The sequence below is a fragment of the Mauremys reevesii genome, linkage group 9 (genome assembly GCF_016161935.1).
Source record: "Mauremys reevesii isolate NIE-2019 linkage group 9, ASM1616193v1, whole genome shotgun sequence".
In the NCBI taxonomy this organism is placed as follows: domain Eukaryota; kingdom Metazoa; phylum Chordata; order Testudines; family Geoemydidae; genus Mauremys; species Mauremys reevesii.
Window position 1 is genome coordinate 69849031 of NC_052631.1, and position 72089 is coordinate 69921119.

Genomic DNA, 72089 nt, shown 5'->3' on the forward strand with positions numbered 1-72089 from the left:
GAGCTAGATGTAGAATAGACTGTATGAATGCTGACTCTTTGACAAATTCTATAGAATATAGTCTTGAAACCGTTGGAGTTTTTTTTACATATCATTTCTCTCAATAGCCAAATAGTTACAATGTTCTTTTGCACTTCACGGTGGCTTTTAATAGGTTCCATTTGCTGATGTTTCCCAATCTAGTTTCTTATGCTACCAGAGTTTAGGGCAGTGACTAAAAACCTTATTTCATTGTTTTGAAACTTAGTCAAAGAAATAGTCAAAGAAATGTCCATCACATTAACTTTTGCAGAGAAAAACCAAAGTTACTTCATTCCTCACCAGTAAAGCAGTTCAGACCCCTTTATTTTGTCTTTTTAGTAAATATATATATATATTTTCTGATATTTTAAATACCCAGTCATTTTTTCTGATTAAACCCTATATCTCATTCCAATTCCATTGAACTGTATCCTTCGTTAAAGACACATGACTCTCATCTTACACATATGTGCTTCTATAATTTGTGGAAGAATAATTAATTTCCTTTTCTCTCAACTCTTCTTTTTCATTTCCTTAGTAACCCCTCGCCCGCACGCTATTAATTTACAAGTACAGAATGTTCATTCTCTGTTTGGGTTTTTCTCACAGTCTGCCTTCAGGAAGGAGGGAAACAAATAATTCTGAATCAATTCAGCTGTGTTATGAGATCTGCTCACGGATTGATGGAGAAGTCTAAATGCATCACTTGCCACTGGAAGAACCGTGCATGCTGCAAGGGTTCAAGCCAACTCCTGTTCAAGTAAAGGAAACATCCTCATTGACTTGAATGGTAATCTGAATCAGACCTTTCATATGTAATTATGCATCTGTATTGATAGACTGTCCACCTATATTCGTACCCCTGAGTTGGGACACCAATCTACATAGAAATTAGTAGCTGTTTCCCACTACCTCAGACAGAGGTGAAGAATGTGAAAGTAAACTGAGTGGCAAAAAAACAAAAGTCAAAGTAAAGGGCTTGTTTAAAAAAAGTAGTAAGAAAGAAGTAAGATGAAAATTAAATGGGACAAGGAGATTAAATTTCCTATTTTAGCTATAGTCATTGATTTTGATTTTTATAGGAAAATACACCATCATTTTTCTGTGTCTAAGACTATCCTTGCCTTACCTGAGATTGTATGTTTCTTCGTACCAGTAACAAAATTATTTCAATTTTCCATTTAGAAATTGATAAAAATGCCTTCAGAAGACATAAGCTTGTCTAAAGATGTCATACAAAAACTACCTGCTGCTATAATGTACCTACACCGCATTTACACAAAGAACAATGAGCAGTGGAAAAAAAATAATGACCATATTTGGATAATTAACAAACCTTTAAAAACAAAACTGTTTATATCTTCTGCCTGAATCTCAGCTGGGGTAAATCAGTGTTAGCTCATTGTTTCATTTATTTATTCCATCTGAGGATTTATTCCATCTGAGGATCTAGCATCCTTGTTTGTTTGTTTTTTTAAAAAAAAGCAGTTTAACTATTTTTTAAAATATCATTTAAAATCACATAGTCCCTTAAAACTGTTTAGCCTTGGGAGACGCCTAAGAGTAAATCAAATGATATTTAACTTCATTGAAAAAGTGACCTCTGTAGTCATATACTTTAGCAATGCAGAAGTGAACCAAATCCACGGTGCCAAGCAGATGGTGGGAATATGGCTTTGTGTGGTGGTTTCCATCCCCCTACAAAAACATCCTCACTCCAGGAGCTATTCAGATAAAAAAAACCCAGCACTCAGGGGCATGGGTCCTTTCATAGTCTGACAAACTACAGGACAAGTCATGGGAAATTCTTACTTCTGCTTGATTTCTCAATATCTTTCATCAGCTAGTCTAAAAATTGACCCATCCAAAATATTTCAACCAGCTCTCCTGGTTCCATAATGCTTGTTGCATGGTCTGAGGATCTGAACGGACTTTAGACATTGAATCCTTCAGAAGTAAGTATTTATTAATCCCTTTTCAAAGGAGGAGTCATGGAAATGTTAAGTGAGTTGTCCAGAGCCACACAGGAAGTTTGCATCAGAGCTAGGGATCAATCTTAGGCTTCCTAGCTCCCAACTGTGTATGTCACTAGAAAGAATCATGATTTCTTGACTTTGCTGGCTCTCCTTAGAAGTAGCTCAGTTCAATCTGGAATAGGAAAATAATCAGCTCTCAAAAAATTTCCACCCAGTGACTTTGAAACACAAGCAGAGTTGAAATTTTGGTGTGAAAAGCAAGCTATCAACACACAAAATCCAGCCTGCCTTAAAACTTTACTAAAAGAATCTGAGCTAATCATTTTTACTACTCACCTACTGAACCTTACAAGAATTTTCCTACACTGTCGCTGGGCCCTGGATTTTCACTTCAGTCAGTGTCAGTACTTCTAAAGGCATATTTGTATGAGCATACCATTTCTTACCTGTAGAATCACAATTCTTTAATGTTTATGATAAGAGCGCAACTACACAATAAAGTAAAATAAACACAGATGTGTGTATATGTATCTCTAAAGTCAGCTATCCTCATATGGGAACTAAATGTAAGTATTATATGAAGACTGAACCCTCTGGTTTTGTAGCATGTCTTCTCTAGTGATGTTCCCTCCAAGGCAGAGATTGCATGAAGAGGGTATTACAGCTGGTCTTTCTGTGCTTGGTGCATGGATAGGCAATTTTCTCCTAGCACCATTTCAGTGGATGGCAATCTTTCCATTTCCATTCACTTCAATGGGTTTTAGATCAAGCCCCCTTTGCTGCTGCTGTTGTGGTTTTTTTTTAAACAGTAAGTTTTAAGGGACATTTGTATATTTTTATTTACATTTCTTCATACCATCACAGGTATTTTAAGCAAATAAAAAACTATTATTTTGGAAATACAGAGAACAAGATAAAAAATCAGCCTGAAGTCTCCCATTGGATTCACTTGGTTTTTGGATCAGTCCCCATGCAAATGCAGTAACATGTGAATTTTAAAAATATTTTTGGGGTTTTTTTTTGCTCATTCTAATTTATTTTGATAAGTCCTGTGCTTGTAACTCAGTCTGGAGCTAAAGAATGAAATCTCCATGGAGCTCATTATGCCTAATTCAACCTGAAAATTAAATCTGGCAATTTAACTTTTCAGAAGCAATGTTTCCTGTAGTGGAAAACAATAGATTCCTACAGTGATTCTCCTATTATAAAGCTGTATCATGAAATTTTAATAGGTCATTCAATATGTTGTGGCCTTGGGCTATTGATAAACTAAGAATTGTATCCATGTCTGTGGAAAACGTGTAATTCAGAAACCCTTTTTCTTTTCACATGTAACAATTTAAACCTTATTTAGTTTTCTTGTAATAAACTGGAGCTTTGTCAGACTTTTGTCTTCCTACAACAAAGCTTCTCAAAGGCAGGTCTCTGTTTGTCTGTGTAATATCTCTTTCCTACCACTGAAACATTGCACATTTATTCCAGCAGTAGTGAAAAGAGACCTGCATCCTATTAAAGAGCAGAACTTTCAGTGGATAGAGTTGCATATATTTTCACTCTCCTTCGGGGCCTCTGGTTTAGTTAGTTATTATTTAATATGATTTTCAGGAGTCCAAGCACTGGATAGGCTCCTGCCCATGAACCTTCAAGCTATATATTAAGTATTTATTAGACGGAAACCAAAGCAGGAAAACAGCATTCCTTTTCCAGAGGTCTATTTTAGTCCAAACACAAATCAGTGCATAACCATGCATAGTATTCTCCCAGCAAACACTATATTTTTAACATACACTTTTCTCCATAAGTAGAAAAATATTAACTACTTATATTTTTGAATGTGTAAAACAAAGTTGAAGCAGCAAAGAATCCTGTGGCACCTTATACACTAACAGATGTTTTGCAGCATGAGCTTTCGTGAGTGAATACCCACTTCTTCGGATGCAAGTAGTGGCTTGCAAAACTCATGCTGCAAAACATCTGTTAGTCTATAAGGTGCCACAGGATTCTTTGCTGCTTCTACAGAACCAGACTAACATGGCTACCCCTCTGATACTTAAAACAAAGTTGTGCATTTCTGATCAGTAAAAATAGAAAAAAGAAAACTAACCATATTGGGTGTTGGTGGAGAGTCTGAATTTCCCAGTCTTTAGATCTGTTCTGGGGTGAAAGTGACACAGTTTTCCCTGCAAAGCTCTACAGTAATCATTGGGTGAAGATTTGCCAGTGGCTCTGCAATCACATCCGCCAACTCCTTTAGCACTCTCAGATGCAGCGCATCCGGCCCCATGGACTTGTGCTCGTCCAGTTTTTCTAAATAGTCCCGAACCACTTCTTTCTCCACAGAGGGCTGGTCACCTTCTCCCCATACTGTGCTGCCCAGTGCAGCAGTCTGGGAGCTGACCTTGTTTATGAGGACAGAGGCAAAAAAATCATTGCGTACATTAGCTTTTTCCACATCCTCTGTCACTAGGTTGCCTCCCTCATTCAGTAAGGGGCCCACACTTTCCTTGACTTTCTTCTTGTTGCTAACATACCTGAAGAAACCCTCTTGTTACTCTTAACATCTCTTGCTAGTTGCAACTCCAGGTGTGATTTGGCCTCCCTGATTTCACTCCTGCATGCCTGAGCAATATTTTTATACTCCTCCCTGGTCATTTGTCCAATCTTCCACTTCTTGTAAGCTTCTTTTTTGCATTTAAGATCAGCAAGGATTTCACTGTTAATCCAAGCTGGTCGCCTGCCATATTTACTATTCTTTCTACACATCAGGATGTTTTTTTCCTGCAACCTCAATAAGGATTCTTTAAAATACAGCCAGCTCTCCTGGACTCCTTTCCCCCTCATGTATTTCTCCCAGGGGATCCTGCCCATCAGTTCCCTGAGGGAGTTGAAGTCTGCTTTTCTGAAGTCCAGGGTCTGTATTCTGCTGCTCTCCTTTCTTCCTTGTGTCAGGATCCTGAACTCAACCATCTCATGGTCACTGCCTCCCAGGTTCCCATCCACTTTTGCTTCCCCCACTAACTCTTCTCTGTTTGTGAGCAGCAGGTCAAGAAGAGCTCTGCCCCTAGTTGGTTCCTCCAGCACGCACCAGGAAATTGTCCCCTACACTTTCCAAAAACGTCCTGGATTGTCTGTGTACCGCTGTATTGCTTTCCCAGGAGATATCAGGATGATTAAAGTCTCCCATGAGAACCAGGGCCTGCGATCTAGTAACTTCTGCTAGTTGCCAGAAGAAAGCCTCGTCCACCTCATCCCCCGGTCTGGTGGTCTATAGCAGACTCCCACTACGACATCACCCTTGTTGCTCACACTTCTAAACTTAATCCAGAGACTCTCAGGTTTTTCCGCAGTTTCATACCGGAGCTCTGAGCAGTCATACTGCTCTCTTACATACAATGCAACTCCCCCACCTTTTCTGCCCTGCCTGTCTTTCCTGAACAGTTTATATCCATCCATGACAGTACTCCAGTCATGTGACTTATCCCACCAAGTCTCTGTTATTCCAATCACATCATAGTTCCTTGACTGTGCCAGGACTTCCAGTTCTCCCTGCTTCTTTCTAATGCTTCTTGCATTTGTGTATAGGCACTTAAGATAACTCGCTGATTGTCCTGCTTTCTCAGTCTGAGACAGGAGTCCTCCCCTCTTGCACTCTCCTTCTCGTGCTTCCTCCCGGTATCCCATTTCCCCACTTACCTCAGGGCTTTGGTCTCCTTCCCCGCAGTGAACCTAGTTTAAAGCCCTCCTCACTAGGTTAGACTATATACCCCTGACTAAAACTTGAGGGGAGCAGCCCTGTGGTGTTCGGGGGGGGTGCAGCCCAGGTGCTTGGGGGGTGCAGTTCAGGGGGGTGCTGCGACTGCTCACAGTGTGCGGGGGGCTGGGGGTTGGTGGGGCTATGGCAGGTTCCTGGGAAGCAGCAATCTCCAGCTTCTAGCTCCATGTGCTGCCTCTGCTCTGCCCCAATCCCTGGTTCTGCAGCTCCCATTGGCTGGGAACCATGGCCAATGGGAGCTGAAGGGGTGCTGCCTGTGGGCTGAGGCAGAATATGGAGCTAGGAGTTGAGGGAGGGGAGTTCCTGTTGCCCTTCCAGGGAGCCCTCCCCCAGGTAAGTACCGCTCTGCACCCCCAGCCCTGAGCCCCCCCACAACTCCTGCTGCTGGGGGCGGGGGAGGGCAAGACTGCCCCAGCAGCAGCTGGAGCAATTGGCCCAGGGGCTGCCTGAGCTGCTCAGGCGGCTCCTGGGCCAGCCACACTGACTGCTGCAGGAGTCACAGAGGTCACAGAAAGTCACAGAATCCATGACCTCCGTGACAAACATGAGCCTTAATTATAAAGTCTTCAGGACAAGGACTGTCTGTAAATATGTAGGTATATAATGGCCAGCATAATTGTGCTCCAGTCTCATTCGGGGCTTTAGGTGTTGTTTTAATAAACTGTTGTCAGCTGGTATGATTCATTGCCAGAGACATCATGTATTTAAAAAGAATATCACTAAAATTCCTTATGTAACTTGGTTAACCTAAGTTGACCCAGGGAGTGCAGGTTAGTTTGGAGGCCTTTTGATTTTCCTGCTTTGACAAGTTTACAAAGAAACTATTCTAATAGGCTTATGAGAAAAGATTAATTGCAATATTTCTGAAAATATTTGTATTTATTCCATAGTTTCCATCACCCCCATGATAATTTTACACACTTTCCATGACCTTTTGGGGTGTAGTTTCAAGGTAAAAAGAGGGAAAAGGAGGATACTGGTTGTCTCTAAGGCTCTTAAAGCTTCAGCTTTCAGTAGTGCATTGAGGAAGATGGCTGTGAGCAACAATGCCTCTCTCAAAGCTACAGCTAAACCACATTTTTATTTAGGTGCTTTAGAACTTGTGGGTGTAGGGGGAAGGTGAACCTTATAATCCAATTAGTTGGAGGCAACAGCAGATTTTTCCCCCCTCCAGCACATGAAAAGCATTTAAAACTCTACCCTATATAGGAGACAAAGTTTACTAGGTAAAGCACAGAAAGGATCAATACGCTCTCTATTACTGAAGAGTAGGCATTTGTGCATTTGGAGGCAGTTGTTAGACTTTTTAGCTCAGAAAAGATGGCATCTTCTGAATGATTTGCCCAATGCTGACGCCTATTCCATTCCTGAAGGCAGTACCCTACCCCAATCCTGAGTGCTAGATCAAATTACAGGTCTCAGGTATTATTTTTGTTTGTTTGTTTTTCCTTTGTGCTTCAAGCTGCTTCTCTTCCTTCTCTGGCATAAGTAGTGATAGGAAAAGAAAATAAACTGAAGTTAGCTGCTCAGCTTCTCCCATGCTATTGGCTTTCAATGTCTCAGCAGCCCTGGGGGCACCGGCTTTAAGATTCATGAGAGGGACATTCTTTCTCTCGGGACATGGAGCTAGGATCACCAACTGTAGTTCGGGGGAAGACACAATCAGGAAGCTGGATCCATCCATGGTACAATCACCAAGGACTTACACCAGAGATGGTTTATGACCATGAGAGGATGTAGCTGTGGTTACTGTTGCTCAGGAAATAATCTCAATGAAAAGATAGCATGAGAAGTAATGGTATGCTTTTTTCTAAGGTGTCATTTTGGGTGTTATATATATGTATCCCGAATACTCTCATACCCTTGGGGTGTTATTTCCAGGCCATTTTTCTCTTAAACTTTTTGACTTTCTATTTGTTTTTTCCTTCAAAAAAATCACGATTACTACATTTCTCAAGCTATTTTTGAGTTAGTAACCTCTCACGTGGCATGGGAGAATTATGGAAGGAACGCCATTTTGTGGTTCAAATTCTGTGTTTTGTTTTAGTTTTGGGGTTGCTTTTAACAAAAAGATGTACATAATTTTAATACCTTGCTCAATACAAATAACCGTCCATAGAAAGAATAGCATCAGGGTTTAAGCGTGTTATGCCACTAAGGGGAAAAATAAAAGCCTAATACATTCCTCATCCTGTCATCCAACATTATCCACCAAATATAAACCACTTATCAGTTATGATTTCTTTTGCCTGATATCCAACTAATTCCATTGTTTTTTCTCTTAAAGAATTTCCATCAGTGACACTGATATTGATCATCAGTGGCATCCAAGACTTTGTTTACTTAATCCTTTTCTACCTTTTTATTCCATTCCAAATCTTCAATTGTTTTCTTACCCTTGCATACTCCAGCTAGCTTTACAGAATTCTTCTTTTAAAATTAGACATACTTCAGGAACACAACATGTGAAAACATGACTACTTCTGAACTCGTGGGTAAGAAGATACCATCTCCTTTTCCCATCTGTATGCATGTTTCCCTGGTGTGTGTGTGGTGGGTTTGTTTGGTTTTTTTACTGTGATCACTTCCTAAATCTCTGCCTTTGCAGCTGGTACTTTCAGGAGGGATGGTCTAGTCCTGAAATCCCTGATTCAATGAAACTCGGAGGTGCCAGTTCCAGTAATTGGGTCAAAACAACTGTCCCATCTAAGAAATGCATCAAAGTGCATAATTCTGATGCATTATCAAAAAGTCAACTGGTTGTGGTTTGAAACCTGACTTGAACAAAGGTAAAAATCATCAGCCCACTAAAGCTGAAGGAGAAACTCCATTAAATAGTTGAATATGCTCTTCCCAGAACTGCAGCCACCGGACGCTGAGAATACTACAAGTTTATGGTTTTCTGCTTCGCTGAAATGCTAGAAACCTTGAACCATAAATGTTGATCTCTAGTTACATTTTTTGGTTCATATTGTGTTCAAGTTCCACCACTACAGGACCTTCCATTTAATCACTGATTCCTGTCAATAACTTAATTTGATTCAATGCTTCCTTCTCCAGAATGCTCCTCAAATGAAATTTTGTAAAGCCTAATTTAAGAGGAATAGCAGACAAATCTAAATTACTATAATTACCTTTATTATGATTAAACTTCATTGTATGAAAAGCTGCATTACAGGAAAGGCTGCATCAACTATTTACCAGAAGACACATGATGTTGATGATGAAAGAGTTCAAATGAAATAAATAGTACACACACAGACAGACAGACAATGTGGTGATGTTAATCAATAAATTCTCTTCGGATAGAGGTAATTAACAAATTCAATCTGAATAAGAAAAATCCCAAGTGATCTGAGAATCTTTAGGAAGAGAAATCTTAAAAGCTTTGTCAACAGTAAGAGATCACATTTGTAAAATTAGTGTCGTCAGAGTTTAAAACAGTAAAATATATACACAAGAAATGAAGTTCTACTGCACATGTAGTGGAATAGAATGCAAACAAAATGGCCCACGTGATCAAGCACACACAGAAGATGAACGAAGAGCAATTTGAAAAATATTGGTTTATCGTCTCTCTTTCCATGGAAAATACCGGATGATTTTTTAAAATATTCACAAATATTTTGCATGGTTCAGTTTCATAAAAAGTGAACTGCATATCTGTTGGCAGGTGGCCTTGGATTTAAAGCAGTAATGTTGGGGCAAGGACTATGTCTACTAAACGTAGAGCAGTAAAGGATCCATGAGAACAGATGATCCTGGCACTGCAGATCTTTAGTCATTTGTGTGTAGCGGGCTTCCTCTACTTATATATCTCAATCATTCTCCCTATAGATCTTACCACATAATTGGCTATTCTGCCATGCTCCCATTGACTCCTGCATCACAGTTTTCCACACTGTTCCCTGACAAGAGAGGCTGAGGCCCTGGAGTAGAAACGTATGCAGCAATTCACCATGTAAGCTAGGACATGTTTTGATGGCAGCATGATGCATAAAGCAGCTATACCTGCCTGATAACCATGCCCATCCAATGCACAGCTTTAAGTATTGTGACAGACCCAGGCCAGTCGGGTATAGGAGTCTGGTAGAGGGCAAATATACTGGTCATTGGATGAGTAGTTTTCTGTTCCCTGAGTGACCAGAGCAGGGGCTGCACTAGAGTAATCAGGAAGCTGCTAGAACCAATTAAGGCAGACATGCTGATTAATCTTGCATCTGAAGAAGTGGGTATTCACCCACGAAAGCTCATGCTGCAGAACATCTGTTAGTCTATAAGGTGCCACAGGATTCTTTGTTGCTTTTACAGATCCAGACTAACACGGCTACCCCTCTGATACCAGGCTGATTAGAACATCTGCAGCCAATCAAGGCAGGCTAATCAGGGCACCTGGGTTTAAAAAGGAGCTCACTTCATTTTGTGGTGTGTGTGAGGAGCTGGGAGCAAGAAGCTGAGAGGATGTTCTGATGGATGTCTAAGGAGTGCAAGCGTTATCAGATGGTCCTGTGGTGAGAATAAAGAAGGTGTTGGGAGGAGGCCATGGGGAATTAGCCCAGGGAGTTGTAGCTGTCATGCAGCTATTACAGGAGGCAATATAGACAGCTGCAATCCACAGGGCCCTGGGCTGGAACCCAGAGTAGAGGGCGGGCCTGGGTTCCCCCCAAGCCTCCCAACTCCTGATCAGATACAGGAGGAGTTGACTCAGACTGTGGGTTCTACCAGAGGGGAAGATCACTGAGGTGCGCAAATCTGCTGATAAGCGCAGGACCCATCAAGGTAGAGGAGGAACTTTGTCACTGTATGTATTGTTGATGTAGAGCGAGGGGCCAGTGGTAGCTATGTGGTGAAGAGGACAGTGCTGCTTAACCATCTTGTCCTCTGCCTAATCAATGAGTGTTTCCTTCTCTCTGTGCCATACAGCCAATATCTAAGGGTCCTTGTCCTTTTATATACTGGAAACACTGGCCACCAATTTTTAATGTCTTCTTTTTATATTTAAACTGAGACTGAAATTAAGCTTTGTGATAGGCCAATTAACTATGACCATGGCCTCTAGTATTCTCTGATGGGAGAATTTTCTTCATAATTTTCCTTTTGTTGCGTAATTCACTCTTCTATGATGATTTCTTTGTGTGATTGTAAGAAGTCTCTGTCTACCATTCCTTTTTGCCTGGATTTGCTATGCCCTTTCCCTGGGATGACAGGGATTTATTTGAATTAATTTTAATTGGCAAATACATTATTCACAGAGAGAGAACATTGGGTTGAAGCCCCTTGTCACAAATCAATTGTCACAGGAGTGGCTGAAAGCATACCATTGCTCAGTAAAGCATGGAGCCTGCATCCCTTGCATACTACTCTTAGAAAGAAACAGTGTTTATATAAACTAATACATAAAGGCATATGCCTAGAGTAAATCAAACAAACAATGAATTGTTACTACAAAAGGCATGTAATTCCAAGAATGACACTCATTATCACATTCGTCTTCTCACTACTTATACGTACAATATATCCCAAACATCTGAGACTATCTCAAATTTTTGAAAATATTCATAAGAACTAGGCTGAGTGATCTATGGGAATGACAGGGTTGTTGAACAATAGTTTGCATTTAACTGTATTGTGTTGTCACACATGATAAAGCTCCAGTAGCATGACAAAAGGTTTCCAATCCTACCCTAATTGAAGAGGGCACTACAAAGGGTATGATAGTGTAGACCTATAATGTTTCCACTGGATATATACTCAGCCTCCTTCCCAAGCACTATTCAGCATATTTGTATCAAACTTCAAGACATTTGAAATGAGATTTCAGTTTGCATTTTGATGTATTCCTGAACCTCAAGCCATGCCCACAGATATTTAGCACATGTGGGTGGGAATCTTCCTCTTGCTCATCTCTAAACAGCAATATCCTTTCGAAAAAGCCCAAGCACCAGCTGCTTTGGACCTCAGAGGTTTTTGTGGGATTGTTGAGGCTGGGGCATGTTTAGGGAGTAATGAGTGGCCTTTGAGATACCTGTTTTTTCATTGAACCTCCAGTGCAACCAGAAGGGGTAATTTCATTCCCAGCCCATGAGAGCCAAACAGTAAGGTTCAGTTTGTTAAGCCAGTAACAAAGCAAACCTTGCTAGCATGCAGAGCCTTCCACACATTATGTACCTTTCTGTACAAAGATGTATTTAAGGCAATAACTTGAAGTGCACATAACAGTTAAACTTTAAGTGTACCTGTAAAACACTTCATTAGGGTCAAGGTGATTTGAACCACCCCTCTAAATGTATTCCTCACTAGGAATAAGAAAGAAAATTGTACAGTTCGGATCTGGATAGAGATTGAGGAAAATTAAGGATCCCAATGCTATCTACTGAGATAGATGTGCATACCTCAATGTGTTTATAATATCCAGAAGATATACAATTGTTTTGATAAGTTTTAAATTGTCAGTGTTTCAACTATATTTCAGTTGCATTAACTGCATAGAACTCTTTGCACTGAGACTTACAAATTTGACCCTAAGTCTTTGCTCAGTTTATGAGAATATGATTTACCAGCAGTGAGCAAAGATTTGTATACAACTCTAGTAGGGACTGCATTTTCTAGCAGGTACAAGAAGGATCTGAGAATTAAGAGATTAGGCAGCTTTTTTTTATAGTTTTGATCTCCATCGATGAGCTTTAGGGCAAGGACTGTTGGTGACTGTATGGTTACATGGTGCATGGAACAATGGGGTCCTGATGTGCTTTGCTTCTAGGCATCAGTGCAATATAAATGTTAAATGTAAAAAGCAACAAACAAACAAAGTTCTAAGAGAGAGATCCGAAAAACAAAAATGGAAGTTAGGCACCCTACTTTCATTGACTTTCAGTGAAAGTTTGGCAATTAACTCTCTTCTTGTGCCTTTTGAGAATCGTCTCCTTAGGACTTCATTAAAAATTAATATTTCTATTGCAGTAGCATCTAGAAGCCAATCTGGTTGGAGCCCCTAGATTGCTTTCAGCCGTTAATATTTCTTAGTAACTACTACCACAGTCATCACTAAATCATTCTATGTTATTGTAGAGGTTTTGATTGGCAGGACCTTTTTTCTTACTAGTGAGAGTTTTGTGGTGCAAGTTTCTAGTCAGAATGATGCATAGTTATTAGTTGTACGAAAGCCTCTATAGCCTTCCACAGACAGCAGGGCCCCATTCTGCTGGTTGCTGTACATATGCATAGTAAGAGCTTTTACCAAGGAGTACTGTGGTCCATTGCCTGAAGAAAAGGTTGTTAATTGATAGTCCACTTTGAGTTTATTAAGACTGTCCCATTAACTTCTGCCATAATGTGCTCCAAAGGCAACTCCATTCCATGTCAGGTTACAGAATGTTGCTATTAATGTAAGGGAATGCCTTTATTAATCAATAAACCAATTCCCCTTCTACAAGCAAAATGTTCTTCTGAAGAAATAGTTCTATAGAGCTTTATAAATATTCAACTCCCCCATTAGCCTAGTTATGTATACAACAGTAGGTTTCTAAATGCATGCATTTTGTAACCAAAAATCACTTTTTAAATTAAAAGCAAATGCTGTCTCAGACACCAACCTGCTGGTTTCAGGTAGACATAATTCAGAAATGTAGTAGTTACAACTTGCATAGTTCTTTTTTAACTGCAGGCAAAACAGGAGAGGGCAACAATTCACCCTCACAGGATTGTCTTCGTCACGGACATTAGAGGGATGACCGTATCTAACACATCTGCATTAAAAATACATCTGTTTCACAAACTGCAGGAGAGAAGCAGATAAAGGGTATTGAAGTATTTACGTTACTCTCTTTGATGGTACCAATCTAAAATTCATATTGTCTCCAATTAAAAACATCTGATTACACAGCACTGTATGTTCCTAAATATCTTTAAGGAATAAACACTAGTGTACATAAGCACTTTTAATTAAACTGAGAGAGGGAAGTTTAAGTTTGTGTCTTTTCCCTCCATTTTTTAAGTGTAGTTAGCGCTTACCAAAGGTATCAGATGCTAGTGAAAACAAAGTAGGTACAGAATTGGAGAGATAGGGGACAGAGGCCTCAGCATTGGTGTGATTCATATGTGTTGTGGGGAAGGACTATACCCAAAGGCTAGCTATTACTAAAGCATCATAACTTTTCGTGGTGCTTTACATCAGGTAAATATACCCTAATAAGGGATATACTACAGTCTCTTTCCCTTGATGCAGATAGGTAATTCTTATTATTAATGACAATTATGTGTGTATATATAACTAAGAAATCATCCCTTTATTATGGCTTATTCCCACTATTATAAAAGTGGCATGTTTAATACTGTTTGTTTGTTGCAAATGCCACCTCACTGAAACCTGACATTTCCTGATTAGTCTCTTGCCCAGCTTGAATTACTTCATTATTCACAAAAGGAACAGCTGAAAGTTTTTTGTCTTATAGAAAATTGTTCATTAGCAACAGCAAATAACTAACATTAGCCAACTTGGAAAGCACAGTTTAGAGCATTTGATTGTTCAGTGATGAAGTATATGCACAGCAGATTATTTTCCCTCAACAGAATTAGTGATTGGACTATTTGTGTGGATTGGGGGATGGAAAGGGCTGACAGGGAGGTACAGGCCAGGGAACTGTGTAAGGAAAACACAAAAGATAAACATAAGAATTTAATGTTAATGTCTTTATTCTTTCCCTGATGTGTATCCTTCTAATGTTGGAAGTTACATGTGCACATGAAAGCCCTTAAATTAAATTTGCATTTTTTCTTTAAAAAAACATGCCTGATGCTCCACTGTTTTACACCAGTTTTATGCAGGTGTAACTCCAGTATGGCTCTTAAGACCAGAAAGCCCTGCATCCTGTGGCTATCAGAAGCATCATATACTCCCCACATGAAATCATAGTCCCATTGACATCAGTGGCACCATTCCCAGTGACTTCAATGGGGTCAGTATTTTACCCCCATTTCTATTCCCTTTTCTACTGCAGCCTGTTTGCTTTTGCCAGATGGGTCTATTCTCCCAAAGAGGTCTCCTAAATCTATGAGGAATGGTAATTTCAATTTGCCCATATAGGCAGATGAGATCCTTCTGAGAGAAATTCTTTGATTTCTCTTTACCACAATACTGACTTCCGTCATTGGAAGCATGAGGGCACCATATTCAGTAGGTTCTGCTCTATCATCTACCTATGTGCTCTATATAGCAAGCACTCTGCATCTTTTCATTCACAATTTTAGCACATACTGGCTTTCAGAAGCTGTAGCTGCCAAGCTTGAGTTTACTGTACAGTGTTGTACACTACTTGGCTGCATGACACTACATTCTTCACTCTGGATAATAAATGTTTGTCCCTCCCCCCCACCCCACACACACACATATGCACATAGAGTAAACTACTGTGTGCTTCCAAATTTCAGAGGTGTCCCTGCCTCCATCTGGGTTCTAATTGAGTGACTTGTTGTTCTCTTTAAACCTCACTGAGAAATAAGCTAATTTTATTTGTTTGGTTTTTACTCCCACCTCTTGGCCATGCACTTCTGGCTTTCCATTCTTTTCTAATTCACATGTCTAATTCCACTTTAATTCCCTTTGTATATGGATGCTGTATATGTTCTCTTTCTAGCTCTTGCTTTCCCTACAGCTAGAGGGGTTTATTTATGGTATATTTAATGGTTTATTTGAAGGTTATTCCATGTCATCAACTACTGAAATGCATTTGTCTTTTTAAGGATTGGCCATTTCCTAATAAATTGCTTACTGCATATACCTAAGGCATTTAGAATGAAATGGGGACCTTTATGATATAGAAACTCCATTTGCACTGGGTGCTGAGGAGTTACAATTTTTCTGTCATGTAAATAAATTGTAAGCTATTTGTAAGCTATTTATACACCTTGGTACATTATGCAGCATGCTTGTGATTATAATATTAATTTGTAATATCTCATTGAGAGACCAAGCATAAACCAAACCATTACCAAGAGCACTGGGTGTTTGTATTACTACTGTGCACAAGAAACCTTTCTAATGCTTTTGTCCTGGTCACCCAAGGAAGGTCTGAATGTTTTCCTTTTAATGCTGAGATAATTTTGCATTAGCACAGCACATCAAGAAATCCTAGCACTCACTAAAAGGCTAGAGAAATATGTGAATAGCTCCACTGAGAAGGAAGAATTTGAAAGAAAGTTGTGGAAGATTGACAAGTACTTTAATGAAAGAAGGAGTTGAACCATGTTATCTACATAGGCTGTACACCATAGTTGGCCGTGATTCACGTAGTTCACTTTGCTGCTGATAGACACAAACCTATCTGTTTAATACGTTGTACCTCTGCTGACTCCCCATGTGTTATGAAAAATACTCTTATAATGTATCTCGAATAGTAAAGGTCCTATTTTTGATATACTGTCCCAGGTTTTTAGCTTTTTCTCATGACTTTGTCTCTGTATTTTGGAGTCATCCCACTAATTAACACTTATTCACTATAGTCTAAGTAATTGCAGTTTGAATCTGAATAAGACAATGTGAGTTACCACTACAATGTTTTTAATATCAAGTACCTTAACTGTGAACAACTACTTCTCAGTCCCCCGCACCACTAACCACCCAACATAAACATATGTTACGACATTCATTATGGTATTGTAATGGCTGATAAATTATTTCTATTCATATTATGTGGATTTGAGATCTTGTTACATATTCTAACACAATTTAACTCAAGAAATGCAGCTGACATTGTTAGGATTCATACCAAAACACATAGCTGATGTTGGCAATTTTTCCAACAATACTATATAAGCACCCTTGTCTTACAAGTCAGGAAGGTGTCCTGGCGATTCTGCCTTTGGTGTCGCTCAGAGGTGCAGAGTTTCAGTCTCTAGAGTTCAGAAGCATGTTCTGGTAACATCATACAGAGAATTTATAACTTTATATGTGAAGTTAACACACATGTGAAATGATCTAGAGTGGCTCAGGAGTATGAGTACCAATCTCAGGACAGACTGTTAAGAAGCTCAGCACAAACCCCGGACTGGTTGAGTTGTATACTTGGATTTCATCAATGAAGTATCAAGTGTGAACTCCTCAAGCACTATAACAGCCTTAATAAGGAATCATTGACAGTCTCCTTGAGTACAATACTCCACTCTATCTTGCCAACCAAGCAAGCTTGCTTTTGTGATAGATGGTCCCTTACACCAAAAATCACAATAATGTTCAGGTTATTCCCAATCCCAAAGGAAGGTCTGGCCCGCCAGCAGCTTTCCCTACACAAGCAGTGTCCCAAGTTTGGGAAACACTGTTATAATATACTAACTAAAGGTTTAGTAACTAGGAAAAAAATTGAAGAGTTAATTACAAGGTTAAAGCGGGTAAACATACACACACAAATGAGTTAGTCTTAGGTTCCAAAAGGTAATAGAAACAGCTATAATGTGCAAGTTCTATATGTCCTTTAGTGCTAGTCTAGGCCAAACAATGTGGAACTCTTGCTTATGCTTTGAAATCTTTGCCCCTCAGAGTTCAAGCAGCATAGAGATATTGTTCCTTCTTGTCAGGGATTTTTATTCCCTTCCACGCTGAGTTCAAGCTGATGGGATGAGTCCACCTGCACATCTCCTTTTCTTGGGTGTTGGGGAGGAGCAATCAACAAAGTCTTTGTTCTTTGACGTTTCACAGTGGCTTATTTGTTTTCAATGGGCCTTCTTAGTGGCAGGACCCAACACCTTCTGTAGGAAGCCAGTATTTTGACATTAATTAATGCTCCTTTCCTGTTTGATTTACACAATTACAGAGGATTACAATGCAAGCATTTAATACCACCTTATAACATGAGTAAGATCAATACATGAAGCATCCTACAAGTAGTTCAGAAAGGCTACACACATTCTTATAAATCTAATATCTATTTTAACAATATTAACACACAGGAGAGCCAAAGTGGTTTCTAGCTAAGCATTTGTCTATGTTCTGTGAGGCCTAGGGGCCTTGGCATGAGCTGGCACCTGGCCTGCTGGCATCACAACAATCATTTTACAATTATATTAATAATGAGCATGTTATTTACTTTCATATGACACTTCACAAAGCATTTTTGTGCCAGTATTATTGTGGTATGGTAGAGTGTGAATACCCAGCCCAAGTAATCAAGTGTTGGTGTGCCACCAGTTAGACAGGCCCAGGTCAGAGCATTAGTCATCCTAAAATTGGAAAGAGAGATTCAACTGCAAGTATAAGAGAAATTGAGAACATATATATGGTGTGGAGTTCTCTCATTCACTCAAACCAGAACTTCAGGGAAGTTATGTATGTTTGGCTGGGCAGATGTGTGTGGGGACTGGGGGGCAGGAAGCATATGAACTAAGACCACTTAAATTACTTTCTTCTTCATCAGGGTTGAAAGAGATTTGCTGGGTTTGATATGGTTCTCCCAACTGATATGTGAAAAGGTCCTTATTGGTCATTCTGTCTGTTATTGATTTTGATGGCCAACACGATGATTTCCTAATGCTAGTCATAGCTTTCTGTGCCAGAAGAAACCACAGAACAAATACTCCATCACCAGTGATAGCATGAGCTTTGGCCCAGGATTGGAAAAACAACAACACTGAAGGTCAGGAAAGACAGAGATGAATCAGAAAGATATTCTGGAGGAAACTACCTATTCTAGGTTTGGCTATCACAGGCAATACTATTACTTTGAAGAAAATGTAAGTTTGCCAAATAGTGTTATACAAATCATTCGTGTGTCCTCACCTCAAAACAAGAAAGAGAAGTGATCACAAGAATGGAAGAAGGTTATTAGTTTAGAGAGAGCCCATATGTATTACAAAGTTGTCACTCCGTATAGTAGATAATGACAACTAAAGCTGTGTCTGACAATTCTAACTTTCATTTTTCTTTTTTACTTTCATAATTCTCTTACGTGAAAAATGATACTCACAAGATCTAGAGAACTTGAAAATACTGATAAATGATAAAAATTCTGCCTATTCCTTCAGCAAGCAGAGTTTTCTTTCTGTGAGTTTTGTTTTAGATGTATGACTTTCAGGAAAGGGACTGTGCTTTTCTCTGTGTTTGGAAAGCAATGAGCACGTCTTGAGTGCCACTGCAATATAAATAATTAGTAATAGTAAGTGTGCAAATATTGACATTTACCATTAACTGAAAGAACAATTCCTAAGTTTGCTCACATTCTGAAATTGTGTGAAAACTACCTTTTGGAGGAGCAAAAATCTGTATAGGTTTTGCCTGAGATGACCCCTTTTTGCAGAGAATAGCTAAAACCCAAAGTGCCAAGTGTTTCACTTTTTGCAGAAATGAAGGGGGTGTGTGTGTGGGTGTGTATCTATGTTTCCAGCAATCTGAATGTTTTCACCCATCTTTGCTGTTTATTAATGACCAGATCCTCCCTTCTGTCCATGTGCAGAACTCCTGTTGTGTGTGACTCAGGCCTGGTCTACACTTGGACTTTAAGTCGAATTTAGCAGCGTTATTTCGAACTAACCGCTCAACCGTCCACACCAGGAAGCCATTTAATTCGAACTAGAGGGCTCTTTAGTTCGAATTTGGTACTCCACCCCGACAGGTGGAGTAACACTAAATTCGACATGGCTAGCTCGAATTAGGCTTGGTGTGGATGCTAATCGAACTTAGTAGCTCCGGGAGCTATCCCACACTGCACCACTCTGTTGACGCTCTGGACAGCAGTCCGAGCTTGGATTCTCTGGCCAGCCACACAGGAAATGACCTGGGAAAATTTGAATTCATTTTCCTGTCTGGGCACTTTGAATCTGACGTCCTGGTTGGACATCGGGGTGAGCTCCGCAGCACCTGCAATGATGCAGAGCTCTCCAGCAGAGGAGTCCGGGCAATCCCAGAATAGAAAGAGGTCCCCAGCATGGACTGACCGGGAAGTCATGGATCTGATCGCTGTGTGGGGCGAGGAGTCTGTGCTCTCGGAGCTGCGCTCCAGCAAGCGGAATGCAAAGACCTTCGAGAAGGTCTCGAAAGCCATGAAAGACAAAGGATACATCCGGGATGCGATGCAGTGCCGCGTGAAAGTCAAGGACCTAAGACAAGGGTATCAAAAAGTCAGAGCGGCAAACGGACGTTCCGGAGCCAAGCCCCAGACATGCCGCTTCTACGAAGCACTGCATGCCATTCTAGGTGGGTCTGCCACCACTGCCCCACCAGTGACGGTGGACTCTGAGGACGGAATAGTGTACCGGGACAGTTCCTCCTCGATGTTCGCCGATGGGGAAGATGAGGAATGGTCTTTGGAGGACGGCGCAGGCGACAGCGAACCCACTCCCGCTTTCCCTGACAGCCAGGATCTCTTCATCACCCTCACAGAGATCCCCTACCAACCGTCCCCGCCCGTTAACCCGGACTCAGAATCAGGGGAAGGATCAGGCGGTAAGTGCTACAAACAGGGAAACATTTATTTTTTAAGAAACAGGTATAGAAAAAATAGAAATACTATATAAAAATTTTTAAATCTCAAACTATACAAAAAGTAGGTCCACACATATAGGAATAGAGCAATAATCCTCTTGGGACAGTTCAAAAAAGCTCTCAGAGAGCAGCTTGAAAAGCCTCAGCAGGAGGTTCCTGGGGAGAGGTGCCTTATTGGGTGCTCCGTGGAAGCACACTCTTCCATGCCAGGCCATCCTAATGTAAAGGGGGATCATCGCCTCCACAAGCATGGCAGCATATGGTCCTGGTCTGTGCAGGGCTTCTCTTAGCATCCGCTCTCTCTGACTCCGAGTGACACGCCTCAGGGTAATGTCGTTCTGGAAGTGCTGCATCTAATTAGGGCAATAAGTGTACTGTTACTATTGTGAATGGTAGACTTTTACTTTGCATAAGAATGACCCTCGCTTAACAGCCACGTGTTGGAGGCCACAGAGGAAAAGCATACAGTGATCTTTCCCGTGCACTGCCGGGAGGGGCTGGAAAAGGCTCAGACTTTATGCTTTCCAAATTGCCTTTAGCGGGAGGGCACAGCTATCCATTAACTGTTAAGCAGACTCTACTGTAAGGCTTACCAGGACTGGCTGCTAGACGGATTCAGCTGTCCCTCCCGGCAGCGTCTCTCCTGTGCAAGACCGCAACCACTGAAAGCGTATTCCGAAATCTCGAACTTGGCCTGAGATCTCGTGAGACTAGGTGCCCTGCATGGTCTTGTTCACAGAAACTGACTAGACTGTGTTCACTGTTCGCAAACATGTATCTGTTCAAGGAAATCACTTACTTTTTCCCATCACACAGCTTCGGCTCTTTCCCGGACTGCCCCGTCATCCACCTCACAGAGGCTGGCTAACATTAGGCGGCGAAAGAAAAAGACTAGGGACGAGATGTTCCAGGAACTGATGGCCTGCTCCACAGCCGAGGCGGCAGAGCAGAGACAGTGGAGGGAGACCCTGTGTCAGCAGCATCGCACACACATCGAATGGGAGGATAGGTGGTGGCAGGAAGACCAGCAGGCGACTCAAACGCTGCTTGGTCTAATGAGGGAGCAAACGGACACGCTCCGGCGCCTTGTAGATGTTCTGCAGGACCGCAGGCAGGAGGAGAGAGCCCCCCTGCACTGCATCTGCAACCGCCCTCCAACGCCAAGAAGTCCTGTCCCCCCCTCACCCAAAGTTACAAGAAGGAGGGGCGGTAGGGGCTGTGAGAACTGTCACTGCACCGCAGCAGAGCGCTAATGTACAAGACACCTCTCGCGCTCTAAATTTGTAGAAGTTCTTCCCTTACAGGATCACCCAGTCCCAAATCCAAGTTTCAACCCCCCACTGTGTATAACATTATTAAAAGCGGTTTGCTGTTACTCTCTGTTTCCGTCACGTTTCTCGTGTCAGAAGACTTTGTGTGTGTGTGGGGGGGGGGATTTTTAATTGCAGTGCATAGCCCACATTACCAGGGTACAGACTTGGGGGCAGGGTCAACTGCAGGGCACACACAGACTGCAGTCACTAGGCACCAGGGTCAGTCTGTGTGGTGTATGCTGCCCCGGGTCATTCGTTGATGTGTATGCTTGTCCAGGGTCCTGGCGCCTGCCATCCCCGAATGTAAAGGCAGGCTTCCCTTACCATGCACTTCGACCGTAGCCACGAGCCTCTCCGCTGCCCTGAGCCCCAAAAAGAGCCCTCATCCAGGGACAGATACTCACCCGTCCCCCACACCCCTCACCCCTTCCAACGCCCAAACCCACAGCCCACAGCCATCATGCAAACCCCTATCCAAAGACAGTACCCCTCGCCCCTTCCTGCAAACCCACCCATTCCTGCAAACCCACCCCTACATGCACAATCACTGTAAACTGTCCCCCACCCCACAGACCTATGTAGGAGCAGGAGGCTGTCCGTCCTGTATTGGACAAGCGGTCTGTACATCAGTGCACACCGAACCCAGCACAGTATGCTTCCATGTTTCAACCCAGGAACAGAAATGCAAAGTCAACGAAAGATTTATTATTAATTACTGTTACATTTCATTAGTTTTAAAACATGCTTTGAAAGTGGGGGACACTTGGAGAACCGGGTTTGTGAGCTCAGATCTAACTCGACACATACAGACACAGGCCCATGATCAGGCTCTCTTAAAATCAAGTGGACAGTCACAGGTTACCCTGCTCTGCGAGGAAACTAGCTTTCAAAGCCTCCCAGATGCACAGCGCTTCCCGCTGGGATATTCTCTCGGCACAGGTGTCTGGCTGATCGTAAACAGCAGCCAGGCGATTTGCCTCAACCTCCCATCCGGCCAAAAAGGTCTCGCCCTTGCTCTCACAGAGATTGTGGAGCACACAGCAAGCAGCAATAACTACGGGCATATTCTTTTCGCTGATGTCCGAGCGAGTCAGTAAGCTCCGCCATCTCCCCTTGAGACGTCCAAAAGCACACTCCACGACCATTCTGCACTTGCTCAGGCAGTAGTTGAAGAGTTCCTTCTCACTGTCCAAGGCGCCTGTATAGGGCTTCATGAGCCAGGGCATTAGCGGGTAGGCCGGGTCCCCGAGGATCACTGTATGCATCTGCACATCCCCAACCGTTATTTTGTGGTCCGGGAAGAAAGTACCTGCCTGGAGGCGTTTGAAGAGACCAGAGTTCCTGAACACACGCGCGTCATGAACCTTGCCCACCCACCCGACGAAGATGTTGGTAAAACGTCCCCTATGGTCCACCAGTGCTTGCAGCACCATTGAAAAGTAGCCCTTTCGGTTAATGTACTCGCTGGCCTGGTGGGCTGGTGCCAGGATAGGGATGTGAGTCCCATCTATAGCCCCACCACAGTTTGGGAATCCCATCGCGGCGAAGCCATCTATGATGACCTGGACGTTTCCGAGAGTCACTACCTTTGAGAGCAGTTGCTCAACGATTGCGTGGGCTACTTGAATCACAGCAACCCCCACGGTAGATTTGCCCACGCCAAAGTGGTTCGCTACTGACCGGTAGCTGTCTGGCGTGGCAAGTTTCCAGAGGGCTATGGCCACTCGCTTCTGCACACTCAGGGCTGCTCGCATCCGGGTGTCCTGGCGCTTCAGGGCAGGGGCCAGCAAGTCACGGAGTTCAAGGAAAGTGCCCTTACGCATCCTGAAGTTTCGCAGCCACTCTGTTTCATCCCAGACCTGCAGCACTATGCGGTCCCACCAGTCCGTGCTTGTTTCCCGGGCCCAGAATCGCCGTTCCACACCATGAACTTGACCCATTGCCACCATGATCTCCACGGCGCGGCGTACCCTGCTTTGTGAGAGGCCTGCGCCACTCTCCTCACCGCGCTGCCGGAGCCTCCTCGCCCGATTTCTCAGCATCTGACTGTGGAAGAGGTGGACGATAAGGTGCGAGGAGTTGACAACGGCCATAAGTGCAGCAATGATCGCAGCGGGCTCCATGCTCGCAGTGCTGTGGCGTCCGCGTTGTAACCGACCAGAGAAGGGCGCCATCAGATTTCCCGCCGGCGCTTTCAGAGAGGGAGGGCGTGATTGACGGTTCAATGATGACAGTTACCCAAAACCGCCCTCGACACATTTTTTCCCCCAGCAGGCATTGCGAGCTCTACCCAGCATTCCAATGGGCAGCGGGGACTGTGGGAACTGTGGGATAGATTCCCACAGTGCACCGCTTCGAAAGTCGATGCCGGCCCCGTTAATGTGGACTCAGAAGTTCGAATTAGTGTATTTAGTGTGGATATACAAATTCGACTTCATAAGGTCGAATCCACAAATTCGACTTAAGTAGATTCGAAATAGTCTTGTAGTATAGACAAGGCCTCAGTGACAGAATGAGACTCCAAATACTAATAGGGTAGAAAAGAAGTCTGTTAATCCTCTCAGCAATTTAAAATTCCTACTTGGAAATTGATGTTCTGTCTTAAAGATATTTTGCTCATCCTCCAAAGATAATTACTTTGAGTCAATCTATTTAAAATTCACCCCAAATATGTATCAATCAAAATGTTTCTGAAATATGTAATGGTTGGAGAACTAGATCTGATTCTCTTATCTCCAGCACAATCTCAATCAACAGTAACTATTTTAGAAGTGGTGAGAGCTGAAGGGGAAAAAGTACCTTCACAAGAAACTCCATCAAAGATTGCAATCAAAAATAATCATAAATATTGTCTGACAGTTGTACAAGCACTCCAGTCTCACTTAGAAATTAAATTAAATTTGTTTAGCCCCAACATTTCTGAGTTGGAGAAGATGCATTCTGAAAAAAAAAATCCTTTGTTTAGTAGAGAAAGTTACAGATTAACGATCCTCCACTGCACATTTTTTAACTCTCTCTGATTAAGGATAATGCTTTTATACTTCATAAAATTGGAATATTGGAAGATAATATTAAAACGAGAGATCTGGGGTTGCCTGAGAACTCAGCAGGTTTAGATTTAACTACTGCATGTGGCTCTTTAACAGTTAAAGTGCAGCTCACGGCACCCTTCATACCCCCTCACTTCTCTTATTACCAGACTTGGGGGTGGGGAAGCTCAGGGCTTCTGTCCTACTGCAGGGCAGTGGGGCTAGGATCTTCTGCCCACCGGAGAGGGGGGTATTAGGGCTTCAGTCCTGTGGGAGGCGCCTGCCAGGGCCTGGGGCTTCTGCCCCACTGGTGGCACCTGACAGGGCTTCAGCCCCAAGTCCCGATATGCACCTCCCATGGAGCAGAATTCCCTAGACACACCACATTGCCACAGAGCAGGAGCTCTGGCTGGCGTGCCCTGCAGGGCTGAAGCCCTGACTCCCAGCTTTCACAGCTGGCTCCCAAACATCTGAACATTATTGTATGCAGCCCAGAGGGTCAGTAAGTTTGGCCACTCCTGGTTTAAGGCATCCTTGCAGCCGGGGAGAAATATCTTTTATTTGATGCCATCTCAATAACTAAGAATATATATTTCGAAACCAGAGCCAGCTCCAGCTTTTTTGCCACCCCAAGTGTCGAGAAAAAAAAAAGAGAAAAAAGAAAAACCCGATTGAGCTGCCTCTGAAGTGCCCCCAAATAGAAAGAGAAGGACTGAAGGACTCGCTGCCGAATTGCTGCCCCAACAATGGACGGAGTGCCGCCCCTTTCTAGTGGCCGCCCCAGGCACCTGCTTCCTTTGCTGGTGCCTAGAGCTGGCCCTGGTTGAAACGGATCTTTAATGGCCTACAGCTGGGCAGATTGTGACCAGTACCCAGTGAAAATTCAGATACAATACAATGTGCTCGATGCAAAGCAGTTTATCTGACAGAGAATCACAGAAGCAGTAAAAGGTTATATAATACATCTTCCTAATAAACCTCAATTCCCCAAGCATAAACCCTCAGTAACTATGTTGGCCCTACACAGTATCCTGATTGGCAAACAAAGCAGGTATAGCTACCAGGCCTAGATGGAGACTTCTTTTCTTCTTTTCTCTTCTCAAGTACCTGGTCTGTCAAAATGTCCCCCGAAGCAGGGTTTTGGCTAACCCGAGGCCCTCTGGTTCAAAAGTCCTACAGAAGTCTCTTATAGCAGGTGTTGGCTACTCTGAGACCCTCTGGACTTCTGCAGATATTAACTGGGGAACTAACTAACATGGCAAGTATGATATTCATAGCACTTTTGTTCTTAAAGGAGTCACATGTTCCAGAAATATGCCCTGTGGGCATTTCATTACTTGTTTTTCTGATCAATATTTTGGAAGGGGCTGCAAAAAGAGACAGACCAAAGGCTACTTGATATCTACTCTCTCATCAGTAATTCACTTAATCTCTTAGTGTGGTACCATCCTAAAGGGTCATTTTGACCCAGGTCATTCATTACCAAGCTCACTAGTCACGTATTTTCTGCATATTTACTTTTGTGAGCTGGCCATTGGCTGACATGACGGAAGTTTCAGGTTGAAATACGCATGCACACACACACACACACACAGAGAGCCTTTGATTAATCATTCAATTGCAATTTCAGCATTCTTAGTAAGTTTCCATACAAATGGTCTGATGCTAAGAGAATGCTGCTCTCAGAATCCTCTAGCCAATTCAGATGTACCAAGCCACACTAAACTCATGTTCACCACATTCATTCATATCAATCACAGTAATTCATAATAATAATTTGGCACTGTCCCAACAATATATTTAAAAAAGAAATTTCAGTTGTAGGTAGACTTTCAACTCAGTCATTTCTGAATGAAGAATGAGGGTTCTCTGTCTGCAATACTAAATTTTCACCTAAATGCTTTGTAAAATCACTTTCTCCTTTCTGGTTACTGTATATTTACTTTATAGAACTTTTTTAAAAAGGACAAGTAACTTGACCAGTACTTTAGAACATCTATCTACAGAATTCCCATACTGTGCTTTTAGTGAAAGATTTTGCAGTAACAAATTGTATGCCCTTATTGTTAGATAGTATTTTGTCATCTTATCAGTATTTTACTCTTGCTGTTGTTAATTTTTAATATATATAAAGTATACCAAAATTCAGCCTGAAAGGTGAATATTTCAGAAAGGTACAAGCATGTGCAGATACAAGTTTATCATTGAATTTATAACTGTTTTAATTCCTGTTTTCTGGAATAAACAAAGATGAAAGAGACCATTCTAGAGATTTCTTTCCTGAGGAGACAGTAATACACACGGTCAAATTCTGAAGTGAGTTTCATAGATTTAACTCCCATTGACTTCAGAATTTGGACCACGGTTGTTAGCTGAGCATATGCTTCTCCCATTTATCTAAAATATAGGAGTGCATCATTCAAAATTAAAGTGCTGCCAGTTACTTACACTCTGGCAGGAAAATTGTGATTACCACGATATCTGTTTTTGTTTGTTTGTTTGTTTGTTTTAAGTTTGTATCAATTTCTCAAACTCAAATTAACATTTCAATTTACAGTCTGTCATGGTGCAGTTTTATAGTGGGGGTGCTGACGATGGAAACCATGCATTTCGTGTTTGTTATTGCTACTTCAAGCCAGGGGGTGCAGCAGCAACCAAAGCACCCCTAGTTCCAGCACCACTGGGTGTGCAAGATATGCATAAAAGCAACAGTGACTGAGAGGATTAGCAGTGTGAAGTACAGTAGAAGAACCTTTTAATTTACTATACAAACAGGCTTCATATTTCCCCCCACACACATTTCCCTACCAAACGGATCCATAATCCATTTCCAGAATTCAACTCACATGAAATGCAAGGAGCTTTGAGTCTTCATCTGCAATCCTCAGGGAACATATTGTCTGTTCCATTAGCCCTCTCAAAAATATGAAGATTGGTAGGAGATGGGGAAAGAGGAGAAAAGGGAGGCTATTGTGTTTCAAAGGTCAAGCAGAAAAGGGAGATCAAGGATCGTCTTGTGGAACATTTTGAAATTAGCCATGAGGTTGGCTTGGCATCTGAAATCATATCCAAGGTAACTAGATTTTTCTGCTTATGTTCTTATCAGTTTTTCTCTGTTAAGATTTTCTTTTTTTAGTTCAGAATTAATAAAACCCCATTTATACTGTAACCTACAAATTCAGCAATCTACAGGTGTCCAATACAAGCCTTTAATCAGGAGGAAAATATTATGCCTTAACTAACATATAACACAATAACTGCACTATTTTTATATTGACATTTAGGGATTTTGCCATGGGGTTCTTTCCCACTCCCCCATTTCTGTGCGAAGCAGCCAAAGCATTTGAGATATTCTTCCTCTGTGATTGTAGTTTGATAACATTTTGAGCAATTTAATGGATATCTGTGCTTTGCATAACCTCCTATTTCTCTCACTCCATTATAGCACATAAGGTTAATCAATTATAAATTATGCTGTAAGAGAGAGTTAAAAATGGTCCTTCTAATACTCATTACTGGAGCTTGGTTCATATAAATCACTAAGCCAAAGTGGTGTAAGCCAATTTAATATGTTTAATTTAGACATCAAGATAAATGTTTCCAGGATTTCAGATCAGCTTTTTTGCTGAATCAAATTATAAAGTTTGCATTTGCATAGTTTTTATGAAAACCGTTTACTTGTGACTGAGGACACAGCGTATTCAAAAGGCAGAGTACAGCACGAACCAATCAAATGCTATCAGTGTGGATATAATTTTGAAACACCACTTACCTTAAGGTTCCACTATTCCATCTTTCTCTTTATTCCTGCCTCAGATGCCCTCATGTCAATCATCAACAGGATTCTTTTTGGATCTTAGTGCAGCATTTGATAGAGTTTGGAATAATAAGCACTTAGTGAAACTTAGTGAGATGGGAATCTGTGGTAAAATGTACTTTTGGATAAGAGATTTACTACAGTTCATAAAAATAGCAGTAAAACTAAATGATCTTTTTTCAAAGACAAGGCTGCTCAGTGTGGGAGCTCCCCAGGGCTCAGTCTTAAGTCATCTTTTCCTTTGGAATCTCAGGACACTTGAAATCATCTGTATACACATATGCAGACAATATTGTACTTTGTATCATGGGTCATGAAATAGATGTACTGGAGAATGAATTGAATGAGAACTTAGCTATTGTATCTAGATCGGCAAAAGAATATAAATTCAAGCCGAAACTAGAAAAAAATTAAGTCTGCCTTCTTTACTACAAATCACAGAAGGTTCATTTGAAGTCCAAAACTGACACTGGAAGGAGATGGTATTGCTGTTGAGAAGAATCCAGTGTACCTTGGAGTACACTTGGACACAGAACTAAGGTTTGGACCACATGTCAGAAAAATGACAGCCAAAGCAGAGATTGAATGTTCTGTGATGTGTTGCCAGTAATTATTGGAATTCCTGTGGTAGGACACTGAAAGCAACATACTGCTCAGTAGTTCATCCAGTACTTGAATATGCCTTACCTGTCTGGTCACATATTGCTCTCAGTAATCTTGTGCAGTCATCTGTAGTACACACAATAATTCGGGCTGTAAGATCTATTCCAACAGCAAGTTGTGAACAAGAATCTGACGTTCAACATCTTGAGAATCATAGAGAAGAACATAATCTAATTTGGTATGAGAATTGTCTTTTCACCCTGAGTATCACTGCTCAGGTCTATTCAGAAATCGTGAAAAGAAATCAAGGCTGAAACAATCATCTTGTTTTTCAGGGTGTGTACAGGCTATGAAAGAAATGGAAGTACTTGATGATGTTAGGAAGGCAGAGTGAGCAAATAAGTTTTGTTTCCCTAGTAATTCCTACACATAAACCTATTTGCTTTAGTAAATTTCTCTCCCATTTGAAACTTTGCTTGAAAGAACACATGGACTTGGCCCAACCTAAGGAAAATTGCAGAAAAGACTATCCGACAGTATCAGAAACAAGACAAACAGATTCATGTATAAATGGATGATTCATCAGATAAATCCTTCAAGAATGGTGGATTTGTTGTCTTCATCCTGTGGACTAATGGAGAGAGTACAAGAAACAGGATTGGTTCATGATATATCAGTTGGAACTCTATGGCTGAATTGAAAGCTATTTTCACTGCACTGCAACAAGTAAACAAAGCAGAAATAGAGGTGGATGTTGTGATGTTTGTTGACTCGCAAGCAGCAATCCCCAGTCTCTTTGGAAGAAACCAAAATGCTATCAACAATGCAATTGATAAGGAAGTTCAGAGGATCAGAAAGCAATGTAATAAATTGAAGATCCTCTGAATTATATCAAAGCATCTTGGAATATAACATCTACTATCATGAGATTGTGGGCAGGGAAGTAATGAAACTCAGTAGAGATAGGATCAAGATATAGCTAGGCTGCAAGATTTCAGTAGGAGGCTTTAACCACCTGCCCATGATTTTGAATGTAATAGTAAAAGGAACAGAAAGCTTTTCAGATTGGACACTGTGGCTCAAGTCTTACAAAGGACCCTGTGTGAATTCCTTCTCAAACTAATGTTTTGATATGATTATCACAGGACAAGGCTACAAAAACATGACCTTACAACTTTGATCTTAAGCATCAATGCTATTCTGCTCCCTAAGTAGCCTAAAGTAGGTAACACCATACAAAATAAGTATTTTAAATAGACTGAAGGTTTTAGAAACTGGGACCTTGTTATTTAATTGGGAAGCTGTTATTTCTCAACCTGAAACTTACCTAGAGCTATCTTATTTCTGTGTTGGTTCAGACCCCTTGTCCATCTAGTCTGGTTTCCTTCCTCCCACTGTCAGCAGTACATTAAAATGAATAGAGAAGTCAACATCTTTGGGCTTTGTTTTTATCATCTGCATCATAGTCTGTCCTGACTCAGCTCCACCAAAGAGCAAGGCAGATTCAAGCAAGCCTCATCTTTCAGTAATTCTGTTTTGAGTAAAGTATAAGATGACTTGAGGATTCAGATGGAAGCCTCCAAGAGAAAGGTAAACTGAGTAGTGAGTCTAAAGCTGAAGATCAAGACATGTGAAATACTTCTCTATAAACAGTGGACAACACCAGGTACATGAAACTTTTTTTCCCTTCTGTTTTTACATCACTAAAGTACCAGTAAAACTTATGTCATAGCATAAAATAATTAATAATTATTTAAGCACAGGCATTCAGTATCAAACACAAATCTTAAGGATATTCCAGTGTCACCTGCTATTTGTAATTCTAGTTATTTTTACAACATATTTTCACAGTTTACAGAATCAGCAAAGGATGATATCAAGAGTTTGTGACAGAGAAGCAGGCTGACGGTATAGAGTATTCATCTAGCAGGCAGGTTGTCTACCAAAAATTCATACTTGAGACATTCCCAAATGGAACCACATTTTAAATTCAAATGCCTACATAACAATCAATTAAGTTCCTAGACAACAATTTACACAACTTTCCTGTTGTAAGGCCTCCTGCATCCTGAACCCAGATCTGAGGCAGGGGCCATCTTGGGAGTCACCACTTTTCAATCCTCCACACAGCAACTCACAGACAACAACTGGAACTGGGGTCTAGGTAGCCCAACTGGCACAAGCCCTGCCACTTTGCTCTGACTGACTCTTAATCCCTGCTATCTAGTTTGTCTCTCAACTCTGATCTCCTGGCATTCCACCCTGACCTAACTCCTGGTAAATGGCTTCTGGCCCCTGGACTCTTGGCTTATGCCTGGCCACTAACCTGGCTGCACCTGTCCGACTCCTGATGTATGACCTATCAGATGGAGGTTGATAGATACTGTGTTGATAAGACTTGAGGTCAAATAGACTATCCTCTACTAATCATGAAATTTGGATGGCCAGGATCAATCAGGCAAAGATATCATTAGGTGTATTTTTACAGTTCTTCAGGTTTGAGTCTACAGTTTTCTAGGATGGTACAAAAGTCTTAAGGCAACATCAGGAAATTTTTTACACTAAAAATCAGGGGCCAACATATTCATATTCATGTCTAAAATTAAGGACCAAAAGCCACATTTAGGCACCTAAACAGAACTAAATAAGTGATGTCATTTTCTAAAGTGCTGGACACGTGGAATTCCTACTGAAGTCAATAGGAGCTGTGAGCACTCAGTATCACTAAAAAAACTAGATGACTTTTAAGTATGGATTTACATGCTGAACTTCAGACACCTATGTCTGAATTTTTTTGTTCAGGATTATTACATTTCTGAAAAACCACAAATTAACTACCCTCCTCCCTCCCTCCACCTCTTTCCCACTGTCATTGTTCCCCTATCATCTCAAGTCTTAACTATTTTTAATGAAAAGGGAGGTACAGTATAGCATAGAGCTATCTTTACCTTTCCAACTGCTGATTCTTAAATCTCTCTAAAGTTACATTTTTGAAATAATGTACTAAAAGTCTGCTGAAAGTCTGCTGGCTATCTTGCCAGTATGCAGTCTAAAATAAACCCTTAAGGGCAGAGATTTTTCCAGGCATATGTTCTCTCGGTGGCACAAATAATTGGTGAGACAGTAATGCATTCTTTTACACAAACTGGCCTCTAGATATTTCTAAATGAGTTTAGTCTCTTGTAGACACATAGTTTTACTGTAACTGTTTGTGTTTATTTTCTTAAACTAAGCTTAATTACTACATAAATATTTCATTTACCACAGGAAACTGTTTCCATTAATCTGTATACTTTATTCTCTGTATCCAATTAACATCCTGACTCTAGGGCTGTGGTTAAGTAAGGACATTATTCTACAGGGGTCATCCCCTCTCATCACACCAAGTCTTTGCTCTTTTATACCCTCAACAAGAACACAACAAAATCACTAAACAAAAGCTAATTATCAAAGTTGAACAATGAGTTGCCTTGAGCTGACTAGACTATGATCTGAAGGATTCATTTTACAACAGGAAATTATGTAGATTTCTAGTGATTATGAAAATATTATTTGGCTAGTGCCACTATGTCCTCAAGAAGGAAAACAAACATGATGCAAACTTGTGAATAAGATAATTTGTCAAACCGAACATTGCCATAATACAAAAGTATTGCAGGAAGAGAAAAAAGGAACAAATGACTTAGAGTAACAAAATGGTCCAAGGGTTGGCACTCCTAGTTCTAGAAGTGTACTTTTTCCAGGTTTCATCCAAAGACCATTGAAGTCAACGTGAGTTTTTCTAATGACTTTCACGGGCCCAAGTTCCAACATACTTTTTCATGTGCTGAGTGGGGTGACACTAAATGAATATCGAAGTCTCAAGTATTTGGATGGTGTTTTTTCCCCACTGATTCAAGTGTGCCTCAGATTGGGTTCTGGGTGCTAGGTGATGTCAGTGTTGCGGACTGTGTCTGAAATGTCCTTTTCATTATGAAAAATAGTCAAATCCATAGTTTAAATCTAATGTCAATACATCACTTTCCAGAGAAAAACTGAGGAAAGGTCTGACAATATGTCCTGTGCTGATATTATGTGAATTTTAATTTAGAATACTGAGTAAAAACTTTAAGACACTTAAAGCTGGCTTTTGAAGTGTTTACCCATCATGACAAAAGCTTTAAAATAGTAAAGTGGATAAGCTTGTTCTGATGACTCACAAATTAGTCTTAGTTTGCAAACATTTTTCTGTAATTTAAACTGTGTTTTGTAAGACTGGTTCCATTTTTTTCATAAAAGATGTTTACCTAGCACAGGGAAATCCTGAGCAAAAGTGAGTTGGGAGATATGTCTCTTATTCTGAATAATCTCTTCAACAAAAAGCTTGGCCTACCCTACTGGGTGCTTTGTATGCATACAATGGGCCATTTCCTCAGTTGGCATAAAACAATATAGCTCTGAGGTCAGTGGAGCTACAGAGGCTTATACCTGGCTCTTAATCTGACCCAGTGCTTCTCTAGTTCATTTGCATGTCTGTCTTCTCCTCTCTGTTCCTCAATATATTTTGTGGTATCTTTGTATTTATGCCCAAACTGTACTTCATTTTTGTCCTGTTTTCTCCTCTGTGCCCCTTTCCTCGTCTATGTATTTATTTATGTACACTATTTTCTAAATAGCTAATGATGCCAGTAGTGTCAGTCAAAATGCTACGTGTGCAGTGCTAATGTGTGTTCACAATTAAGTTGAATAAATTTTTCTGTTCCTGTTTTTATGTCAGTTACAGCCACAGAAGAGCACTTGCTCACACATTCCTCCTCCTTACTCTACTGCGGTCAGCCAGCCATTGTGGAAAGGCTCTGGGGCCAGATCACACACTCGTTGGGGTGTTTAGCACTACTGGTGGCATTAATGCTTTTTCCAGTTGTATATGGGTCATGGCAGTCCATCAGATCGGGCACAAGGGGGAGAGTTAGCTTTCTTATGCCTTTTCCCCCACCTGGCTCCCATCAAGTAGGGCCATCCATATTTTGTCTCTCAGTATTGGACAAAATGAAACAAACAAACAAACCCACAACCAATATACAGTGGGACAGATCCCACAGTCCTTACTCAGGAAAATTCTTATCGACTCCAAAAAAAGTTTTGCTTGAATAAGGACTGTGGGATTTGACCTATTGTTTTGGGTTCTTTTCATGTAGGACATCTAGAACTTCAATAATTCGGAGGGGAGGGGGAGGAAATGATAAAATCTCTAACTTTCCAGGTTCTTCTTATCTTACTCTGTAAACCACAAACAAAAAAATAAAAAATAAAACCAGCAGGGCTTGATTTAAGATCAGGATGAAAACTGGGTGATGATAAGGAATGAGGAATCCAGTGGCCCATTAAGTTCTAAACTACCATAATCATTACTGTACATTATGACAAGATATCAAGATAGCTCTAGTATGTTACAGTGACAGCTGAGTGAAAGTGTATTTAACGGGAAAGCCTCACAATGTGAAACATTTCATTTTCAATAGAGTCCCAGAGGAGGGTAGGCACAATGTAGTAGGTATAGAGTCAAATTCTTGATTACGCTGGTGTAAATCTGTTCCTCTGGTGATATATTCTTGAGAGGAGAATTTGGCCCACTCTTTCACATTTGCAAGCTTAGAATCTCCAAAATACAGTAATAAAAATGTTTAATACAGAAAACAAATGATAAAAACACCATTTAGCTTACCATAAAAGGCAGAGTACTATATAAATCTCATATAAACAAGATATATAGCTTAAATTGTGATATTACTCAAAATTACAACTGTCCTATAAATAGTCATATAAGCTATGCTTGAAGGATATTGTGCTATTTAATCACTTAAGCTCAGGAAGAAACCTATTCCAATCACCTGGGGCTCCAGAAGAAAAACCTCATCTTGCAAATTATTTCTTTGTCTTAGGTATTGTATATCTAATTGTATATCTAAATTACAATAAGGACCTCAAACCATAGGTTACAGAATTCTCAATTAATAACCTTTGAAGATAAGAGGAAGCTTTTTTTTTTTCCCCTGATGAAATGAAAATCAAAACTCAGGCAGGGAAACTGTCTGCTTTAATGTGGATGTAGTTAATTTAGCTTTTGTAAAGGGCAAAGCAATGTGTTTACAGTAATTACAAAGCAAAACAAATCAGCATATGATGTATTATATTTGAGATGCAACCTCCCAACTAATGTTTTTAGCACAATTTTTTTTACCTGTTTGGAAATGTATTTCTCTGTACATTACCCTTAACATGGAAGTGAATAGGAAAACAGAGAATAGGAGGTGGAGTTCCTGGGAAACTATGTTAAAAGCAAAGTGAATTTTATTTCCTTTTATCCTTAATAAAGGAATCTATTAGAGCCTTGCACACATATTTATTTGAAATTACTTTCATTTTGAAATTTATTTCATTTTCTATTCTAATATAAAGTAACAAGTCTAAATCAGAACAAAACTCTGAATATGAACAACGTTCATTGGGATGGTGCCCAAAGGCCAACCAAGAATGGGGCCCCATTGTGCTACGCACTGTACAAACAGAGTAGCAGATGGTCCCTGCCCCAAAGAGTTTAAAATTTAAATAGTCCAGGCAGACACAGGGCATGAGAAGGTTTATAACACAATCAGAGTGAACACTGTGACGGCAACAAACATCAGGGGAGTGCCACAATTTTTTGGCTTTGGGATGGATTAATTTAGGAGCGGATAAGCTAAATGGAAAGGAAAGGGAAGGGGTGAGAGGGACAGAGCAGGGGGAAAAAAGGGGAAGAGGGGAAGGTGTGGAGTGAGTCTGAGATGAAGAGACTCTGATGGGAGGGGAGGGAGAGGATTGGACCAACCAGACAATCAGCACAGGGCAGAAACAGTAGAAATGTCTCTGAGGCCTGGTCTACACATTAACTCAGGTCAACTTAGCTACTTCGCACAGTGCTGTGAAAAAAATTAGGTCCTTTATGACATAGTTCAGTTGACCTAATCCCTCTGTAGATGCAGCAAGAACAATAGAAGAGGTCTCTGACTGACTTTTTTTCCCAAGGCCACATGGTGGGGAGAGGAGATATCACCTGGGTACTAGCATCCCGTCCCCCCTCCCCCCGAGCAGTGTGGTATCTTCTGTCTAGTTCTGGGTCTCTGGAGTGCTGGGGAGAGCTGTGGCTGGACTCCCTTTCCCCTCACTCCCCAGTGCAGCAGTCTGTGATTTGACAACTTTTGCTCCCAAATGGAATATTTTGATTGTGCTGGAACATTTCTTTCAGTTTTATTTTGTAGGAAATTTCAATATTTTTCATTCCAAATTGGAATTAAAACACAATTTGAAATGTTAGAATTCCCCAGAGAATGGAAAATCTGAGTTTTGAGCAGCTCTACTGATAAATTAATCCTATCTAGGCTATGATTCATCAAAATACTTAAGTATTTGATGTGCTTAACTTTAAGTCCACACAAAATAAATGTTACCTACTTTGGGATTTTGTTACAGTACATTTGCACAACTCTAATTTTGAGACATTTCATTTTGATAGAGTTCCAAAAAGTAGAGTGTTTCAGCTCATGGATAATACTGTGTTGTATCCATTTGGGATGAAGATCCCAGAGAGACATTAGCAAATCCAACTTTACTGACTTTGATACAAAGGATACATTTGGCCCAGGATGGCCAGTGCTTTATTTGAACTTGGAATTCAGCTTCCTCAAGAGCCAGAGACAATACAAATAATAGTAACTTTGAGTTTGTACTGGTTTTCCCCCTAGTTCGCCTTTATATTTTTATTTCAGTCTTTTGGCTCATTTAGTTCCCAAAGTGGTATCCCTCCACACGTGGTGCTTAGTGAAGTACACGGGAATCAGAGTTGTCATGAAACAAGGCTTTTCTTAACCATATAGGCACTCAGCTCAGGTTTTTAGAAACATTGTAGAGATTTTGCAAAAGCATAGAAAGCAGTTAGGTGGCCAACTTTCACTTAAAGTAAAATAACTTCCCTATCTGCCTTTGAACCCTTCTCTTTGTTTCACACAGGGCATGTTGAGAAACATAAGACAGGCATAATTACTGCAGCTGGTTAAAAACTTTTCATTTGATCGATTTTTCCATTGAAAAATAGTTTTATCAAAATCCATAAGTTTTGCAGGAATTTGTTGATAATGACAGAAGTCTTTGTCAGAAAAAAGTCAAAACATTTCATTTTTAATAGTTTTTCAATTTGTTTCTTTTAGATTGACTATACTATGTATAATTACATGTAATGTTATGGCAGTATATATTATATGTAATATATAATAGAAAAGCTAAACTAAGAGGATCAAAATGATGCTATCAAAATACAACTTTTGGATGGTCCCAAACAGAATTTTTTGGCATTCACGGCATAGGAAATTTTGCAATCTTATGGTGTTCTGAATTGGAGCAAAAAGCTCCCAAAATGTCAGAATTTCCCACAGAACAGAAATTCCAGTTTGTGACCATCTTTAATAATCATAGTCTCATTTGTACATTTGACTCTATGTTCCCCACAGCAAACACTTCTAAATTCCGAACTCTTACTCTAAAGACAGTCTATATTGCCAAGGTTATGGTAGTTTGCGAACAATAATGAAACAAATACAAAAATCATACCTGTTTTGACTACAGAACAATTAAACATTTCAGTTGTGGGAATGATAGGTGATGAAATATTTAGCTGTCTTCTGAATTAAGGAGGAAGCAATTAATTTTTAAATGTTCCTCGTTACTCTAAAAAAAATTACTGATTTTTGGAATACTAAAAGAATGGTAGCCTTATGGTGTTGAAATAATTGCTGAATTTGGGGAGGGACATGTTGTACTGTGTTTATAAATCTTTCCCCTCACACCTCTTCCACACAGATAATGAAGTTTTGTCCACACATAATCCATTTCTCTGTAAGAAGTCAATTCAGACTCTTGCGTGGGATGCAAGTCAACAAGCAGAGCTATGCAAAACTTTCACTGTACCTTCTAGGTGAGCCTGGGTTGAGTTCTCAGTGAACTGGGTTTCAGGAACTGCTTTTTTATGTTTGTTTTTGTTCAGTGTCACACGGCACACCAGCCGTATGAACCTACTTGAGGCAAAACAAACTCCCGAGCAAACTGAAATTACTAAGTTACACTCAGTTTTGTGCATAGTCTTTTGCCTTATCCTGGTCAGAATATGCATATGTAGCAACATTTTTTCCCTGTTTTACTTTGTAAAGTAAAGCAACTTTCCCCTTCCCCTCTCTTCTAATTTCAGCACAACTCCATACGTTAGATGCAAGAGGATATTCTGTTTGAAGTTTTAAAACACCACCACTGACTAACTACAAAAGAACCAGCTTGGATCAAGATCAAAGATAGACGTGGTTTAAAAAATAACATAAAGCTATTATAAACCTCCAGGGCAGTGTAAGGAGGTAGAGCAGGAAATGTTTGTACTGATAAGGGAGTCCCTAATGAAAGAGCAGAAACTTGATCACTGTTGAATGTTATCTTGACAGTGTCTGGAATAAGAACGGAGAAATGATCAAGAAATATGACAGGTTTCCAGAGATACAGTCTTGCAATGCTGTTTTCTTAGTTAATCAACAAACAAGACACTGGAAAGAGGCAATCGCAAATTTAGTCCTTGGAGCTGAACCAGATACAGGAAATAGGATACAAGTTTGGAAGTGTCTTATGAGTGATGAAAGCAGATGAACATAGGAAGAGTTAGGAAATATACTTCTGTAGATAGAAGCATTAAAATGCTTAAGTTTAACATTGCAGGCATTAAGACAATACAAAATGAGCAGAAAAGTAATAATTGAAATCGACTAATGTTTGGATTTGCTATTAAACACCCAATGGATGTAACTGAAGAATGGGAAGCTTTTAAATATAATTCAAGGTCATTACTGTAAAAATTATTAAAATAATACAGAGGGTTGGATGTGAACCTCTATATATTTGTATGTTTTTATTTGAGTGACATGTCCTAGGGGAACTTTTAGTAGTCATGTAGCAGGGTGCTGGTGCAAAGGCACCTAATTAGCCCCTGCTCAGCCAGCCCCAATCAAGGGAAATAGATTGGGGCTGGGGAGAAGTCTTGGTGCCTGGCCTTAGAACTGGCTGCACCTGCGGGCCTGAGGGTTCAAGGGCTATAAAGGCTGGCTGGCAGCTAGAAGGGGGGAGATGGCCAACGGAAGGTCAGTCTCTGGGCAGATGAGGAGCTTGTAAGGCCTGCAAACTGTATATAGTATATCACTGGTGGTGGGAGAAATGTGTAAATAAAGCCACGGGTGCTGCAGAAGGAGAAGCCTCTCTGTGCTTTATTGGGGCAACAGAGGGCCCCAGGAAGAGGGGCCGGCAAAGGACCTTGTTACAAGTGGGGGCTTCTCCGGGATCTAGTGCCAAAGACACAGTTTGGTGACCCGGCAATGGAGAACACCATGCAGTGGCCTACCGAGCAACAGACTGAAATGCAGAAGGCACTTCAGTCCTTCCAGCAGTCTCACCAGGTGGAGAGGCAGGCCCTACTTGTTTGGCAGGCAGAGCAGCAGAAGGACCTACAGGACTTCATCAAGGAGCAGTTGACCGTGCAGCAGCAGCTCCTGCAAAAGCTGGTGAGTCCTGCTGGGGGAGAAGGTATCTGGGCCCCAGACCTCAGCCTCTGTAAGATGGCCCGAGCCGATGACCCCGATGCCTTTTTGGGTACCTTCCATGTGGGTGGCCCTGGGCGTGGAATGGGACCAGACAACCTGGGCCCTGTGGCTGGCCCCCTATCTCGCTGGGGAGGCACAGGCCATGTATATGGCCCTGACGGATGTCCAAGCCAGGGATTATGATGCAGTGAAGGCAGCGATTTTGGACCGCCTTGGGCTTTCGGACGAGAAATATCGGCAGAAGTTTCAGGCAGCCTGGTGGGCAGGGGGCGTGCGACCCCGGGCCTTTGCTCAAAAATTAACAGACTGGGCAATATGGTGGTTGAGGCCCGATGCCCACACCGTGGGACAGATAATGGATCAAGTGATCCTTGAACAGTTTATCCAGTGCCTCCCCGATAGTGTGCGGGTTTGGGTGCGGCGACATCAGCCGGCCACCGTAGAAGCTGCCGTGCAGAGGCCGGCTTCCCACTGAGGGAGCATTGAGCCCTGCAGGACACAGAGGTGGCCAGGAAACCCCGTGAACATGCTGCGGTGAAGCCGGTAGACAGGCGACGGGAGGAGCCCAAGGAGACCCCTAACTGCCCGGGACAGCTCGTATGCTGGTGGTGTGGACAGCTGGGACACAAAAGCCGAGACTGCCCATTGATGGAATGTGGGGCAGCTGAATTTTGTGGATGGACTAAGATTGAGGGGTGGAAAAAGAGGTGCAGGTTGGCCACTATCCTGGTGCGGATTGGAAAAAGGCCTCAGAGGGGTCTAGTGGACATGGCCTCCGCTCGCTCCCTTATACAGCGGCAATTAGTGAAGCTGCATTGGCTTATCCCTGAGGAAAGTATGTTAGTAGAATGCATCCATGGGAATAGGAAATATTGTCCCATGGCCCAGGTATCCCTTGAAGTGCAAGGACGGTTTACCTGGAAGCAAGTGGGGGTAATAGAGGGGTTGGCTTACCCCGTGGTCCTGGGCTTGGACTGGCACCCTCCCCAAAAGGGGAGAGAGACCACGAAGAAGGGACCATCAAAGAAAGGAGGAAGGAGAACCCTGGAAATTGGGGGCAAGACCCTGGTGGAGGTGGACCCAGTGCAACAGGAGGCCCCACAACCTCCAGGGGGAAAAGCCGAGCAGCCTAAACAACCAAGCCAAAATAGGGAGTCTGAGGGAGTAACCGAGGAGCAAAGGGAGCTTCTCGGGCAGGACCACCCAGGGGAGGGAACCCCGGGAAGGGTGGAAGAAACCCAACTGGGGGAGGTCCAACATCAAAGGGACAGAGGGCCTGGACCAGGGACAGGGGGCCGACATGGGGCAGTGGGCTCTGAGCCGTCACCCCCACTAGAGAAGGAAGGGGGGCCTCCAGGGTGGCCGGCCCAACCGTGTGACTAGTGTGAGGACCTCTGGGTGAGCGTGGACCTGTGGGGTGCTCCACCCCCTACCCAATGCACCTTTTGTGGGTGGGGTGTGCCAAAGCCCCATGGGGTTGTGCCTGGGGATCCCTCAGCTGGGCAGGGGGCCCAACCCCAGAGTAAAATCCCCGGCCGAGAAAAGCAAGGCCGAGGAAGACCAGGCCTGGCACCATCTTAAGGGGAGAGGTGTGTAGCAGGGTGCTGGTGCAAAGGCTCCTAATTAGCCCCTGCTCAGCCAGCCCCAGGGGAAATAGATTAGGGCTGGGGAGAAGTCTTGGTGCCTGGCCTTTAGGACTGGCTGCACCTGCGGGCCTGAGGGTTCAAGGGCTATAAAGGCTGGCTGGCAGCTAGAAGTGGGGAGATGGCCAGGGGGAAGGTCAGTCTCTGGGCTGAGCGCAGACGAGGAGATTGTAAGGCCTGCAAGCTGTATAAAGTATATCACTGGTGGTGGGAGAAATGTGTAAATAAAGCCACAGGTGCTGCAGAAGGAGAAGCCTCTCTGTGCTTTATAGGGGCAGCAGAGGGCCCCAGGAAGAGGGGCGGGCAAAGGACCTTGTTACAAGTCATTTTTCCACTCTATGGAAATCAGGCCAGTTATTTTCCGTGACTATCTTTAAAAGAAATCAAAGCTTCTTTTTGTTAGAAGTTTATGTAAATTATCACCTGATCCTATTGTCCTGACCTCTGGAACCATGCAAGGCTGCACTGGAGTCACTGGGTGTCCACCCCTTTGTAGCTCCTTGCAGGATTAGGACCTACATCTTAACATTTTCAACAGTAATACTTGCTGCAAGTAATACATTTAAACAACACATCATGTTGATTGTAATTTTTACTCTGTTTAAAAATTGTGCATTTCTTACAATTGTGGTATGAAGAACAGTGATTGATTTGTATGTATGATAAAATAATGACACAAAAATCACTTTAAATGGGACACTTGCAAACATTTATGTCTAGAGGAAGAGCAGTGTTTTCCAGCAAGAGTGGAGAACTGTATGCAGTTTCCCTCAATCTGTATAAAAAGGATATAGACACATTAAAATTAACTGTATTGAAAAGAGATTAAAATATGCTTTGCTTAATCATTTTTTTCACTTTCTCTGGAAAACTGAAAAATTAACATGAAGACAAGAATGTGTTCTACTCTTGTGTACTGTGTCTGTTAAAACCACTGGCCTCTCAAGTGTGAAGACCTTAAGGAATTTGGCTGTTAGAAACAATAGCTTCTCCCTCTGAGTCTGTGTAGATTTGGATGTGTCTGGGGATGAATACATTTTGATTTTTGAGCAATATACTGCAATTTATTCCCCCAGATTTGGCTTCATGTTCTTTCACGATTAACTTATGAAAAAAAATATACAATTATGGTAAGTGAAATGGATTTTACCAAAAGTTTTGATTTGGAATCTGTTAGGATACAAAGTATTTGAAGGGGAGGACTGAAATCGCTAACAGAACTTTAAACTGTTGAGAGAGGATTTCGCAAATCCTCTCAGTCGATCTTCAGATAAATTAAAAACATGTAGACTACAAATTTAGCATAATTCTTTAACACTTCAGCTTACTTACCTTTAATTAAAAGACCACAAGTGTCAGAGTACTGCCTTCTCTATTTTCCACAGCAAACTATATTCTTGAATTTCTTTAATTTGTGTGTGTAGATTTTAGTTTAGTTTCTGTATCAGATCTTCAAGGTACTGAAAATAATTATAATAGTTGAACTTCTCAGCCTTGTATCATGAGAAAAATATTTCTAAGTGTAATCTTAAAAGTATCCATGGAAACTATTTGCTCTCAATCTCTCCTGCTGAAGTTGTTCCACTTTTTAGATAAATAATTAAGGAGACATAGCAGAAGAGGGACTGGACCCTGGGTGTCCTATTTCCCAGTGGATGCCTTAATCACCAGACTGCAGAGACTTTCTCTCTCTCTGGCCCAATCACTGTTTAAGTAATTATCCAAAGGGGAATGGCTTCAGCAAGAGAGATTGAGAGAGGTGCTTCTACCACATCCTGGATGAGTGTTCTCATCACTGGGCTAAAAGGGATGTGGCATCACCTCCTTCCGACCCCCACAGGTTTTGAATGGGGCCCGATCCATACTCTATGCATGCCTACTGGATCAGGCCTCCCAGAAGAGTTAGGCTTTCCACCATTCATCCTTCTCTGGTTCATGGACTGTGCTGAAGCTTAGGCAGAATATAGGAATCCAGATATCTAGAGCGAGGCAGCAGCACAGAGACAGAAACTTAGTTATCTAGGGAACTCTTACAGTGAAACTTTAGGTGCCAAGTGAATTTAAGCATCTGCAAAGTTGGGCAGCAGCGAAGCAGGGGTTTTGTCTATCACAGAGGTGCCTAAAACCAGGACTTGGGTGGCTAAAACTGGTGCTCCAGGGAGCTAAATCCATTTGTGGAAACCTGACCAGTACTGTGAAAACCACCTTTTCATAATTTCTCTCCCACTTGGAGTCACTGTAGTGTCTTACTACAAATTCCTTAGTTTTTTTCCTTCTATATTAGGAAACACACTGAAAGCCAAGGGAACCCATTCTGGTAAACTGATAGTGCAACCAAAAATAGCTATGAAAGCCAAGAGTATAAAAGAGATTGAGTGGATAAGAAAGCCAAAGGGCTCAGAATGGTAAAGGAGAGTTGAAGATAAGGCCTGGTGTCACTGGAAGAGCTGAAACAGTAGTAGTGGAATAGCAGAAAGACGTGATTTGAACAACCAGGAGAATTACGAAGGGGAAAGCAGAGTGGCTGGGGAACTGAGAAATACACCTGGCATGTGTAAGAGAACAGAGATTCTCATCAACCAGGAAAGGGTTTTGAGAAATTCACATCCGCAAAGTCATTTCATGCTCCATGGAGGTAGCCAGCTCTCACTGCCTTTCCTTTGCTTTTATTCTTGCTTGTTGATCTCTCCAGCTGTCACTCTGGCAAAATAAAACCTCTGGTTGGGAAGGGGAGTTGAGTGTTTTTTCCATGAAATTTGAATAGTTTTATTTAATGGACCCTCTTTTATCTATTTGTGAAAAAAATTCCATTAAAGAGAAGCAATTACACCCTGAATTCTTTATAATGTTATAAAGATGCTAGACAAAGTAACAGGACTTTCTAGCGTAATTGCCCTGAGTGTTCTATTAAGTGCACCGTGGCCTACTTTAATCAGCCAGTGGTCTTGAAAGCAATAGTAAACATGCCATATAGGATTTTGCATGAGATAAATTAAATTAAAACATTAGGAGCAAAGATAACGAGGCTGAAAGACTGAACTCAAGAAGTAGTATTGTATCCTATAATGTTGTATCCTATCTGTTCTGCTGTTGAAGAAACATTACATCAATGATGATCTGGACAAATGTTGGTCAAGAGTATGTGAGGGATCATGGGCCTCAAACCCAAGCCCACCAGTCCCCAAGCAGGGCCAGGGCCAAGGCCAAGACCACCACCCAGCAGCTCACAGGAACCAACCTGAAAAGAGAACCAGTGAAGTACCAGCCTTCAAGAGTCCTGTCCCAAAGCTCCTGATTGGGGGAAACATCCAGCACCTCAAAATAGAGCTCCCCAGTTATTAAAACTGGGAAGAGGTCCAGTAAGTTGTCTGCGCAATGGGAGGAATCTCTAGCTGACTGCTATGGTAGATCCTTCCTGCTTATGTGAGTCCTCATTGCTGTTCTCCTTATCCTAGATCCCTTGACTGTTCTTGGTTCCTGCTTTCCTGCCTTATTGTAGGTCCCTTCTTCTATGCCTTACCCCGACACTATCTCCAGCCCTAATCCTTAGCTTGGCACCTGACTTTAACCCATAGGTATGACTGCCCAGGCCCCAGTCAATTACAGTGTGAGGATAATTGTAAATGTGCAATTAAAGTGACAGTCTAAACTTATCATGTAACACTTTATATCTTCAGCTTGTTGTCTTGGTATCAGCTAACTGATTGTGAGTTAATGCTCACAAAATTGATTAGTCAGTCCCTTGTCACCTAGGTTAGTCAGGCATAATTACTTACCTGCAATTTTGCTTCTCTGAGGGGATTATTTTACTGAATATGCCCATCACTGGAGAGACTTAAAACGTGCTTTGAGTGTGACTCTCCAAAACACCCTTTGTTTCCTAGCCTCAAAGAGCGCTACAGTGCTTCAGGGAACATGATGGCATGGCTTTGTGGAGCATCTGTTTGGGGAGGCCTGCTTGACAGTAACGGAGAATGAGAGTCTGGGCCCTTGCAGTTCATTCTTCTTTGACTGGCTCTGATACTAATTGTGTGATGCAGAGCAAGTAATTTAGCCTAGGGCTTTTTTTTAAAAATGACTAGTGATTTTTGGGTGTCCGATTGGAGACATCTTAAAAGGGCTTGATTTTTTTGGAGGATGGGTGCTTAATACTAATAAAAATCAAGTCCACTTAAGGTCTGATGTTTAGATACCTCAAATCAGTTGTCACTTAACCTCTTTGTGCCTCACTTTCTCTATCTGTAAAGTTAACTACTGCACTACTGGAAGGCACTACAGTGATGAGTGTGGTATAAAAACCTATATAGAGTAGAATTCCTAGAGGTAATATGGTGAGACTTATTTCATACATATTTTAACAGGCATCATGATAGTTGTATAAAATGATCTTTATAAGTGTTAAAACATTGTTAATTACAAAGGGTGTCCCAAGATATAATTGTATCCTATTTTTATTAAACAATCATGTGTTTTTGATGGGATTGGTCAGTGTTTTGGAAAATGGCACTTTTGTTTGGTACCTTTGCCAACATTTTAATCTCTGCAAATCAACGTCTCTGTCAAGCCAGTATTAATGCTCTTACTGATTTAGTTTAACTTCTTAAGCTTTCTGATGTGGCCACATATGATGTCTATAAAGGATTCCTTTTGAACATTTTTGTGTCCATTCATTTCACAGAGAAATACCAGAAGCATTTATTTAATCAATTAGATATTAATATTGACTGAAATCGAGAGGTTTTTTTAATATACATCAAACATTTGTCTTCCTTTTAAATAGTATTACATTTTCCACAGAACTTTTCAACCATGTTATCATTCCCATGACTTTCGTCCTCTGTTTTATTATTAACCAAATACTTTTCATCAGTGTCTCTGTGATATTTCTACTGAAATAAAATAATGGTTTGATCAGTGTATGAATTAAGTAACTAAAGAGGGATATTTCTTATAGGAAATGTACTAAGCATTTAAATTTGCTATCTAAATATTATGCAGTAATCCAAGAACTGAGCCAGAATTCAAAGATTTTCTGTCTTTTGCACAGTATCTACCAACAGTATAGGACTGAAACCTGAGTAACTGCAAATTTCAGCATCTGAAAGCTGTTTTACAATCTACAGTATGTAGTGGGTAGTTACCATTTGGGACACACTTAAAATCATTTAATAGAAGCTAGAGGTATTTGCCAGGCAGAATCTGGAAATGTATAGATATGAGACTGTCCAGAAGATCAGTAATATAAGATTGTGCTGAAGTTGCTCATATATTTTACTTTCTGCCACCATAAAGGGGAGAACAAAATTAAACAAAAGCTGTTATTGACCATGCTTGAGTGCATTCCTTATTTACCTAGTGCCTTGGAATATACACTATTACAGTTTGCTTCAGTTTCCTCAATTCATCTACAGTGCTAACCCAATCCAGAAGGAGGAAACATTTGTCAATATATTATACACTGGGAGTAAGATTCACTCCCAGGTACATAAGAGAGGCCATACTGGGTCATCTAGCCCAGTATCCTGTCTTCTGATAGTGGCCAATGCCATGAGTTTCAGAATGAACAAACTGGGCAATTGAGTAAGCCATCCCCTGCCATCCAGTCTCAGCATCTGGCAATCAGAGGTTTATGGACACCTAGAACGTAGGGTTGCATCTCTGACCATCTTGCCTAATAGCCTTTGCTGGACCTATCCTCTATGAACTTATGATTCTTTTTTTAACCCAGTTATACTTTTGACCATCACAACATCCCTTGACAATAAGTTCCACAGGTTGACTGTGCAATGTGTGAAGAAATAGATTTGTTTTAAACCTGCTGCCTATTAATTTAACTGAGTAACCCCTTTTCCCACATTGTGTTATGTGAAGGGATAAATAACACTTTTTCTCCACACCACTCATGATTTTATAGACCTGTATCATATCCCCCTCTCACTGTCTTTTGGTGTGGGTTTTTTTTGAGGGGTGTCTGCTTCTCCTGACTGACCATCCTTAGTTTATTCTCAGGTCAGTTCCTGGACCCTCACCTCCAATTAAATCTATTAGCCCTTCAATTTTAGGGCTTGCAGTCTCCTGGCTGTTTTCTTGGAAGCAACCTGGTATAGGGCTGTCAGCCCTTCCCTATCTCAGGCCTTTCTGCCTCCTTTTCCTTCTCTGTATTGTTCCCTTTAAAGCAGGTCTTGTTTCTTCTATTGGTTACAGCTGTGGTGCCTGCCTCCATGATTGGTAGCTGCATGGGGGTATGATCAGGCTGCCTGCTTGTAAACTGGGGACACTCTCCTCCTCCTTCTCAGTGTTTAATACAGGGTTTGTAGACCTTGTCCTCTTCTTCCCCCCCCCCCCCATCTGTTCCAAGATGAACAGTCCCAGTCCTTTTAATCTCTCCTATTATGGAAGCTGTTCCACACCCCTAATCATTTTTGTTGCCCTTCTCTGTACTTTTTCCAATGCTAGTATCTTTTTTTGAGATAAGGCAACCAGAACTGCATGCGGTATTCGAAGTGTGGGAGTACTATGGATTTATATAGTGGCATTATGATATGGACTGTCTTATTATCTATCCATTTCCTAATGGTTCCTAACATTGTTACCATCTTTGACTGCCACTGCACATTGAGCAGATGTTTTCAGAGAACTATCCACAATGATTCCAAGATCTTGCTTGAGTGGTAACAGCTAATTTAGACCCCATCATTTTGTATGTATGTTTTCCAGTGTGTATTGCTTTATATATATCAACATTGAATTTCATCTGCCATTTTGTTGTGCGGTCACCAAGTTTTGTGAGATCCCTTTGTAAATTTTCTTAGGCAGCTTTGTAATCTTATTTTCTCTGAAAACTTTGACACCTCACTGTTTACCCCTTTCTCCAGATAACTTATGAATATGTTGACCTGCACTGGTCCCCTTTCTAAAATTCCAACACTGGGATTGTGTTATCCACTGGGTCACTCTTGTTCACATGCTTGTTGACCCCACTCGTAGAATTCTAATAAAGTGGTGAGGCATGATTTATCTTTACAACAATTGCATTGATTCTTCCCAAACATATAATGTTCATTTTCTGTCTGATAATTCTATTTTACTCCAATTTCAACATACAAGTCAGGTAATGCCCTTGGGAATGGCAGGCCTGAAATGAAGCAGCACCATAAGCTGCCACTAACCCCCCAAAAATACAGCTGGTGAGAGTTTGATGCGAGGAGGTGCTTTTCATCCACACAGCTGGGGCTCTTATTAATCCCCAGACAAACTTTAAAGATGCTTTCCTACAGTGGAATCTCTGCAGGAGGGTAATGGCAATACTCTTGCCAGTTCCTCTGAATTATTTCCTTATACAATGCAGCTATTGCCATGAGTGCAGGAGACAGGGATGTTATTAGTTCTCTGGGGGTCTGCCCTTGTATTCATTGGGAGTGACAAGCATAAATGAAAACTGTATAGAATCTCTTCTTCTTGCCTCACTTTTTTAAATATTAGACACATCAGACTCAATGCTCTTAATTGAGCTGCTTCTAAACTCAGTTACAGCACTGAAAATCCAAGGGGATTGCATCAGAATTAATGGAGTTATGTTAGTGTGATTGAGACCAAATTTTAAATTATATTTCATTTACCTTTTTGTTAGATATCACTCCCATTCATCTGCAGCAGGGATGTTTTCCTCCACATGGAATGAGATGCACGGTGTATAAGGAAAATAAAATGACTAAAGAGATCCAAGTCTTGCACAGAATAAGCAAAGCAGAAGCAAAAGTGACACCAGCTCAGCTTGGTCCTTGCTAATCCATACGGAACCTGGGAGCAAAGCTGGCAGATAGCATTGCTTGCTTCCAGGATCACTGCTGGAATTCTAGTGAAACTGACGACCCCTATAACAGCATAGTTCAAAATCAGGTGCAATGCTACCCAAAGTAATGACAAAATACATTCGAGGCTACCTCACTATGTTCAATTTATTGGTTTCTTTTAAAGCAATGTTTACTTTAAAGTACCATCTATGTCTGTTTTAAATGTCAGTGCCTGTAATTATTTGAGGTTAGAAACATACAAAAGCCTTATTTGCAATAGCTTGACAAGCAAAGAGAATGAGCTTTCCTTTTTCTCCTAACTTCTTTGTTCTTTGAAGAATCTGACGACTATGGTTCATATTTATAACAATGTACAGAGGTCAATTCTTATCTCAGTTACGCTACTATAACTCCATAGCAATTCCTCTTGATTTTAGAGATTTACAGAGATGAGAATTGGATCCAGAATTTGAGATTGTTTAATCTTAATTGTTGTAATGTGTTGTGCATGCCAATTTTTCCTACTGTAAATTTATTTATGCTTTTCTTTTTCAACATAGGGAACCTGTATGGTTGAAATTCATCCCAATGCAAGGCTCAGTGTATTCCTCAAGCCCCATTCTGGTCCTTTTTAGAAATGTGGCTATGAGGAGGAGGTGGAGGCAAACTGTGGTGCTTTACAACACCCATGTATCACTGCAGAGCGCTCCATAATATGAGTGCATGGCCTTGATTTGGGGGAGTCAGGCCACAAGAAAAGCTCCATGGTCTGCTGCAAGTGCTTCTGCATCAAATGGAATGGTAGGGGTCGGCAAGAAACTGTACTGAAACTGTGTGCCCTCTCTTTGAGTTGTGGGTTTGATTTCACATCTCTCCCTCTCCTTCATTTCATCCGAATGAGCCAGTTACTCCCTGGTTTTATTCTGGAAAAGCAGATTTCACATTGAGTTAATAAACCTGAAATTAAAAGGGAAAGTCATCAAAAATTCAAGTTTGAAATATATATATTAATGAGGATGGAAAGAAAATCGTAACTAATATTTGGTTGACATTAAATTAATGTGTATTGATCTCAGTGTATTTTCTCCTGAGATTTAGCTTAAATGGTTCTGTACACGTCTATTCCTTTTAAATGATGGCAGAGGCTTAATAAAAGAACTAAACTCTTGAAATCTTGGAGACACATTCTAAAGATTGCAAGTGCAAAATTAGAAAGTTGATACTGTAACTTGTGGAGGTTTTTATTGCTTCATTTAGTTAAGTCTCATAAAATGTCAGCCTAAAAAATTTAGGAGGCATAACTTTGCAAAACAACTTTCAGCCTAGTGGTTTTTTAAATTAGCCCTTTATTAGGCTCAGAGGCCGATTTAGCCTGGCCAAACTAAATAGGTGCCATAGCATTCAATCCTCTACATGTAACATTGTTCTGGTAGCAAACCTAATAACATGATTTTTATCTTTAATTTAGTAAAGTTAAAAAAATTTCCTGTAAGAACTTGCAGAGATTTGAGCTAATAAAGGAAAACAAAATGCAGCTAAGGAAGGATATCTCATCAAAGGGAAGGTGTTTTTCTAGCTTTTACTTTTTATCTGCAGTAGCAGGAAGCAAGAGAATGTGTGATCCAAAATAAAGGCAGAGAGAAAACATAGGGGAGGGGGAAATAAAAGAAGAGGTATATATTAGAAAATAATAAATGAATGTAGCTGACACAGGAGATCAACTGGCTAGTTAGACTCAGATTTATTGAAGTGCCATATTTACGTGTAATTATAGAGGTTTTCAAGCCCTGCTGATATCACATGAAAAACTTTGAAAAACATTTTATTTAACTGCAATTCTGCTGGTAAATCAAAATATTATGTTGTATTTATTCTTCTTCCCTCACTTTTTTTTAAAATATTGGACCCAGCAGCTTAAAACTAAGACCATTGAGTCTTCTGCTTCTAAACTCAGTTACAGCACTGAAAATCCAAAGGGATTGCATCAGTGTTAACAGAGTTATGTTAGTGTGATTGAAACTAAAATCTGACTCACCATTTTAAAGGTTCAACTACCTCAGCTGCCTATTCCTTCTATGAGGCCATAATTGTTCTGTGGGTGACTCCTCAGCGGGACAATGTGCTAGGAAAAATTACAATACTCCTCCAATCACCCTCCTGACCATTCTCAGTTTTGTATTGGATTTTTGAAAAAACAAATAACCCTTGTTAAGCCATACATGGCACCCATATTATTACATATGTTACTTGTGGTTGCACTGTTAGGCCTCAGTCAGTGTTTCCACTCTGAGAGGCATTGGGCAGACATATATTAATACAAAAATGGAGGATCCCCCGCAGCTGCCAGCATGGCTCTCCCTGACCCAGCTCTGGCTTCGGGGTGGGGAAGGCACTTGGAGCTGCAGCCCAGCCATGATAAGAGCCAAGCAGGCAGCTGTGGGGATCCACAGCGGACCTCCACCTGCTCTGGGCCGGGGGGGAGGGGGGGGCTGAGCAGCCCCTGGCCCGTGTCCCTGCCTCCCAGGCCACATGCCGTGGGCAGGTGGAGGGTCCACACTGCAGTTCTTCACAGCTGCCCACCCAGCTCTTACCATCAGAGCCCTGCACAGATACAAATTTTGTATCTGCATCAAAGCAGCTATCCACAAAAATGGTCCTGCGGATTTGCAGGGCTCTGAGGATATGACCCAAACAGTTTACTTCCCTTGCTGAAATATCCATTCCCAATGCTAGACAGAGTAACCATTTCAGATAGCCAATTTGCCTCTCCAGCAATATTGTACTAAATGGCTGAGATGTATGAGTCTCTTGTGGTGCCATTCAGCATGGAGCTGTCAGCAGAACAATACTGGAATACAGCTCTTTTTAAATGTCCTTTGTGGCCCTTGAAACTAATTGATTTGTGGGGTGGAGAAAACCCTAGAGGCAGTTCAGGGGAGGATTCTACAGTGGCAAATCACAACAAGCTTCTTAACTGCAGGTGCCCATCATTGGCAGGAGAGCTGGATTAACTGCTGAGCAGGCAGCCTGTGGCCAGATGCAGATGTAATTTAACAGTTCAAGAGTTTGTATGCTTTACTGGACCAAGCAAGTAATTGAGACCAAGCGAATCCCGTGTTCTAATCTGTTCTCTGATTTCCTATGTGGCCTTAGTCAAGTCATCTTACCTTTCTGCATTAATTCTCTTCTCTCTAAAGTGAGGGTGTATACTTAATCTACTTAATAGCTGTGATGGGACAAATAATTATTTAGGGTTCAGAAAATGTTCAAAGTGCGTGGAATTCCTATGATGAGAGAAAAAATAGAATGTGGGTGGTTATAAGCAGAACAAGAGATGAGAATGCTGGACGCTACACTTGTGGTATCCTGAAGAATCAGCTCAATGATCTTCCTCCAAATTGTAAGGCCAGAACTGTGGCAGGTAATAGAAGTGGATGCAGAGGAGTCAACAAAGTTTAGTGATGGGACAGAAAATGTTTATACAGCCCTATCTGAAGGTGTAAAGACAGCTTCTGATCATGCTGGGCAGATTCAGAGTCCGCTCTTGAGAAACAGGTAAAACAAAATGCAGAATCAGGCATTATTGGAGTGGGCCTCTCAAATGTGAAAATAGCTTCTGCCTTTGGATGCCAAGAAAGTGCTATGACTCCACAATGAAAAGGAAGAATGTGTAAGTGGAAAAACAAATGCAATAGTAAACCTTAAATATCCATTGTTACATATGCAGCCTGCATAGGACACTTACTTTAAAAATAAACTCATTTATGTTAGCCAGCCAGTAGCCTCAAACATCAAGGATTCCTCTGAACTGAGATTGGTCTCAGAGCTTTAAAGCTTGACCAAACACTGACGCAGCATTAATGCAGGAGCCTTGACCTCTGAGACTACCTACCAAATGTACTCAATACACACGCTGGATGTCTCCAATGCTATTATTGTAGGGGGAAAGAATCCTTACATAAATATTGTATGTAGCAGCTTCAGGGCATGCTGTTTTGCTCTAAATGCATTGGTTTACGCCTGGATAGATTTATCTATTTAAATGCATTATAAAACCAAGTTGAAAAGTAGTGTTCATGCCATGGAAATAAGTACTGAATAGCAGCAAATAGCAACAGAGGAAGATGACAAAAACCTAGATGACTTCATAACAAGGGACTAGTGCTTGTGAGCTACTTTTGAACCTGTGATGACTACTCCTGCAGCCAAGTGTGCCACCAATAATCCACAGGCGTGCACCATATTCCAGCTGCTTGTTAGGGGCAAAGTTCTTCCTTTATATCTGTTGATATTATTCCTTTTTGAATATTATTTGGAAGAAAGAGATAAGTCTTCATGTATGTGGCACTGCCTGCCCTAGGGTAAAATATTTGTTTGTTGGCCTTACCTACGTATGAGATTAAAAGTTCAGTGTGAGCTTAATTAGGACATGAGTACTCTTTATTCTATTCCCTCAGTGTCTGTTTCTGAGGGGGGGGGGAACCACTGGACAATTATAGACAACTATGTATCTGTTACAGGGTGTCTTGCCCCTCACTGACCTTGCAGGGATTAACTCTGCCCTATGGGCCAAGGAGGCCACACCTCTTGGACCCTACTGGGCGTGCTCCAGCTGGAGGCCAGGTATAAAAGGAAGCAGCTTGGCTCAGTCAAGGCTGACCACTGAGGAATACGCACGTTGCGGGCTCTAGCCGGAAGCTGTGGAAGCCCCAGACCATGGAAGTCAGAGGCACCAAGCCCCTGGTGCATACCCAGGTACCTGTGGACACCCAAAGAAGGTTGGTGCTACTGGGAGTTGCATAGGCTGAAGAGCCCAAAGAAACGGGACCACTGCATCAGGGATAGGAAGTAGCCCATGGGACTAGTCATTGCACTGGGTGGCATCATCGCATTTCAGTCAGATCCCCACTAACTGAGTGGCGAGCACGCTTGCCACTGCCAGGGCCCTGGTACCTTCATCCAAGCCACCACCCACCCCAGGTGGTGACCCACTTCCCTGACTGGTCACTAGGCCATACAGTCCTGCAAAGGTGGGCAGCTGTATTGGCTCTGACTGTTAGGCCACAGAGCCCCAAAGGAGAGGGCTGCTACATTTGACTGTGGATATTGGGCCACACTACCCTGAAACTAGGGAGATTGGGCAGATTTAGCTGCAGGGCTATAACAATCCTTATCCCTCCCCATAAGGGGGCGGTATGTGCTTGTCCTGCAACAGTATCAGTGGCTTTTCCTGAATGTCTTCTTATAGTCACTGCCTTTTGCACCCTTCTCCTTCTATCCTCACACTGCTGCTTTAACCACTAGTAAATTATGTGTCACTCCCTTAAAAACTTTTCTAAAGTTATATTAGAAATAACGTTCTCTTCCCTACAGACTCTTCAACTGGAGTTAAACCTGTTGAATCCACATTAGATTTGTTCAAGTCAAATTCTTTTTAAAAAAAAATAGGGCCCGTTGATAATTTCACCAGTAAACTTAGATGGCAAGGAATTCTGAACTGCAAAAAGAGAAAAAGAGCTTAAGAACTAACTGATATAATTATCAGAGAGAGTGGGCCAGACTTTGCACTCTGTTATACTAATTTTATGCCAATGTGACTCCATCAAAGTAAAAGGCATCACACTCATGTAATTGAGTGGTGAATCAGGCCCAGCGTTTTTCTCCATTGCAAAGTCAATGTTATGGAAAATGATAATAAAGTATAATTTCCATACTTCAGGGATTACCAGAAAATGACTCATGATAAACTGACTCTGCATTTCTGGAATTGGCGTTGCAACATAAATTTAGCCTCTCTTTTCAAATCCTTAAATATTTCAGGATATAATTTAAGAACATGTCCTTCATTGCCTTCATTAATTCTTCTGGTACTTTTGCAGAACCTTAATAGTAACTTTTACATCCACTCTACATAAGTAAAGGATTATGCAGGCAGCCTGGAAGCAAAAAGATATTCTGGAATATAGGAGGCAGAGAAGAGAAGAAAATCCATATTCTTCCAGTTTTGCTAAGGCAATATAAGTGCAATATATGACATTGTTACTTTTGGGAGATCTGAATTTAGCTCATTCGGGATTAAATTGTCAGACTTTCTTCTTTGGTAGATTATATGAGACCATGCTATATATACTATTGCCAAGATATTACTTATAGAACAGAATAAATAAGAGAAAAGCAGCTCTGACTAATAAATAATTCAGATGGCAAAAAGACTCATTGCTCCCTGAATATGAATAATTTTAGCCTTTTCCCCCTGTACTGCTTCCATTGAATTTGTCAAATATAGGTGGAATTTTCACAAACACCTACAATACTTAGGAGCACAAATTTCACGGGTGCTATAGAAAATCCTGCCCATTATTAACATGTAGGAGTAAACTCAATACAGAGATTTATTTTAGTGTCATTTTATTAGTAGTGTGCCTGGAAATGGCCAATTTGATTAAATCTGAGAAAAAGAAAAGGAATCAAAAATAGAAAAAAGTCAGACATAATCAATGTCCATTTATTCATGTATCACGTATGGACAAAAAATTATTTCAATTGTAGATATATTGTAAACTGTTTTAGTATGCCAAGAGTGTTTGTGTAATCTATAGATACATTTAAAAAAGAATACAGCATATTTTCAAAGCAACATATAGTGAAGGAGTTGAAGTTTGCAATCTGTGATCCGTGGATCACACTGGGAGCCTGGAGATCTTACTGGCCAGATGGTGCTGGCCCCTCCTCCATGGTTACACCTGCCAAGTTGCATTAATGACAGCTAAAACCACATATTTTGCTGGTACTGATTTTCCATGTGAGTAATTGTTGTAGTTGCCACAGGGATGGTATTTGATTTCTCAGGAGAAGTTAAGTAATTTGCACAATTGGAAATGGGAGGGAAGATGGCCAATAAGGCAGTCTCTCTGTTGATATGTGGTCCATTCAAAACTGGGGGTATTCTTTGCATACCATTTTACTCTTCTAATATCCATTAAGAGTCTGGTCTGAAATCCACTGAAGTAATTTGAAAGACCCCTATTGAATGCAATACACTTTGGATCCAGCCCTACCTGAAAACTTGCTTCAGTTGTTCAGACAAAACTTGAAATTATGAAACACAGTCAGCAAATACTCAGATTCCTTTACACTGTGCTTTTTGATTAATCACCTATTCACCAGTTGCTATTCACTATAACCAATGAGTTAAGAGGTCATGGGCCTCTGGTTTATCCTAATTTTCTTTTAACAATTTAATTTCCTGTCACTTACTATAAGCACCTTACCTGTCTCTCTTATCCCAAGGATGGGAAGGAATAGCAGACCAATCTTCATGCATTAATTTATGATCGTCTGCAAGAATTGCCATGTGCTCTTTCCTCCGGACATACAACATTTATTGAAAATTTCTTTCCAGTTTGACACAAAGCCAGTCAATAGTGCTGGTGTTCTTAGACTGGCTACAAACTCTTTTATCTCAAAACAGCAAAGATACAATGCCTGGCCAATTCACCACTGAGCAGTACAACACATTAGAACACAAGTATGTTTCTGTCCCCAGGGGCCTAGGTGGAGAATCAAGTAAGTTGCATCTTACCTGACTTAAATGTACACCAATAAACCTATAATTAATTACCAATATGTAGTTACAGTTAATCTAAATGCCCTTGAGCATGCTTGTGTTTGCTGCTTATAAAAAATCTCCTGTGTTCCAACTGAAATGATAAGAAATCAGGATCAGCATTATTTCAAAATGTATTTATTGACAAGGGGATGGGGCCTATCCCCTCTATCTGGCTTTTAATTATAGTTTAAAGGGCTTTACTGATCACTGACAGCCCCTTTCTTGCACCTTTACTCACTGTGAATAGCACTCTACTCCATCAATTGTTCCATTGAAACTGTGAGGGCTACTAGCTTGCGAGTTAGTACTCAGCAAAGTGACAAAGCCTGGCACAATTTGCCCTTAAGGAAATGACCAAATTAAAATTAACAGTCCTATTTGGTGCAGTTCTAGGAATATTTTCTATGCAATGCACAGCTCTGAAAGACACCCATATGACTTCCACTGAAATCAATAGAAATTGCATATGCTGTAAGTCGGAGGGCAGAATTGGGACCATGTGACAAGCTGAGTGAAAGTTTTCTTTCAAAACTTATTTTAATGAAAAAATGCAGATTTGGTGAAACTGCAACATTTTGTAAATTTGTGTTGATTTTTGCCCAATTGTTCAGTTTGGGGCAGGGGAACGGGGGGAGGAATCAAAATGTTTTGATTTTTTTTTTTTGGTCTTGTAATGACTTTTTGTTTCAATATTTCCTTAAAATGTTTTGATTGTAAAATAATATTAATAATAATAATTAATAATAATGTTTCCAGTATTTGAAATTGCCAGCTGACCAAAAAAAGTGCTATTTACCCAGCATACCATGATTTGTAGAAGTGCTAAGCACCCTAGCTTCTTATTTAAATCAATTGGACCTGCAGGTGCTTGGCAATCCTTAAAATCAAGCTGCTAATCTCTCTCTGACTCAGCATCTCCATCTGTAAAATGCACTTAAAACTGCCCTGCTTCCCAGGAACGTTGGAAGGGTTATGTCATTAATGTTTGGAAGGCACATAGATACAAAGAAAATGAGCATCAGAAGCAGGGACTAAGTACAGACACCAGGATGGGGAAAGGATGTCACAAAAGCAGATGACTGAACCCTGAAGTTTGAATTGCCCCTTGGAAATTTTGTGATTTTTGGTGGGGACGAGGTGTAAAGATTATGTCCAGAACTTTTAGGAGTTTGTGCAAGAAAAATTGGCAATTTAGACATCTAAAAATGGAGTTTGAGGCTCCTCTGGGCATGTATAGCCTTTCAAAGGAGATAATATAGACACTGTGCACTAGTAGGGGAAGGAGGGAGTGGGGTGGGACGGCGCTCACTTATGGGCATGGCCATTTCCCTCATGTTTTAAAGAGTCCTAACAGGGGTCCTACACACCCAAATAGGTGGCTATTCTAGTTATAATTCAAGCACGACTGATTCACCAGGCATAAATTAACACATTCAGCTCAGCTGCCCAGCCATTGGCTCACAGAGATGCACCTACAGATCTTATTACATGGTGACTAAGCAGTCACCTAATACAAATGCCTGAGACATCAGTGTAATAACTATTTGCAGCACTAAACGTATTATCACATCTTTATAGAACATTTGGCATCATAGGCTGATAGAACTTCCCACCTTCATCTTCTGTTTTGCTAGAGTCCTGCTTTTACTTGTGTCTCCACTATTATTGGGTCTGCTGGGTCTGAAGGCAGCTCAAAGGAAGAGGTAAATTGCCAGTAATTTCTCTTGGTGAGCCCTGCTTCCCCTTTTAAAAGAGAGGCAATTTCAATGCCTCTTTCATCATCTAATGAGAAAAGTTCTGAAGTAGTTTAATGAATAATGGAGTTTGCAACAATCATTCTATTTGGCTTTTTTTCAGAGGATTCTTTATAGAGCAAAAACACATGTTCCAGCTCGTCTTCCCTCCTTTGTGGTAAGAAAAGTTTAATAAATTATCAAAATTAGGAAGAGGAAAGGACCATCTCTGTGTGCGCTCAGCAAACAGGCAGAAAAGGAAGATTAGTGTGAAGAAAAAACCCTGTTAGCTCTATTAAAGTACTCTAAAGTTCCTATAGACTCTCAATACAATAGACTACCTGCATAATAGACAGGCACTGAAAAGGTTACAATTACCAGTGAATTCACCCTGGCTCAAAACATTTGTCTTAGGTATCTCTGAATGCTCAGATTCTATATGTTGCATGGAAATGGAAAAACAGCAACAATGATCTGGAAATCTTTGAGTGGAGGAACAAAGAAAATAGGGCCAGGTTGGGGCACTGAAGCCTTGCTAGAGGGTATGCAGGGGAGATTCCTCCAGTAGTCTCCAGTGGAGCGGGATATGCTCCATCATCCTTAAAATGGGTTACAATATTTGAACATGGCCTAGTGCCATGGGGATAGATAAATGACTTTAGCCAGTCAGTATTTTTCATGTTGAAATGTTCACTATCGAATTAGTTTTGGATCAGGAAGACTTTGGAGCCTGACTCTACTGAAAAGGGAAAAGATAGGCAGAATATCAGATATATTTTCCTAAGAAAGATATCTATTAACATGGAGAATAACTCCCCAGGAAAACGGTGGAAGCTACCTCACTCCTGGAGATGAGATAAATACTAAAGACTATCCTGCAATGGCACCGAGATGAACTGCACTTTTTCATCTTTAACTTCTCTGATACTCCGGAAATAATGACTCATGCATATCTGAATATGGTGATAATTCTGCATGCACTAAGAAGCAGTGACAGGAGATGATAAAGTTTGAAGATTAAGTTCCAAAAATACTGACAATTTCAGGGGGCTGTCCAAATCATATTAAAACTTATCCAAACCTCTTTGGTCTGGAAATTCCATGAAGATAGTTTTTCTCCTGGTATATTTGGTATCTCTGCTTTCTTTCCTGGACAGAATCTTACATCATACAGGTGGAAAAAGATAGTGGTAACAGAAAAGTTTACTGTGCTTTTTAGAACATTAAATTTAAAAATTAAATACTCAGATACTAGATGAAGGTTTAGGCAGATTCTTTATTTTATCTGAACCATTCATCCATCCTATTAAGGAGAGGCAATGTTGGCAAATTGCCTTACCTGCAGGTTCCATAGCATGCTCATCAATATCTCTACCAGGAATGTTACATAAAGGTAATTCATTTATTGGCACATTTAACCCTTCCTATTTTATGCATAGCTTTGTCAAGGCTGATTGGAATCAAATCAGTCAAACGGTCAAATTTACTAATTCTAACAAGCAGCAGCCTCTGGTTACGCAGTTATCAGAACGCTGCCCTTTCCTAGCCCTCTGCAAGGTGGATCAATGCAATTATCATCCACTGACATATGGCAAGGAGCTATGAGTATTTTCACATGAACTAAATTGAATGGGACACAAATCATCGACTTATGTCAAGTAAACCAGAGTCAGCACCTGAAATATAGAAAATTTCAGTAGGAGTTGACAGGCAGTGAGGGAGGAAAATAGAACAGAATGCTGTTGATATTGCTGTGGACAAAAATCACTCAACCATGGTGCAGGTTAATATTTGCCCTGTCACCCAGAGCAAGTAAAGAAGTGCAGTGTGATCTGCACTCTGCATGTCTGTTTTACTTATAGAAATGTTTGCTTGTTCATTTTCATATTCTTTCCAGTGGGTAAGTGTCTCTCTTCACTTAACAAGTAAGTTTTGTTAAGTATAATCAGGTACATTGCAAGTGCACCTGGCAATACTTCTTCTCTTCTTTAATGCCCATCTGTCAGCTCAGCAGTGACAATAGTGCCAAATAAAGTCTTTCCACCATTTGTCTTGTATCAGTTTCACTATTTCATTCATCTTTAAAACTTTTATTCTATGTCATGCTTCACCATGTCTATACAATGGTTTTCTAGCTTCTTGCACCATGTATGATTCCCTTTCTGGGTCCATTTTTGACATGTTTCCAAGCCATCCAGTCTTTCTTGAGTCTTCTGTGACAGCCATTTTCTTATCACTTCATTTTTGAAACTCTCAGTATGCCCTCTCAGCCAGTTCATTTCTTCAGTCCTTAACTTCCATTCATTGGCTTTCTTCATACTCCAACATTCCGACCCATACAGTTTTCTTGTAAGGTGCTGATTTTTTGGTTTTATCTAAATCTATTTAGCCTTCCAGATCTTGCAGAGTTTTTTTTTTCCAAATGCAGTAGTGGCTAGTTCTTTTCTATGTGATTTTCACAATTCCCATTCTTCAATACTAGTCCTCATACGTATGCAAATTGTTCTAATTTTTCATCTCTGACATTGAGCTTTACCTCTTCCTCTTGTCTTCCAAATGCGATCATTTTTTGTCTTATCTGTGCTGATCTTCAGTCAAATTTTTTTGGCTTGCTAGTCTACCTTGTCATTTATATTCTGTAAATCCTCCTTGGTCAATACTGTGAGGTCAATATCATCAGCAAATCTAAGCTTATTCACTTTCTTCCCACACAGTGACTCCAGCTGTTTCATCTGTCAGTGATACAGACTTTACCATCCTGCTCCTGGCAATATATGTGGGAAACAGCAAGTGTTCCAGTGGTACTTTTCTCATTCACCCGATTCTAGCACGTGTTCTGTTACCAGCCTTAGAGATGTAGATTGCATTTAATGGTAACTGGAAAGACCTCTTGTCATAGGGTCTATTTACCCCATGTTGTCCTGGTATCCAAGGGCTTTATGCAGGAACTGCTGGCCACTGCTGATTGTCAGCCTCACAGCACCTGGGGGAACAAAAGAGCTGAGAAGCAGAGGGGTGGGGTGGCTGTCAGAGGAGCAAGAAGGTTGGAGAAGGAAACTCCTTCCAGGAAGCTGCGGAGAAACTGCCCAGAGACAACACCCCAGAGAAGGGACAACCGGATCGACAGGCTGCAGAAGCCTACCAACCCATAGGAGGTAGGAAGGAGCTCATAGCACAGCAGATGTTGTTGAGGCCTGATTACAACTGCCTGGGTTAAGGGCCCTGAGCTGGACACATTGGAGTGGGTGGGCCTGGGTTCCCACCCCAGACCTGCCCTTGACTGCAGCCCCAGCCTCGGCCCCGCTCCTTACCTCTGTCCATGCCCTCCCCCTCCCGGGAACGATGGCCCTGTTCCTGGCTCGTGGGGAGGATGCAGACCAGGGTAAGGGGAGGGACATGACCCTGAAAAGTTTGGGGACCAATGACATATGGACTGAAGGGGTTTCTAGACCGCCTGAGTACCAGAACCAACTGCCCCACCAAGTATAAGGGAAAAAAATGCACACCCCAGTGGGACTGAAACTGGCACTCTTCATAGCCCAGAATGGGACTACCATATTGACTTGGGCAAAAGGAGCTGACTGACCTTGACAGGGGACTGAGTGAACTCTGTAGCGCTCTGTCTGACCAAAAGGCACATGATAGCATTAACACTGCAATTCACACCTCTTTTGCCTGTGGGCAGCACTGTGTTGTATGACACAAAATATAACAATGACATAATTAGACATGGATCCTACCAATATGACTTCAGATTTTTAGTCCCACAATTTGCTGGAGGAGTGGGCAGTGGTTCAAGGCCAGCTTTTTTTGTTCAGACTGTTTGAGACATGGTTCTATAATGACAAAAGAGCTGCAAGATTGGGCTTTGTGGGTATTTTGAACATGAAACCAAAGTTCCTGGCTGTTAAGATCTAGGGTTCTGGTTGGATCCCATCTCCTATTATAGGAGTAAATATAATAGTGTATATATAAGCTAGCTTTCATTCCAAAGCAGCACAAACTAATGCAAAAATTACATCTAGAAAAGTTATGTTGTATTTCCTCTCCAAGCCATTTATTTTTCCTTCTTTAAACTGCCAACAATGAGAAATGTGGCAATGCCTTAGCCACATAGGTGAGACTATGATGTTGCATTATTCTCTCCCTTTTTTTCTAGTTATTGCACTTTACCAGAAACAAATGTTGGAAATGTAATGAATGTTATAAATCTGCATGGCTGCTGAATTTCATTTGATTTTTCTCCTTTAATTTTTAAAGTCTTTTCTCTTAATAGTTCAAAGGTAAGTTAGCCTTGTAAAGTATTCAGATTTGATAAGTGCAATTTTGATTGCCAAGTGTCAACCGCTTTGATGCAGAAGCAGCAATGGTAAATTAGAAAGACAGCAAACATTGCCTGTACGCATAACATATGCAGAGTATACAATGTGAGACATAATTAAGTACTATTAAATCTTCAGTCTGGATATCATACTAAATTATTAGTGCATAGAGAGGCGTATAGAGAAACAAACCCTGCAAATAAATCAGTGATTTTTTTTTTTAATATAATTTTCACCCTTAATCTTCAGGCTACCATGGACTCTTGTCTGTTTCCTCCTTACCCCATCCTTTGGAAAGTGGTATGCAAAAATAGCAGCTGCCTAAGGATTAACTTCAGAGCTTTTCAGTTTTTCTCTTTTTTCTGATTCCCTTGAAGATGATGAAATCTTCTCACCCTTTCTCAATTACTCCAGGTCCACCTTTCTCCAGGCACCTTCATTCCATTAACCATTTTTTACAGACCCTTCTAATTTCTTAGGCTTTTACTTAAGGACTGTATCCACCCAGGCCTTAAAGAGAATAGCTCTGCTTTCAGGCCTTTTATATGCTGAAAAAGCTAAGAATTGAGAAATGGATGTTTAAGGGTTTTTCACAAGAAAACTGTGACACTGGCAGGCTAGGTGCCAGCTCTTGCCAAGACTGCAGGCATTGGCTAAGAACTAACAAGCTCATGGCTGGACACCAGACCACTTCACCTGTATGTTAGTTTTGCTCAAAATATGTATTAGTTCTATAAGAATGTTTTTTAGTGTTGTTTAGGCTTGTAAATTTCAGCATGCATTAATCTCACTTGTAATGTCTGTATTCCATGCTATAAGAAAATACGTACATTTTGCTTTATAACTTCGGAAGTATTTGCTGTGAACTTAAGATTCCAGGCATGTAATCATCCCTCCCCATCCCCTCTCACCCTCCCATCAAGAAGGGTTATCAAAATCAGATGGTCCATCAAGGAACATTGCAATTGTTTATTGGGTCTATTGCACAGGAGAAATGCTAAGTACAAGGAATCTCATCCCATTGGTTTGGAGCTGAATGAAGGCAATAAAACAAACTCTCAGGAAAAAAAATCCCTCTTCTTTGTTTTAACTCTGACAGGACTAGAGATACCTAGCTGAAGCCAGAGCTCCCCAGGGCCTGCCCCAAAAGACACTTTGAATTGACAGATCACTACAGCTCTGTCACTCCTAGGATTTTGATAACTCGTGTGTGTTTGCTTGCTTTAACCTGTAAATAACTGTATTTCTTTTTCCTAGTTAATAAACCTTTGGATAATTTATTACAGAATTGGCTACAGGCTGTGTCTTTGGTTGAAGATCTAGGGTACCAGTTGATTTGGGGTAAGTGATTGATCTCTTGGGACTAGAAGCAACCTGAATGTGGGGTGATTTTTGGTATAAGTGGGCATTTATTACTAATTTCGGTTTGTCTGGATGGCAAGATAAACTGGAGAGTCTAAGTGGACTGTCTATGACTCCATGGTAAGACTGTTACAGTGATCCAAGAGTTTACATGTGTTGTTGGCTTGGTGAAATCTAATTCTAGAACACACCACCAGTTTGAGATGTCTGCCCTGTTTCTGACAATCTGCCCTGAGGTGGGCACTCAGGGTAGTGAGGTACTTCAGACCATATGATAAAAGCCACCACAAGTGTACAATGGCCCTGATTGTCTGGCAGTTTTTCCCTGTGCTGAGTGAACGAAGGGTATGGGGAAGATAGCTTTAAATCACTTATTTGCTCCCTTAATCAAGCACTCAAGATGTAGACTTTTTTTTTTGTCAATAGGTTTTATTTTTACTTTCTATCAGTTCAAATTTTAGTGAGACTCCCTGGGTAACATTTAAATTATTTTGTCAGCCTATTCAGCCACTGCTTTCCCTACTTCTAACTCAGTGTAAAAATAAATTTGGGGAGACATGTTGGAAAGGTTCCACAAACTGTTTTCCATTCTAGGTTACAACTTTTTGCTACATAGATTCAGATAATAGCATCTAGTTGTTTAGAGGTAAAGGACATTATCTATTTTTCATTCTTTCCAGACATACCACTTGCGGATGGGTTTTTAATGTCTATCGTATCTAATTATACCATATGAGCATGGGATTCCACCAACTCTTACCAGCTAAGAAAGTGATTCAAATCCACATGTATAATCTCTGTTTATGCACATGCGACAATTATCTGAAGTGAAGCCCTCTGAACATCAGGCTTCAATAAGCAGAACAATACTATCCGTTGAAAAGAAATGATTCCAATAGGAGTCTAAATTGTAAGTATTATCAATAGCTACATTTCCACTCTTAACTGATACTGTCTATTGTGCTGGCTTGGTTATACAGGTTTTATATTACATTTGCATTGTCTGTTTTTCAATTAATAGTGCAATAATAACTTAGCTATCTAATTGTTATAATATATATGTCTCTCAATTATGTGAGCTTGAGTATCCAGCATGAACTCTCATTTAAATGACTTGCAGTGTTGTACAGTATTTCAAAGACACACTCTTTGAACCTTCTGTTCTCACTGATACAGTATTGTTCTTATCTGTCTTTGGGAAAGACATCATTGATAGAGAAGGTGAAATAAATAATATATATTTAAAACACCAGCTGTTTTACTCTGCAGGGAAGTAAAGTACTGAAAGGAATCACAGAATTTGATCATACTATCAGCCTTCACGGTCCCCTATGGCTGTATTGATTTCTTAAGGTCGTGACACACTAGTTTGCATAGTAAGCACATCATTCTGAAACCATTCAGATGGAGAAGGTTACATACATATGTTTATCTTTTTTAATGTGTGTCGGTATTTAAATATTAAAGCCACAACATAGAGAAGATATAATAAACTAGACTAATCTGGTCCTTGGTTGTCGTGAGGTAAAGTAAGAACTAGATTTCACCAGCACACTCAGAAGCATTTCTACTCAGTGACAACTGGTCTCCATCAAATTTCAACTTTCATATCAGCATTATAGATATGCAAAAATATTTCAAAATCCCTGAACCATTTTTGATCACTTTCCACAATTATTCACTTTTTAGACAGACACTTAATTTGCAAAATGTCAGTCTAAAAAGGTAGTGGTGATATGGAGCAGAAAAGAAATGGTTAGAATGGAAACCGTTATATAAGCATAATCATAGCAAGTGCCAATCTAACTATGGAGATGAACCTCCCATCTGTTTCTAACTCAGTCTTAACAGTGGCATATTCCTTTGTATCCCTATGTATGCATTCAACTACAAATGTCCCTTCCCAAGTTCTTCCCTTATTAGCAACAGCTAGTACCAATAATGAACAAGTGGCCAAGAATTCCCTTTCCAGTGGATGGTGACGTCTTCCCTAGTTCTCTGCATCTTCATGTTCAGGTGAATTTATAATCTCTTAACTATGGGGAAAACTTAGCATGCCACAATATGTCAGTCATACTTTTTATTGCTTTTTCTCTCCTACATTGATAAAAGTATGTTCTTGTACCACTTTTCCTGAATCCCTCTCAGCCTTCAATATAAACACAAATAGTATATCTGAGAAAAAATATTTAAAATATGTTGTGCTTTCTGGAATCTGTGAAATTATTGAATTTGTCTGAATACAACCTTTCACATTAAAAACCCATCCGTAAGTGGTATGTCTGGAAAGAATGAAAAATAAAACAGAACCAAATCAACAATAGTTACTTCAGGTGCAGTCTTTTCTATATGTCTTTCTGAGATCCACCTATGGGAGCGAATCTACTCTGCTGGGGATAAGTTAAGACCAAAGTATATTATTGCCAAAGTGAGTCCTGTCTCTATATAATATAGATCATTAAAACAGTTTGTAGATGGACAAAGCAATTTTGTTTAAGGGTTGGTGAATTCTGTTTGGTCTATCCTGGATCACCTAAACAATATAAATATGGGGAGAGATAAATGATCTTAACTGAGTCCCATGAAACTAAAAAAAGTATCATCTGAATTGCTTCAAGAAACAGTCTTGAGTGAAGCAAATTAATGAATATCAAATTCAAAGCAAATCCCACTGTCTCTTGCTGGTTATGAAGATTAGCTTAGTCTCCTTACCAGGTATACATCATCTAAACAATTTATGTTTAGCAAGAGAAACTGTTAGTACCTTAAATTATAATAGCATTTCAATTGCTAATTAAAACATCTACGGTAATCTCTGGCACTGAACCACTTGGTAATCGTGACCATAATGTAATTAAATTTAACATCCCTGTGGGAGGGGGAAACACCAAAGAAGTCCACAACAGTAATATTTAATTTCAGAAAGGGGAACTACACAAAAATGAGGAAGCTAATTAAACAAACTAAAAGGTACTGTCCCAAAAGTGAAATGCCTGCAATCTGCATGAAAACTTTATAAAAATCATCATATTAGAGGCTCAAATTATATGTATAGCCCAAATTAAAAAACATAGTAAGAGGACACAAAAAAGTGTCACCAGCTAAACAACAAAGTAAAAGAAGCTGTTAGAGGCAAACAGACATCCTTTAAAAATTGGAAGTTAAATCCTATTGAGGAAAATAAGAAAGAGCAACTAGTCAAAGACTCAAAAAGTAACAGCAAAAATAAAATTAAGTAAATCAAAAGCAGGAAGCCTGCTAAACAATCAGTGAGGACATTGGACAACCGAGGTGCTAAAGGAGCAGTCAAGGAAGGTAAGGCCATTACAGAGAAACTAAATGAATTATCTGCATCCATCTTCACAGCAGAAGATGTGAGGAATATTCCCACACCTGAGCCATTCTTTATAAGGTGACAAATCTGAGGAATTTGAGGAGGTTGTGGAACAAATTGATAAATTAAATAGTAATAAGTCACCAGAACCAGAGGCTATTCACCCAAGAGATCTGAAGGAACTCAAATATGAAATTGCAGAACTACTAACTGTGGTATGTAACCTTTCATTTAAATCAACTTTTGTACCAGATGACTAGAGGATAGCTAATGCGACATCAATTTTTTAAAAAGGCTCCAGAGATTGTCCTGGCCATTACAGGCAGATGCGCCTAACATCAGTACCAGGCAAATTGGTTGAAACAATTGTAAAGAATGGAATGATCAGACATGTAGATGAACCTGTTGTGGAAAACTCAACATGGTTTTTGTAAAGGGAAATCACACCTTACCAATCTGTTAGAATTCTTCAACGGGGTCAACAAATATGTGGACAAGAGTGATCCAGTAGATATAGCGTAATTAGACTCTCCGTAAGCCTTTCACAAGGTTCCTCACCAAGGTCTATTCAGCAAAATAAGCAGTCCTGTGATAAGAGGGAAGGTCTTCTCATGGATCAGTAACTAGTTAAAAGATAGGAAACAAAAGATAGGAATAAATGGTCAGTTTTCAGAATGAAAAGAGGTAAATAGTGGTGGTCCCCCAGGTGTCTGCACTTGGAGTAGTGCTTTTCAACATATTCATAAATGATCTGGTAAAAGAGGTGAACACTAACATGGCAAAATTTGCAGATGATACAAAATTACTCAAGATAGTTAAGTCCAAAGTAGACTGCAAAGAGTTAAAAAGGAATCTCACAAAACTGGGTAACTGGGCAACCAAATGGCAGATGAAATTCAATGTTGATAGATGCAAAGTAATGCACATTGGAAAACATAATCCAAAATATACATACTAAATGATGGGATCTAAATTAGATGTTACAACTCAAGAAAGATCTTGGAGTCATTGTGGATAGTTCTCCAAAAATATCATCTCAATGTACAGTGACAGTCAAAGTGAACAATGTTAGGAACCATTAGGAAAGGGATAGATAATAAGACAGAAAATATCATAATGCCTCTAAAAAATCCACGGTAAACCCCTGGTGCAGATCTGGTCACCCCATCTCAGAAAAGATATATTGGAATTGGAAAAGTTACAGAGAAGAGCAATAAAAATGATTATTGATATGGAACAGCTTCTGTATCGGAGAGATTAAAAGACTGTGACTCTTCAGTCTGGAAAAGAGACAGCTAAGTGGGGATATGATACAGGTCTATAAAATATTGACTGGTGTGGAGAAAGTTACTAAGGAAATGTTTATTCCTTCTCATAACAGAAGAGCTAGGGGTCACCCAATGAAATTAATAGGCAGCAAGTTTAAAACGAACAGAAGGAAGTATTTCTGCACACAACACACAGTCATCCTGTGGTGCCCATTGCCAGGGGATGTTGTGAAGGCCAAAACTATAACAGGGTTCAAAAAAGAACTCGATAAGTTCATGGAGGATAGATCAATCAGTAGATCAACCAGGATGTGCATGGATGCTCTGAATGTCCCTACCCTCCATTTTCCAGAAGCTAGGAATGGACCACAGGGAATGGATCACTTGATTGCCTGTGCTGTTCATTCCCTGTGAAGCATTGACCACTGTCGGAAGACAGGATACTGGACTAGATAGCCCATTGGTCTGACTCAGTATGGCCGATCTTACATTCTTAAGTGCTTGCAAAGTTCATCTCTCCAATGAGTTTTGTCTTCACTTTGCAGAAGCAGTACTGGTCAGGAAGGCTGCATCTTCTTGAAACTGAAGGTGGCTTCTTTGTTCTTCTTAGCTGTCTTGATGCTGCTGTTTACTTGCTTAGAAGGATGATATGAACGAGTTGAGCTGAGTATTGAGAGCGTAAGAGTACATAAGAGAGTAACATGTATAAAGAATGCACCAGGCTAAGAGAATAAGGAAAAGAACATGCACACAAGAGTTCATGTCTTAGTTCAAAGGAATTTATACTAATTTTTTGTGCATAGTCCCACTGAAGGTAGAAGCCGCTGCCTGGATTCAAATATCTGCTATGGTTACCTTTTATTGGTGTAGCTCCTTCCTTGGATGGCCTTGTAGCATCTTCAGAGTCTATTCCGTTACAGAAAACCCTGTTTCTTCCAGTTTAATTCAACAGCTTGTTGGCCCAGAAGAAATTCACATGAAATTGGGCTAATGTTGTTCCTGGTTTCAAACTGAAAAGTAACTGAATCTTGTGTGCTTTCATTTGAAAGGTGAACACTTCATTATTTTGAAACACAGTGATAAAGCATACTATACCACTTGAGGTAGTGATGCTCAAATTCTGCTCTTGAATATAGTCTTGTAGTTCCCGTGGCACCAGGGGGAGCCGCATTTATGTCTCCAAGGGCAGAATTTTGTATAAAACCTTTTAAATGACACAGTTCATGGCCATATACAGGTATTTTAAGGACAATGGGAGAAAAACAGTTGGTCTAAAGTGGTCAGGGAAAACCAAATCTCTTAAATTTTACAGAGCAAAACAGTTTTAACAATTTGTAAGTTCACTCCACTCAAGAATCTGGCAGCCTGCTCACTCAAATCCTGCCCTCAGATATTGTACTCTTACCTATTTCCTTTATTCTCTCGAGTGCCACTTAAAAGCAGGAGAACATGGATTAGAGTGAAACAAGCAGCTCAGGTTGAGAATGCTAACCTTTGCTAGAAATTGCTGCTGAAAAAGAAGGGAAGAGAGGGAGCTTGGGATCTCAGAGTGCATGGCAATGTTCAAATGCTTTTACAGTTAAGGCTTGAAGACTTTCATTTTACTCCTACATAATTTTATAACCTGGACATATAGGAACAAAAAGCAGAATAGTAGACAGATCCTTAATTAACAATGTTCCCTTTTTAAGAGACCAATTCACCACTGGCAAAAATAAATCTGCTCCTTCCTGTATATTTTTGCTGGGCTTGATTTTATTTTTGAAATAGGCTTTTTTTATTTAATATTTTTACACAAATGGCACATCTTTTCAACCTACTTAATCCCTTTTACATTATTCTGTAAATTGTGCCTGAAGGTTTACATTTACAAATAAACCTATACATTATTCTAAGTTTGAGATCTGTACTGCAGTAAGTAGCTATAGCAAGACAAAGTGATTGCATGGAATCAGCCCTGTAACTATGCAGCCACATGGGGTACTTAGCCCATAATAAGGATCTTTAATCTGCCCAGAAACTTATTTTAGTCTGCCAAAAATGTAATCCAACAAGTTTTATTGCCTTTCAGTTAGTCAGCCTATCTACTAAAAGCTGCCACATACTGGTCTGGTGAAACAATGCATCAGAAAAATTCCCAGGAGCAATGGGGAAGTTGATTCCAATAGCTATAAAGACATGAGTGGTATTAACTACATTGTAGTCAGTATGGAATACAAATGAGTGAGGGCTTAACTGGTACAAACTTAATCCTCCACCCTGGGCCCAATATGCCACAAGGGTCTGGGAGAGGATTTCTTGTTGCAGGCATAGTGTCAGGTCAACATAATCTCCCTTAGGATACCCCTCCTCAGAAGCCTTGGTGTATAGGTGAGGGCAGGGACATGTCAGGGATGGGATGTTAGAGTAGTCTCAGTAATGCAATGCAGTTCCCTAGGAAAATTCTGGGCTACTATGGAATGTGGAGAATTCTCTCTTACTATAAGTAACAGGGAAGGAAGGGAGCAAAAAGTTGAATTATGTATTTGTGGCATAATGCACCTTTTCCAAGACCCCATAAAAACCCCTCATTAAGGATTTCAACTTCTGAGAGTTGGAGTGTGTAGAGAGGTGAGGATGGAGGTAGCAGAAGGTGGAGTAGGGGCATTAGCTAGGTTTCTCCTGGTTCTTCTAACCAAAAGCACAGTAGGAGTTGATAAAATACAGTATTAAGATGCATCAGCTTCTATTAGTTTTCTCTTCCGTGCGATGGAACCCTCTTCTTGGGGAAAATGGAAAGGAAGCTGTGCAAGAAAAGCTATGGCCAGTGAGGATGTGATGGCATTGTTCTAGTTTCCTCCACGTTACAATACAGGAAAACACAGGACTTTTGTCTTTAATTTTTTGCTATTTTTAAAAGGTACAGAAATTACCTTATAGAGTAAATAGTAACTAGAAATCAAAGCTTTTGATTCAGAGGTATACTTCACAAACTGGTTAGAAATATGTCAAATTACAATTAATATTTCCAACTAAAACATTATTTACTTAAAATGGGTGGGGGGAGTGTTTGTTTTCCTTGCTAATTTATTTCTGAGAACCATTTAGATTATGAAACCAGTTTTACAAGAACTGCAGTTACCATAGCAAATGTCACTACTGTCACAATTACCATATCATGTTGGAACATATATTCCACATGATGATACAATTGCTATAGTAACTATGTCGTTATGAAACAGAAATACACCCGCAAATTTGAAAATCTTTTCAATAAATTGTCATCTTGTCCTGTAAATGTGCCATTTGTTTTATTTTTTTTCCTTCACTGAAAATTTTTCATTAGTACCAACACAATATAATTACACAGCAATTACAAGAGTAGAACAATAGATGTACAGTATG

The 72089-nt window shown here is 40.6% G+C and overlaps 2 long non-coding RNA genes across 3 annotated transcripts; both read left to right on the forward strand.

The window, feature by feature from the left end:
• The first annotated feature begins 10197 nt into the window (after positions 1–10197).
• On the forward strand, positions 10198–38935 carry LOC120372505. 2 transcript variants are annotated; one of them, XR_005585014.1, is made up of 5 exons: positions 10198–10280; positions 13433–13567; positions 14583–14723; positions 37870–37984; positions 38255–38935. It is a non-coding gene; the product is annotated as an uncharacterized LOC120372505 (long non-coding RNA). The 2 variants fall into 2 exon arrangements; XR_005585015.1 differs by lacking the exon at positions 14583–14723.
• Positions 38936–53774: 14839 nt separating this feature from the next.
• Positions 53775–64972, forward strand: LOC120371576. The gene is made up of 3 exons (XR_005584445.1): positions 53775–53855; positions 64028–64082; positions 64784–64972. It is a non-coding gene; the product is annotated as an uncharacterized LOC120371576 (long non-coding RNA).
• Positions 64973–72089: the final 7117 nt, after the last annotated feature.